At 38.3% G+C, this 72,089-nt stretch overlaps 1 protein-coding gene and 1 long non-coding RNA gene across 2 annotated transcripts; one reads left to right on the forward strand and one right to left on the reverse strand.

Moving 5' to 3' along the window:
• Positions 1 to 21,415: 21,415 nt before the first annotated feature.
• Positions 21,416 to 22,195, reverse strand: LOC138885125 (uncharacterized). The gene is made up of 2 exons (XM_070166025.1): positions 21,983 to 22,195; positions 21,416 to 21,703 (listed from the first exon to the last, which is right to left on the reverse strand). Exons 1-2 carry the CDS (start codon positions 22,193 to 22,195, stop codon positions 21,416 to 21,418), a joined length of 501 nt encoding a protein of 166 aa, XP_070022126.1.
• Positions 22,196 to 28,546: 6,351 nt separating this feature from the next.
• On the forward strand, positions 28,547 to 29,533 carry LOC104222196 (uncharacterized). The gene is made up of 2 exons (XR_011405027.1): positions 28,547 to 28,813; positions 29,081 to 29,533. It is a non-coding gene; the product is annotated as an uncharacterized lncRNA (long non-coding RNA).
• The last annotated feature ends 42,556 nt before the right edge of the window (positions 29,534 to 72,089 follow it).

The raw sequence follows: 72,089 nt of genomic DNA on the forward strand, positions 1-72,089 counted from the left end.
AAATAGGCACATTCAATCAAGGCATTTAGTACACATAAGAGCAACTAGGAGCATTAAACAGATCGAATTCTTCTCACCAGATTAGTACACTAATCTTCATTTAAAATGTGACTCAAGGCTATACCATTTTGGTAGACAAACCACACTTAAACTTACAAAACAATATAGAATTCACTTCTGAGAGAGAAAGTTTAGCCTACATATCTCGATTGAGCTTCCCTTAAGTCTTACTATACTCTAAGACTCTTAGCAACGTCAATCTCTTAGGAACATGACAAATCGAACCACAAATTAGAGAGGTGATCATAGTTCTAGATCATTTGAGCATATTTTCAAGCACTAAGTGGGCGTTATGCTTTTAAAACTATTTGTGAAAGATTCTACCATCCCTCATCCCATCCTTAACTCAAAACCTCACCAAATACTTTAAGAACTCGTGCATGCAAGATATCCACTCACATCCTCATGGATTACCCTTCTAATGGTGTATCCTAGTTATATCTAGTAATTAAGAGCTTGGGTTATAGAACCTTACCTTTTAGGAAGAAGACCTAGGTGCCTTTCTTGACAAATCTTCAAGGTTTAAGATCTTAGGAGAAATGTTGATGAAGAACCCCTTCTCCCTCTAGGACCCTCTCTCTCTCTCTCTCTAAATGCATCAGAAAATAGGCCTAGAATGAAGGGTAGTGTATAATATATCGACATGGAGTCGGGTAAGAAAATTAGAAATTTGGAGCCCGGAACAGATCTGCGATCGCATAATTGACATGCGGCCCGCAAAAGGGACCGCGGAATGGCTCCCAAAACATAAACAAACTGGCCGGGTATACGATAAGAATGTGGTCCGCTACCTGTTCTGCGGTTGCATAATGAACCACAGAACTACCACTCGCCAAATTCAAAGGAGATTATACGATGACTATGCGGCCAACATATTTATTATGCAATCGCATAATTGGTCGCATAGTTGACCTCCAAATTAGCCATCAAACTGCCTCACTCTGCGGCGCCTATGCGGTCCGCATAGCTATTATGCGACCACATAATGGACCGCAAAAATGCGCTCTTCTAAAAAATATTATTCCTTAACTATTTAATGTACAGATCAATCCAAAGGGCTCGCCGCGAAGAATTTTAGGATTTTCCAACACATATTCCTAACTTGCCACTACGAGATCTTGGGTTTTGAGCAAACAAATTCACGTGGCCTTATAGAGTCCCACCGCCTACGATTAGGTTGCATGGTTATCTACTTGTGAGGTTCAGGTTATTGTCGTAATGGTGAGTTATTACAGCTAAGGGAAAAAACATAAGTGGTAATTGGAGCAAAGGAATTGATTAAGGTGTGCTATAGTCGGCCTTATTGGCTCATGTTCTGGCTTTGGGAAGATTCAGGATCTATGCTTTGTACAGAGGTAATTTACAAGGGAAGTGATTTAGTGGGGTGCTTCATTGAGATGGGTGTTCATGTGCCAGCGGAGCCTTGGAGTTGATTATTTTTGGGATCAAGCCAGAGTGAGTGACTCTCAACAACGGTCCTAGTGAATTCAAAGGTTAAATGTGGTGCCTAAGGATTTCAAGCCCACGGTATGGTTAAGAATCGAGCTTTTGTAGCGGATTATGATAAGAGGCTCGAAATATTCTATGGTATTTTCGACTTGCAGTGTAGCATTTAGGTGAATGAGAGAAACAAATTTCGTATTCGTAGAGGGATTATCAGAATGGGTGTATCAATTGAGGATGCAAATATGCACACAAGAAAGGTATGAGATGGTTTTTGAGAGTTGAGACGGCATGGTCTCCTAATATAGGGCCACTCGGAATGAGTGCAGATTGAGTGTGTGTTATATGTTGAACGGAGTTATTATTATTTCTAAGGCAATCAAGGATGAATTGGAAGAACTTAGATTGGCTAGCCACAATTAGATTGGCATATTGGTGGTAGTGATTAGTTTCTTCAGCCTGAATATGTTATGCATGTGATTTGTGATGGCACGTGCGAGGTTTGACGACCGTCGTAATTGATTTTATTTAAGAGTATTCGATTATATTGGCCTGTTATGTGTGGATGGATCCCGGAAGGGTTATGGTGGCTTAGACTACTACTTGAGGAATGTCATATTCTACGGTTATGAGAATTCACTCACGTGTTGCTATGGTTCTCTTGGAATAAGTTAAGTAATAGGTTTCTATATGATAAAGTGTATACCCAATTAATGGTTCAGGAATTATGGTGAAATTACCGCACACTGGCATGTTAGGTGCAAGATGCAGTGAGTGGTATGAAATTCGCAAGCAAGTATCAAGGTTGCGGTTCAATGTTGGCAAGGAAGTCAGGAGCTCAGATGAGCAGGAAAAAGGGATTTGAATGTTTAGAATAAGCTGGTATTGTCTTTTTCCAATTTAAGTGACAATCGAAACAGGATTATTATTTAAGATCAGAGTCACCACTTGGGATAGTTAATAATGTCCCAAGTCACCGGTTTAGAATCCCGAATCGAGGAGATTTGACTCTGTTTATATTTGCAAACACAAAAATTCGGATAAGGAATTCTGTTAACCCGGAAGAATGTGTTAGGCATTCCCGAGTTTTGTGGTTCTAGCACGGTAGCTTTGATCATACTTGGCTTATTAAATTGTTTAACTATTCATTTTGGAACCTATGTGTATTTGCCTCTTTTAATTAAGAAATTATCTTAAAACAGGTCACGCGTACGTGTACCCATTTATATTGGCGCGTCAAAAAATTATGTCACACGAACGTGTCCACAATTAATAACTCTTTATTATTATTAAAAATGTTTGGTCGAAGTTGCGCGAACGCATACCCCAATTTTGTTTTTAAGATCGTAACTATGTCACGCGAATGTGTACACAACCACGATGGTATATTGAACTCACCTAAACCAAACTACGAAGATCATTGTTCTTAATATCCAATTTATAATACCACTAAGAGGAGTAGATATGCGTTTGAGATCGAAATCATTGTCTGTAGGAGGCATGTTCCTGAGGGATTTTAGAAATGGCTATCTTCAGAAAACTCCAAAGGGGATAGATTTGAATGTTGGCCAAACTGCCTCTGCTGCAATAGTGCATATACACAGTTGCAAGTCCTTGCTATAGAAACAGGGTCATGGGAAAAGAGATCGAGGGAAGCAGTGCTTCTATCATTTTCATTTTTACTACAGTGATCTTTCTAAATGTGAATACTATTTTACTAAAATATACGTCCAAAATATACCACGTGATTATCTAAGACAATGAACCTAATATTCTTTTCCACCCTTCAGAAGGCAAATTTCCATTTCACCAAACATGAATTAAAACTCTTTCTCACAGCAAGACAAATTAAAGGAAATAAACTTCAAGTTTTCAAAGAGGGTCACAAACAGAGACGTCAGTAGTTTAAGATTAATGAAACGATCATGAAACCAAGCAAAACATCAATTATTCACATCAAAATCTGATAGACCTAGGTGACAATACCATAAATTGAGCATATTCGAACATAAAAAGATCACTCTAGGTTACCTAAATCAGTAAGACAAAAAGAAGAGATATGGACCTCAAACGATTGGAACCTAGATACACAAACTCAAATGAACCACCAAATAGGAATGCCTTGGATTTCGTGGCAAAATCAGTTAAGAATTGCTATTGAATCTACTGATGCCTTTAATTATTGCTACTACGCAGCTTCAGAAGAGGTTTTTAATTGACGACAAATTACAGCAGCTACAACAGATGGAAAGTGCAACTACGAGTGAAACTCAAACAGCGATCGAACTTGAACAAAACCAACAGACCACATCTCGAACGGAATTCAACCAGGGAGCAATAGAAACAGTTGTTGAACTCAGTCATCGAAACTCAAGCAGGAAACTTGAGACTCGTTGGAAAGGGACGTTAAACGAGCTTTGGACTCCTTACTATTTTCAACTCTCTCATTCATTTTTCTTTACTATCTAGGCGAGATGGACAGTGATTTAAAGATGCGCTCGTGGCTGTTTTTCTGAAGGTTTGGTTTCTCTTGCTGAAGCTTCCTCTTAGGCATTAGGTAAAGAAGACAATGTACAGGGAGGGTCGTTTTTCAGTGTTCTGCCCAGATCCCTCTAGGTCTCTTTCATGGCTGCTTCTCGGAGAAGAAGATGAGTCGAGGGGGGGTTCTTTGATGAACACTACTGATTCCCTATCTCTTATGCGGCTGTTTTCAGCTCTTAGGTCCTAGGGTCTACTGTGTATTATGTTAGGTTCTTTTGTTTTGTAAAGAAGACGAGGTCAGAGGGGTGGGGTTTCCTTGTACTGCGGCGTATTTTTAGCTCTTAGGTCCTAGGTCTTGTGCTAGCTCTAGGTTTTTGGGGTCTAGGTATTTTAGGCTCATTTTCTGGTTACATATAAAAGGTTTTTAGGTTAAGGGGGTATGGGTTTGGTATTATTGGGCCTTAAAAATGGGCCAAAGACTAAAAAAATGGACTACAAGATTAAAATGAGATAAACCAACCCAAAACTAACTCTTCATTCTAAATATACAATTTATAATATAAAATACAAAACTAATTTTTATTAATTAAAATTAAATTATATTAAAACATGAAACTATTTTTGTGTTTTCAAGATTATACCAAAATAAAAATAAGGTACTAATTTTTGTATTTTTTTTAGGTTTACGAAAGGTATATAAACTAAAAGGAACTAAAAACAAGAAATATTTTTGTAATTTTCAATTTGTGATCAAATAAAGTAAAAGGGTCAAAATTAGTTAAAATAAATATATTAGACCTAAAACTAAATATTTAGATACAAAAATGTGTAAAATCTTGGGGAGGGTCAAAAATCACATGTCTACAGTTGCCCCTCTTTGACTGGAAATACGAAGTATTTTCAGACAAAGAACGACTAGATAGGTTTTTTGACCCGACCCTTATTTAGAGAGACCAAAAACTAAAAGAAGGAGGATGTGACCGAGCCCTGACATTTGAGCTGCCTACATATCATTGGCTATAAAGGAATCAGGTCATGTGTAGTTCAGAAGTGAGTGAGAAGATGGAGTATACCGAGGTGGAGAGCCGGTCGAGGTGCCGTTCCATCGAGGTTCCGGTCCGCGGTCCTGTTATTAAATTAAAAATCAAAAAATGAAAAAGACTAGCTAAGCCTGTCAACTATGAGTTACAAGATTCCTATCTATAAGTCTTCTGAAGCTTGATCTTGTGTCTTAAATGGCTCTTCATGCAGACTCTAGATTTGAACCTTAGCACTTGTTAGCTGCAGGTGCTAGCTTGCTCATCTTCAGCTTTTCGGATCAAGATCGGACATGTGGTGCTTGTGACTTCAACCACGTCTTGAGCAGTTCACATCTTTCTCTGCTTCTATATTTTGGATTCACTTCTCTTTTTTTCTTTTTCCCCTCTTTTTTAATTCTGGATTGAGACTACTTCTATTGGTCATCTCAGACTGTTGACCCGCATGCTTGCCGCGAGCTTATTTTGTTACTGACTTGAATTGCATTCTGAAGTGAATTCCCTTGTTTTCAGGTGGGTGCCTAATTGCCAAAACTTGAATTGTCTTCCTTCAAAACTTGAACTGCCTTCCCTTGTTCTCCAAGTGGGTGCCCGATTGCTGAAACTCTAACTGCTTTCCTTGAAACTTGAGATACTTTCCCTTGTTCTCCAGGTAGGTGCCTGATTGCTGAACTTGAACTGTCTTCCTTTGAAACTTGAGATGTTTTTCCTTGTTCTCCATATGGGCACCTAATTGCTGAACTTGCACCGCTTTTCCCTGAAACTTGAGTTAATTTCCCTTGTTCTCCAGGTGGGCGCCTGATTGTTGAACTCGAACTGCTTTTCCCTGAAACTTAAGCTACTTTCCCTTGTTCTCCAGATGGGCGCCTGATTGCTGAACTTGAACTGTCTTCCTTTTAAACTTGAGCTATTTTCCCTTATTCTCCAGGTGGGTGCCTGATTGCTAAACTTGAATTGCTTTCCTTTGAAATTGCTTTCCCTTGAAACTTGAACTGTCTTCCCTTGTTCTCCAGGTGGGCACCTGATTTTTGAAATTTGAACTGCTTTCCTTTGAAACTGCTTTCCCTTGAAACTTGAACTATCTTACCTTGTTCTCCAGGTTGGCACCTGATTGATGAAATTTGAACTGCTTTCCTTTGAAACCGCTTTCCCTTTAAACTTGAACTATCTTCCCTTTTTCTCTAGGTGGGCGCCTGATTGCTGAAACTTGAACTACTTTACTTTGAAACTGCTTTCACTTCAACTTGAACTGTCTTAAGTTGTTCTCTAGGTGGGCGCCTGATTGTTGAACCCGTACTGATTTCCTTTCCCCTGAAACTTGAACTGCTTTCACTTGTTCTCCAGATGGGCGCTTGATTGTTGAACTTGGCCTGTCTTTCCCTGAAACTTGAACTGCTTTCCCTTGTTCTCCAGGTGAGCGCCTGATTGCTGAACTTGACCTGATTTTCCTTGAAACTAGAATCATTTTCCCTTGTTTTTCAGGTGGGTGCCTAACTGCTGGACTTGACCCATCTCCTCTTGTTACTTGAAACTGTTTTCCCTTAAGCTTGAACTATTTTCCCTTTTTCTCCAGGTGGGCGCCTGATTGCTGAGCTTGACCCGCTTTCCTTTGAACTTGTGCCGTCTTCCCTTGTTCTCTAGGTGGGCACCTGATTGCAACAAAACAGACAAAACAAAAGAAATTTTTCTGCCCAGTTTGATATTGGGAACATTTGTGAGTGTTAACCAATTCTTGTTATCAAAATAAGTTTTACGCTAAATTCATTATCCTGAAAAATTTCAAACCAAGTCTCATCTCAAAAGTGAAAAACTTAAATGCTAAATTATACTTCCCAAAAGTAAAACTCTCGTCAAACCTTGTCACTTGCGAGGGTCTCAGAACATACTAAATCCCGTTATCCAGGAGGGTACTAGAAACTTACTGTCGAGCCTGTCTGGCACCTGCTTTCCTCACGGAGGGTTTCTCCGGAATAAACAAAATTTCCTGCCCTTGTTTCAATCAAAGAAAACTTATGAGTTTAAACATGTTGGTTGGTTTGTAGCTTTCACTTTGAGGGCGATTGCTCCTTCACTTCCCATTATAACTTCAATTTCAACTTGAAAGACCTTGCCTGTTTATTGACTGACCACTTTCTCTATCACCCTTATCACGAAAAATACCTATGATCCGTTCAAACCCAATACCATTCATCTGTTGCATTGTTCTCATGCATTGACATATACTGAACCTTCGTGTGAATACCAAAGCACGTCAATTGCCACTCACTCAGTGCACATGCTGTTTTTTCATGACTTAACCCACTGGCCTTGGCCTTGAGGTCTATTGCTCCTTTACTTGCCATGATAACTTTGATTTCCACTTGGAAGACCTTGCTTGTTATTGGTTAACCACTTTCTCTGTCAACCTTATCACAGAAAATACCCTTGATCTGTTCAAACCCAACACCCTCTACTTGTTGCATTGTTTATGAATTGGCATATAGCAAAACTTTGTATTTCACATGAACCCCAAAGCGCATTGATTGATACCAACTCAGTTCCATACTGCTCTTTCTTAACTTATACCACTTTGATGCACTAGCCAGACTCTGCTTTGTACAATTGGAAAGCTGGTAGCATATTTTGAAGTCATTTCTCACTTATTTTGACCAAACTAACTCATAAAAGGACTTGAATAGCAAAAGAAGCAGAGTAAGGGACAATGGAAAGACATGAGATCTAGCAAGAAAACTACAAAGTAGAAACTTATCAAATGTGGATACCAATTATAATGACCATGACACACATTTTTGGATTAATGGCCTAATCTGTCAAGAAAGTCTAATGTTCAACTCTTGTTGTACCTCTTCGCCGTGAAACTGGGCTTCAATGCTCCGATTATTATATCTAATTCACGATTCATATTCCACTTGTAGCTCCCAAAGGGTTTTCACCATCAAGCCTCGCTCATTTTGTTCTTTCTCTCAACTTACCATCGCCTTATGGTGCCTGTGAAGGTTTTCAACAATAAGACTCTCTCATTTTGTTTCTTTCATCTTATTTCCTCTGATTCTGCAGATGACAAGGCATTAACCATGATAAAAAGTCATATACTCTTGGCATGTCTAACCCAGCATTCTCAAAGATTATCTGGGAGGTCTTTTTTGGAATATAATGTGGGCTTTTAGATAGGGTTTAGAAAGAAAGGATATCACAAAGGCTCAAAACAACTTGAATGGGTTCAGAATTACAACTTTCGGAATCAGATCTTTTGCCAAACCATAACTTCTGCCCCAGTTTCTTTTCCTGGGGGCTTTTGAATTTTTGTTTTGATGGGACCAAACCTTGAGGCTGCCTACATATCCTTAAAAGGAATTAGGTCGAACGTAGTTCATGAGAACACTTTTTGTTACTACTTTCCTTTTTCTGTTTTCTTTCTTTCTTTTTCCTTCTTTTTTTTTCTTTATCTCTATTTTTCTTTTTTGAATTTTGTTTTTGGAATGAACTTTCTAAAATAAACCTAGGGGGACATGAACATTTTTTTCGTGTGACTCTAACTTGATTCCAAATGAGGGGAAGTCAAAAAATCATTACAGGCTCAAAAGGGGTATTGAATGGTATAAGTATTTGGGTAGCTGAAAGAGGGCCTCTCAATCCCTGAAAATGTCAAGTACAACACATGCAACTTGAAATGAAAAAGGAAGAGCACACACAATATTTCTTCTACGACTTTAGCATTGATATCACTGATATGATTTTCACTTCTTTTTTTAATGCCTTGTCAAGTACAGGACTCTCATTGGGTGATTTCTTCTTCTCGATGGATACCCTCCGTCTGTTTGGAGCAAACTCCTTTGAATTTATCTTTTAAATTGAGGTGTACTTGAACTCATAACTGCTCACTTCAAATCGTTGGGACGTACTCTCTTGTAACAAATTCTTGTCACCCTATTAACTTCACAAATTCTCTGCCCTAGTTTCACACAGTTCGAGCTTCAAATAATCTCAAAATGTCCAAATATGTACTTATTTCCTTCAAGTGTCCCTATCATCTTCAAAATTGTTTCATTGCTTCTTGATTAAATAAACTTTTAAGACTAGGCCTAGAATTATGCATGCATGTCATGTCACTAGAGCCAGCATGAGAAAGAAAACTATAAAAGGAGAAGATAACTAAACAAAAAATGACCAAAAATAACAAAAAATAGAAAATTGCATTAGACAGACGGTGAAAAGGTTTGAACAATAGGACAAGCAAAATAAACTGGGGTACAACCCTGGAACAAACCTAGATAACACCAAATGAGTTACTACGAGTAAAGGAACTATGCGAAATAAAAAGGATAGAAAGGGTTTGAGGCATAAGACAATATCCGGATTACAACTCTGAAATAACCCAGACAACAGAAATGACAACAAAAATGAACCACCAAGACTCCTCCCTGGCTAGCGAAGAAAGGAGTGTCTTTCCAATTACCAAGCTCAGCATCTTATCCACTGAGTTCCTCATCAATATTATCAAGACCATTACCAACTTCATTATCATTAACTTCAGCCAGCAAGTTCCCAAGCGGATTCGTATACCCCCCCCCCCCCCGATCATTATCCTTGATCACAATTATCCCTTCTTGAATCATTCTTTCTATTTCCCTTTTTCAAAGAACGACAATCTTCAATGCTATGACCTTGGACATTAGAGTGGTACATGCACCGTACAGTAGGATCAAAATCTTTTGCATGTAGGTCTGGAGTATAGCCGAGGAGCGGCTCAATCAGGCCAGAGTGTTTTAACTTTTCAAATAGGCTTGTATAGGATTCTTCGATTGGCGCGAAACCATTTCTTTGCCTTTGTTTCCCTCCATGCCCCAGTTTTCTAGGGTTGTTGGATGCTCGCAAATGTTGTGAAGGTAGAAGTGCATTATGTGGTGCTGGCGCTCGCCATGAGGAATGACCCAGTGGTTGGACAGATGACCAAACGTTGTTCGGAGGATAATACTGGGGTGAATTATGTGGAGCTCGAGGATGTTCATGAGGTCAGTATTGAGGCTGGAAGCGTTTAGTAGGAATGCCCACTGGATCCTATCGTTGGCGGGGCTCAGCAACATCTTTTCTATCAATAGGAGGACTGTCCCAAGCAACTTGTTCGTTCCATCTTAACTAAAATTCCCTAAAACTTTAATTGGGTTTCTTTTCCATCTGAGATAGGGAGGAGCGGTTTGGGATAATGTCTATATTGTACTGAAAGTGTCGCACAAAATCTCGAGCCATGTCTTCTCATGTATGCCACTTACCAACATCTTGACGAGTGTGCCATTCCAAAGCTGCCCCAGTCAGGCTCTCACTGAAATATGCTATCAGCAACTCATCTTTCCCGCCAACACTTCTCATTTCACTGCAATAACCCCTCAAATGGGCTACTGGATCTCCACGTCCATCATACAAATTAAACTTTGGCATCTTAAACCCTTTCAGCTTTCTGGATATATCATCTTGCTCCACTGTCTTAGCAGGCTTTGCAGTCTCACCGGGAGGCTCAAAATGAGGAGTGTGAGAATATGGACCCGAGACCTTGAAATTGGTTCTGGAACATAGTGTTGGGCATCGGGATTTTGAACACAGTCTCGCTAGAGGATCAAGGAAAGGTAGAAGGTGGATGAGCTACAAAAATATAAGTGGTCAAAGGAACGGGATATGAGGTGCTTCTGGGGGTGGAGTGTGAAGAGGTTTTGGGGCGATATCCCGGACTTGTGACAGTGGAGGAATGGTGACAAGGCTTTCAGTGTAGTTAATGGTAACTGATGGCGGAGGACGCCCACTAATCCAGGCTTGGTATATTTCGTCCATCTATCCTTTCAACCTTAAGACCTCTTCTTTCAACTCAGATTCTAATTCAACAATTCCCTTAGATGGATCAATAACCCCTGTGTCCAAGTCTTTGCTAGCCGTGGCTATCTTGCTCTTTGACCTTGTGTTGTATGGATGAGTTACTTAAGAACCACAAACCAACCACCCTTCTGATCAAGGAAGATAACAAAAGGGAACAAAATGGGGTCATCTTGTTAGCATTAAGGCATTTAACAGCTACAAATATCACATTGCATGCAATGCACCTAGCAACAATTGACGGTTCTAGAATGACTTCGAGGGTCACCAGGTCACTTGGCATCATCCCAATTTTTTCCCTTCAATCTTTTCATTTCTTTTCTAGCACTTGCTTGCTCATTTTCCTTCCTTTTTTTTTCTAATTATCACACTTTTCTTTCTTCTCATTTTTCACATCCCATAATTTCATCTTTTTTTTTGTTTGCTTCTTTTTTTCTTTTTTTTTCCTTTTTTAAAAAAAAAATAATTCCATCAAACCCTATGTAGGTTGCCTACGTATCATGACGCCGCATGAATCAGAACTTTGCGTAGTTCAGGAAGATCGAAAATAAAGGAAACAAACTAACATTCTTTTTTTGGAATTTTCTAGACTTAATGTTCTATAACCTATTCTAAACTTGAACATATTTTATTTTCTTTTTGAAGCAAATACTCTATGGGAAATTATTAAGGAAAAATCTTAGAAGAGAAAATATTTTTTGATTCTTTTTTTTTAGGAAAGAAATCTAAAAATAAACCAAAGAAATATATTTTGAATTTTCATTTGATATCCCAAAAGAAAGATTTCGAAACGAGAAATGAACAAGATAAAAAAATATTTTTGGATTTCAGTTTTTGATTACCTAAGGGAAAAACTCTAAAGATTAAACAAAAGATAAAGTATGCTTTTTTGCTTATATATATAATATCCTAAAGTTCTAGTGAAAATAAAAAGAATAATTTTTCCTGATTTTTTATATATTTCCCAAAGAAGAACCTCAAAAAAAAGCTTATTTTTTTTAATTTTTGAAATCAATATCTTAAAGAAAACTTCTAAAGGGGTATTAAGAGAAAATTCTTTTTTTTTGAATATTTAGTCTTAATATACTAAAGGAAATATAAAGCCAATCTCTATTTTAAGTTCTAGATATTAATTCAATAACGGAAAACCACCTCAAATGATTTTTTATTCCTGGAATTGTATTCTAAAGAAAACTTATAATGGAAATATAAAAACTCAAAATTTCTGTTTTTTTTTATTTTTGATTTATAACACATTTTTCGATACAAAATAGGAAATACAATGACGAAAGACTCGACATTACTGTACAAAGCTAGAAGGTAAAAGACGACGTAAAAACACAGACTCAAAATGTAAAAAGAAAAATCTCCTTAAGCAACTCCTGAATGAGCGATCATGCCTGTATGGTCCCGAGGTGTCTATCATGCTCAAACTCTGATAAATAAACTCACACCTGTATGAAAAAATTAAAACCAAATAAGTTAAAGACCTAGAACGCTATGTGAGACAATAACTCTTCCTGTTGGACACATGCAAGATATGATTGTGACTATTTTTCTAAAACTAACCTATGTGGCTAAAGGTGGCTAAAAATGCAAGATTTGGCAAGACCCTGCAAAGCCAAGAACCTAAACTTACTACGAAGATCGGACTCTGGGTTGCCTACATATCCCGCCTTGAGAGACGAGAATCAGGTTCGCATAGTGCGGGCAGATTGGATACAGGCGAAATTTTTTAAAAAATAACTAATTTAGAGAGAAATATGTTTTTTTGTCTTTTTTTTAAAAAAATGATGAAACAATTAACTCTTTTTGGATTTTCTTTTCCTTTTTTTTCCGAAAAATGATAGTAAAGTGCAAAATCATTTTTTTGGGATTTTTCATTCATTTTTTTTCTTAAAAAATGTGAAAGAAAAACATAATTGAGCCCTACTTGCTTGATTTTCACACGTCACCCTCTTTTCTTTCTCATTTATCCTCAGCCATCATTGGTCTGCCAAATGACCCTTTTACCCTTGAAGAAATGCAAAATGTAGCACATAAGATGATTAGGATGGTCTTTTATTTTTGGGTACACTTGTCCGAGTAGAACCCAACCCCTGTGTTGAGTCCCATAAGTCAAATTCATGTGATGCAAACAAACATTCCTACTAGGGATTCGGCATGAAGCTGTGTTTTTCTAGGTTTTAAAACCTGGGGTTGTGTTCTTGACCTGCTTACCCGAGCGGAAAACTCGAGCTGAAGAGGGGGCAACATACCGGGAGCACTGGAGTCTACCCGGCCTTGTTGCTGGCCCAACCTCGTTCTTTTTGGTATAACTTCTACAGAAAAAGCGGGCCACGCGAACGTGTGCACCATTTTCAGAAGACTCAGAGGGGTGGAGTAAGAAGACAGTTATATACAATTTAAATAATATCAAAACGGTAAATAGACAACAATTAGCACAAAAGTTCACAAAATACAGTAATATCAACAATAAATAAAGCCAAGTAAAAATCACATTAACAAGCTCAAATTCTTGAACCCTGAACTAGAAGTTCTGGGTTCTTATCCTTAGCAGAGTCGCCAGAGCTGTCACACCTCCTTTTTACTACCCCACAAAGGGTATAAGGGAGTTTTTCTAATTTAAGTAACAATCGAAATGGGATTATTATTTAAGATCAGAGTCGTCACTTGGGATAGTTAATGGTGTCCCAATAAACCGGTTTAGAATCCCGAATCAATGATATTTGACTCTATTTACGGTCTGTGAACACAGAAATTCGGGTAAAGAATTCTGTTAACCTGGGAGAAAGTGTTAGGCATTCCCGAGTTCCGTGGTTCTAGCACGGTCGCTTTGATCATACTTGACTTATTAAATTGTTTAACTATTCATTTGGAACCTATGTGCATTTGCCTCTTTTCATTAAGAAATTATATTAAAACAGGTCACGGGTACGTGTACCCATTTGTTTTGGCGAGTCAAAAAATCATGTCACGCGAACGTGTCCACAATTAATAATGCTTTATTATTATTAAGAATGTTTGGTCGAAGTTGCGCGAACGCATACCCCGATTTTGTTTTTAATATCGTACCTATGTCACGCGAATGTGTACACAACCACGATGGTATATTGAATGCGCCTAAAGCAAACTACGAAGATCATTGTTCTTAATATCCAAATTATAATACCTCTTGGAAGAGTAGATGTGTGTCTGAGATCGAAATCATTGTCTGTAGGAGGCATGTTCGTGAGGGATTTTATAAATGGCTATCTTCAAAAAACTCCAAAGGGGATAGATCCGAATGTTGGCCAAACTGCCTCTGCTGCAATAGTGCATATACACAGTTGCAAGTCCTTGATATAAAAACAGGTTCATGGGAAAAGAGATCGAGGGAAGCAGTGTTTCTATCATTTTTATTTTTACTACAATGATCTTTCTGAATGTGAATACTATTTTACTAAAATATACGTCCAAAATATACCACGTGATTATCTAAGACAATGAACCTAATATTCTTTTCCACCCTTCAGAAGGCCAATTTTCATTTTACCAAACATGAATTCAAACTCTTTCTCACAGCAAGACAAATTAAAGGAAATAAACTTCAAGTTTTCAAAGAGGATCACAAACAGAGACGACAGTAGTTTAAGATTAATGAAACGATTATGAAACCAAAACAAAACTTCAGTTATTCATATCAAAATCTGATAGACCTAGGTGACAATACCATAAATTGAGCATATTCGAACATAAAAAGATCACTCTAGGTTACTTAAATCAATATGACAAAGAGAAGAGATATGGACCTCAAACGATTGGAACCTGGATACACAAACTCAAATGAACTACCAAATAGGAATGCCTTGGCTTTCTTGGCAAAATCAGTTAAGAATTGCTATTGAATCTACTGATACATTTAATTATTTCAACTACACAGCTTCAGAAGAGGCTTTCAATTGACGATAAATTACAGCAGCTACAACAGATGGAAAGTGAAACTCGAATAGCGATTGAACTCGAATAAAACCAACAGACCACACCTTGAACGGACTTTGACCAGGGAGCAATAGAAACAGTCGCTGAACTCAGTCATCGAAACTCAATCAGGAAACTTGAGACTCACTGGAAAGGGACGTTAAACGAGCTTTGGACTCCTTACTGTTTTCAACTCCCTCTTTCATTTTTCTTTACTATTTTTGAGAGATGGGTGCGGCTCTAGGAGAGATGGGCAGTGATTTGAAGATGAGATCGTGGCTGTTTTTCTGAAGGTTTGGTCTCTCTGGCTGAAGCTTCCTCTTAGGCGTTAGGTGAAGAAGACAATGTTCAGGGAGGGTCATTTTTCAGTATTCTGCCCGGATCCCTCGAGGTCTCTTTCATGGCTGCTTCTTGGAGAAGAAGATGAGTCGATTGGGGGGTGGGGGGTTCTTTGATGAAAACCGCTGATTCCCTATCTCTTTTGCGGCTGTTTTCAGCTCTTAGGTCCTAGGGTCTACTATGTATTGTGTTAGGTTTTTTTGTTTTGTGAAGAAGACGAGGTCAGGGGGTGGGGTTTCCTTGTACTGCTGTAGATGTTTAGCTCTTAGGTCCTAGGTCTTGTGCTAGCTCTAGGTTTTTGGGGTCTAGGTATTTTAGGCTCATTTTCTGGTTATATAGAAAGTGTTTTTAGGTTAAGGAGGTATGGGTTTGGTATTATTGGGCCTTAAAATTGGGCAAAAAACTAAAAAAAATGGACTACAAAATTAAAATGGGATAAACCAACCCAAAACTTACTCTTCATTCTAAATATACAATTTATAATATAAAAGATAAAACTAATTTTTATTAATTAAACTTAAATTATATTAAAACATGAAACTATTTTTGTGTTTTCAAGATTATACAAAAATAAAAATAAGGTACTATTTTTTGTATTTTTTTTAGTTTTACGAAAGGTATATAAACTAAAAGCAACTAAAAATAAGAAATATTTTTGTAATTTTGCAATTTGTGATAAATTAAAGTAAAAAGGTCAAAACTAGTTAAAATAACTATATTAGACCTAAAACTAAATATTTAAATACAAAAATATGTAAAATCTTGGGGAGGGTCAAAAATCACATGTCTACAAGCGTCACCTGAGATCGGTGTTTTATGAAAGAGGCTTTGCATCCTGGTTATAGATTCTTGATTTACTTTGCAGCGTCAGTGTGATCGGAGGTATGGATAAGCGGACTTGTTATTTAGTGCGGAAGGTCGTGGGAGTGTTTCTCACGGGGAAATTGTATAAGTGTGACGTGTAGTCACTTGATTGATTGGAAATTTGAACTAAGTATAAAGATTGTGGTAATATCGCTAATTTGAGAATTTATGCCTAAAGGGCACTCAGTTTATTGGGTTGTGGACTGTGGAGGTTTACTCTGGTTATGATGGTTGTTCTTGTGGGCTATAGGAAAAGGGGGTATTTATGGACCCTTGAAAGGTTATTTGCCTAGTACGGTGTGATCAGAATCGGCTTGAGGTCTATGGATGGATTTGAATATGAAGGTGGGCTCTATATCAGGCCGGATATATTCATTTCAGCATAGTGCTCCTTGTGAATGAGTATTCGAACATTGGATGATATTTTGTCATCGGCTATTTCATGTAATGCTATATTGGGTCATGTGAGTTGTGAAATAGGTTGACAAATTTCTTATGTGGTGAGGTTCTGCGTCGCGATGGTGTTCTATAAGCAGGATGGCTCTTGTGATTCAAATTATATATCGCACTTTAGTTGTGCTTGAGTTTTGTCGCTTATGACGCTATCTGTCTCCCCAGGGATGGTATTATGCACTTAGCTTTCTAGCAACCGATATTTGGTATTTAGTAGTAATGAGAAATTTAGCTCGGTGTGTATATCCTTATGAGAGTCTTATGTGTGGATCGGGTGGCACGCCGCCACAAGTATGTTGTTTGGACCGGGTTTCACGCCGCAATAGTATGATGTTGAGTACAGATTTCTATATTCTAATTTTTGTGTTTTTTGTTTTCCATTTTCTATGGAAAGTTCATATTAGTTGTGTGAGTTAAGTATTCCCTTCCAGAGTTCATTTTCCTTATGTATCCCGTTCGAGTTGGTAGCGTATTAGCACAGTGTGGAATCACATGAGACTTTTGGTCATGTCTGGGTGGCTTGTTGCCTGAGCAGTTCGTACTGGGTGAGACAAGATTTTTGGATCTAGGACCAGTGCGATCATATTATATGAAGTATATTAAAGAGCAAATACCATTATTTGGTTCAGAATGAGGTAGTGGTTCTTTTTAGGAGTATAGCCTCAATGAGTTGTTGCCTCGGCAGTTAGTTATGAATTTCTACACGTCTTTTCTGTCATGGCGGTATTGTAGGAGTTGGAACAAGACTTATATATGTCATGAGGTGCATTGTGAGCATCAGCTTTAGGAAATATCGGTTATTATGATCAGAGAATGTTGTTATGGTCCTGTGAATAATGTGGTGCATGGTGAGAACTCAGCAAAGGTATGCAGTCATGTTATGGTACATCGTGTAGTGATTAATACAGTGTTCGTATGTTGGAAGCAGGTCATTCAGAGAATTCCAAAGGGCTCTAAGCTTATTTGCTTAAATAAAAGAGAATATCTTCAGATTTGATCGAGCTAATATACTCATCTGAGTTGTGGTAGCACAGGTAGGTGCACGAGGTGTTAAATAGTGATTTCAGGCAACTCCAGTGTAGTTCTTAGCACGTTCGAAGACGAATGTATGTTTAAGTGTGAGAGAACGTAATGACCTGACCGGTCGTTTTGAACTCTAGCACTTCATTCGGCGGTTTGAGGCCATGAGCAACTTCACTTCAGGTATTATGACTTGTACGCATTGTCAGGATTGAAATTTGGGAAGTTCGGAGTTGATGTAGTAAGAAAATTTTCATTTCGAAAGCTTTAAGTTGGCATAATTGACTAAGATTGGATTTTTGGGTAAATAACCTCAGAATCAGGATTTGAAGGTTCCAGCAGGTCCGTATCATGATTTTGTACTTGGGCGTATGTTCGGATCGGGTTTTGGATGACCCGGAAGCATTTCGGCGCATATTGAGGAAGTTAACATTTTGGAAGAATTTCATAAGTTTGGGTTGAAGTGCATTTCGGTATTATCAATGTCCGTTTGGGATTCCGAGTCTAAGAATAGCTCTGTATGGTAATTTTGGTATTGGGACACGATCGGAAGTGGATTTGGAGGTCCGTGGGTCATTTTGGAATCATTTGGCGAAAGTTAGAAACTTAAAGGTTTTTAAGAAGTTTGACTGGAGGTGGACTTGTTGATATCGGGGTCAGATTCCAATTCTGAAAGATGGAGTAGGTCCGTAATGTCGAATATGGCTTGTGTGCAAAATTTTAGGTCAATCGGACGTGATTTGATAGGTTTCGACATCGAATGTATAAGTTTGAAGTTCTAAAGTTCATAAAACTCGAATTGGGGTGTGATTCGTGATTTCGGCGTTGTTTGATGTGATTTGGGGCCCTGGGCAGGTCCACATTATGTTTTGGGACTGGTTGGTATGATTGGACAGGGTCCCGGGGAGCCTCGGGCAGATTCCGGATAGTTAACGGATCAATATTGGAATTTGAAGAAGAAGTAAAACAAATGCCTTCTGGTGTAACCGCACCTACGAGGCTTGGACCGCAGGCGGAACTGCAGAAGCAGCCATGTGGGACGCAGATGCGGTGTTGGGCTAGAAGTGAAGAGACCGTAGATGTGGTCATATAGCCGCAACCGCCACCTGCAGTAGGTAAGGCGCAGAAGCGGAAAGGGCATCCTGGTGAGGAACCGTAGGAGCGGTAATGGGGCCGCACCTATTGAACCGCAGAAGCGGCCAAGTGACCGCAGGTGCGGATGCTGGAGGCAGTGAGGTTCTTTAAATCGGGGGTTTGGCTCATTTCAACGCCATTTCTTCCATGGGAGCCGATTTTGGAGCAACTTTGAGGTGACATTCCACCAAGTATGAGGTAAGTGGTTCATACTAGTTTGAGTTAAATACATCGATTATGTATATGTTATAACATGAATATTAGTAGAAAGTTGGGATTTTGAGGAAAACCTAGAAATTTGGTATTCTTGGATTTTGACCGCGATTTTGGACATGAAATTGAGAGTAAATTATATATTCGAGTTCGTGAGATTATGGGTAAAGTTTATCTTCAAAAAACTTCGGAATCTGGCCAAGTAAGCCCGAGGGAGATTTTGTCAACTTTTCGATCGGGGTTAGAAATTGTTATAAATTGGATTATTATGAGTAATTGAGCATATATTAATGGGTTTGCAAAATTATTGGCTAGTTTTGGAGTGTTATGCATCGGTTTGAGTCTTCGGAAGGGCGTGGAATGCCGGTTGTGGAACTTCAGAGCGAGGTAAGTCTCCTTTCTAACCTTGTAATAGGGAATTGTCCCCATAGGTGAATTAATTGGATATGTGCTTCTCTTTGTGGGGATACGTATGCACAAGGTGATAAGAGTCCGTGCGTAGCTACTATTATGCTTATGTCCGGGTAGTCTAGGACCCAAAAGTATGCTCTACTTGAAATAATTGTAACCTTATTGATAGTTTAAATTGCTTTAATCGTATCGAGGTGGTAAATGATTTCCTAAAGGAGCTAAAATTTGTTTTCTCGACTTGTAGAAGAGAAATTGACACCTCCTTGAATAATTGTTTTCCCTGAGGAAGTCTTGATTGACTGCTTGAATGTGTGTTTCTATGTGTACCTGCGTCGCATGTATGATTCGTGAGCGAGGTGATTGTTTATTTACATTTGACCGCGTCGCATGTATGATTTGCGAGCGGGGTAATAGATGCATTTATAGTTCGTGCCATTCGACTCTCTGGCAGTGCATAGCTTAAATATTTGTTGGATTAAGCCGTACGACCTCGGCATTATTTGCGCATTCTTGTATTGCTTGCCTTGAAATTCATAGATATTGATATTTGTTCTCCCAAGCCTTATATAAATGTATAAATGATGAAATCGAATTTGGGAATTTCCTATAAATGAAAGAACTGTTTACTTGCCTCATGCTATTGAGTTAAAACCATTTTTATGAAAATCCTCGATTTACTATATTATTGGTATATTATTATTGGACTACTAGTAAGTGTCGAAGTTGACCTCTTGTCTCTACTTCTTTGAGATTAGACGGGATACTTATTGAGTACACGTTATTGTCGTACTCATGCTACATTTGCTGTGCATTTTTGTTGCACATGCACTTGTACCTCTAGTGGCCTAATGGACGTAGCAGCATGGATGATATGGAGACTTAGGTGAGCTGCATTCCTCGAGGCGACCCGCAGCCAACATAGCCTCTTTCATAGTATTGTATTTATTTTCTGTCCAAATTTATATTCCGGACAATTATTGGACTTTATTTGATTTCCTAGTGATTGCTCATGCACTTGTGACACCGGGTTCTGGGATGATTATGGGATTATTTAATAATAAGTTTGTTAAAGACATCATTGTTTATTCTGTGAAATTCATTACTTATTATTTAATGTATAAAGGAAACTATTTCAAAAATATTACAACAAGAAATTCCTAGTTATTTGGTGTTGGCTTGCCTGACAGTGGTATTCGGCGTCATCACAACCCTTATTGGATTTTGGATCGTGACATCCTGCTTCTGCGTGAGATTACCTGCTTCTGCGGTTATGGGCCGGGCCAACTGGGGCTGCATCTGCGGTCTTGGGACCGCTTCTGCGGAAGACGAGCCGCATCTACGGAACCTGGGCTCCTCCCCTTGAGCCGCATCTGTGATGGGTAAGCCGCTTCTGCAGTCACGCACCTTTGGCTGGCCAACCACAGGTGTGGCTATGACAGAACTAGAGCTTCAACTCCTTCTCAAATTTCCAACTTAGCTCGAGCCTCGTCCAGTTGATGCTCGAGGCACCAGAGGCCTCGCCCGAACATACTAACAAGTTTGGAATCATAAAATGGACTCACTTGAATACTCGGAATGCCCGAAACAATGCTAAATCTAAGAATCATACCTTAAAACCAATTGAATCAAACTTATGAACTTCAAGTTCTTCAATCTACTTTCAATGTGCCGAAGCGTACTTATACTACTCGGATTGATACCAAATTTTGCGTGCAAGTCTTAAATGACAATACAGATCTATTCACAGTCACGAAATTCTGTTCGGACCTCGATATCACAAAAACCCACTCCACACCAAATTTAAAGAACTTTAAAATCCTTAAGGAATCAACTATTAGGTGCCAAAACGCTTTCGGGTCATCGAAAACCCAATCCAGACATACAACCAAGTCCGAAATCATCACACGAGCTTGTTGGAACCTTCAAATCCCTATTCCCAGGTCGTTTATCAAAATGTTGACCGAAGTCAAACTTGACCTTTTAAGCCAACCTTAAGAAACCAAGTGTTCTGATTTCAACCCAAACTCTTCCAAATCCCGAACCAACCATCCCCACAAGTCATAAATTAGTAAAAGCAAGTACAAAAAGTTTTATTTAGGGGAAAGGGATTCTAGAAAGCAAAACGACCAGTCAGGTCATTACATTCTCCACCTCTTAAACAAACGTTCGTCCTCGAACGGGTTTACATTCATACATGAAGTGCTAAATAAGCGTGGATATCTGCTCTGCATGTCCTCCTCGGACTCCCAAGTTGCCTCCTCGGCTGGTTGGCCCCTCCACTGGACCATTACCGCAGAAATCCTCTTGGATCTTAACTGGTGATCCTGTCTATCAACAATGGCAACTAGCTCCACCTCATAACCCAAGCTCTCATCTAGCTGAATAGTACTGAAGTCTAACACATGAGACAAGTCGGCGTGATACCTCTGAAGCATAGACATGTGAAATACTAGATGAACCTTTGACATGCTGGGAGGTAAATAAAGCTCATAAGCAACCTCCCCAATTCACCTCAACACCTCAAATGGGCCTACAATCTTTGGGCTCAACTTTCCCTTCTTACCGAATCTCATAATATGCTTCATCTGCGAGACTTTCAAGAGAACCTTCTTGCCGACCATGAATGATACATCACGAGCCTTCTAAGCCGTGTAACTCTTCTGTCTGGACTCTGATATGCAAAGTCTCCCCTAAATCATCTTTACCTTTTTCAAGGCATCCTTCACCAAATCCGTACCATATAACTTAGCCTCGCCAGGCTCAGACCACCCGATAGGGGAACGATATCGCCGACCATATAAAGCCTCAAATGGAGCCATCTCAATGCGGGACTGATAACTGTTGTTGTAAGCAAACTCGTCCAAAGTCAAGAACTGATCCCACTGCCCTCCAAAGTCAATCATACATGCTCTAAGCATGTCCTCCCAAATCTAAACTATCCGCTCCGACTGCCCGTCGGTCAGCGGGGGAAATGCTATGTTGAGCTCTACACGGGTCCCCAACTCACTCTGTACAGCCCTCCAGAAATGGGATATGAATTGAGGGCCTCTATCTGATACGATGAAAACAGGCACACCGTGCAACTGAACCATCTCCCGAATATAGATCTGAGCCAACCTCTCTGAAGTATAAGTAGTCACAATCGGGATAAAGTGTGTACACTTCGTCAACCTATCGACAATGACCCAAACTGGATCAAACTTCCGCAAAGTCCACGATAACCCAACTACGAAGTCCATAGTAATGTGCACCAATTTCCACTCAGGTATAGGCATCTGCTGAAGTAGGCCACCTGGACTCTGGTGCTCATACTTAACCTGCTGGTAATTCAAGCACCTAGCCACATACTCAACTATGTCTTTATTCGTCTGCCGTCACCAATAATGCTGCCTTAGGTCATGATATATCTTTGTAGCACCTGGATGAATATAATATCGTGAACTGTATGCCTCCTCTAGAATCCTCTCCCTCAAGACATCGACATTAGGAACACATAGGCGACCCTGGAGTCGTAGAACACCATCTTCTCCAATATAAACCTCCTTGGCACTACCCTGTAGCACTGTCTCTCTAAGAAATGCTAATTGCGAACTGCCGAGACTTGATCTGTACCAATAATAAAGACTGAGCAACAACACAAGCAAGGACTCAGGTGGGCTCTAAAATGTCCAACCTCACAAGTCGGTTAGCCATGGACTGAACATCCAAAGCTAGTGGCCTCTCCTCCGCTGAAATGTATGCCAAGCTACCCCCATACTCTATGCCTTACAGCTTAAGGCATCTGCGTGCCTTGCCTGGATGATAAAGAATGGTGATGTCATAATCCTTCAGTAACTCAAGCCATCTACGCTGCCTCAAATTGAAATTGATATGCTTGAATAAATGTTGTAAGCTGCGATGATCAGTATAAACCTCACATGACACCCCATACAGATAATGCCTCCATATCTTAAGAGCATGAACAATCGCTGCTAACTCTAGGTCGTGTACATGGTAATTCTTCTTATGAATCTTTAGTTGACGTGAAGCATATGCAATAACTCGCCCCTACTACATCAATACACATCCCAAGCCAATGCGTGAAGCATCACAATATACCGTATACATCCCTGAACCGGATGGTAACACTAGAACCGGTGTTGTAGTCAAGGTTGTCTTATGCTTCTAAAAACTCGCCTCGCAATTATCGGTCCAACGTAAAGGAGCACCCTTCTGGGTCAATCTAGTCAAAAGTGATACAATGGATGAAAGTCCTGCATAAATCGGCTGTAATAACATGCTAACCCCAGGAAACTCCTGATCTCAATCACTAAAGTAGGACGTGGCCAACTCTGAACTGCCTTAATCTTCTTAGGATCCACTTTAATACCCTCTCCTGATACAACATGCCCCGAGAATGCTATTGACTCAAGCCAAAACTCACACTTAGAGAATGTAGCATATAGTTTCTGCTCTCGCAATGTCTGGAGCACTACTCTCAAATGTTGATCGTGCTCCCCCAGGCTACGTGAGTAGATCCAGATGTCATCAACGAAGACAATAACAAAGGAATCAATATAAGGCCTGAACACCATGTTCATAAAGTCCATAAACGTCGTTGGGGCATTAGTCAAGCCGAAGGACATCACCAGAAACTCATAATGGCTGTATCTAGTATAGAAAGTAGTCGTCGGGACATCTGAGTCCCGAATTTTAAGTTGATGATACCCTGATCTCAAGTCGATCTTAGAGAACACCCTAGAACCCTGCAACTGGTCAAACAAATCATCAATGCGCGGCAACGGGTACTTGCTCTTGATGGTACCTTTGTTCAACTGGTGGTAATTAATGCACATCCACATAGTCCCATCCATGTTCTTCACAAACAACACTAGTGCACCCCAAGGTGACACACTCGGTCTCACAAACCCCTTTGCTAACAACTCCTCAAGTTACTTCTTCAACTCTTTCGAAGCCATACGATACGGTGGGATACATATAGGCTAGGTACCTAGATCCAAATCAATACCAAAATCAATATCACGATCCGGTGGCATGCCAGGAAGGTCAGAAGGAAACACATCAGCGAACTCCCGGACTACTAGAACTAAATCAATCATCGGAGATTCTGCGGTGGTGTCCCGAACATAAAATAGATAAGCTAGACAACCCTTCTCGACCATATGTCAAGCCTTCAGAAATGAAATAACCCCACTAGATGTACTAACTAAGAAACCCTTCCACTCCAACCTTGGCATCGCTAAAGTAACAGTCTTGGCATGAAAATCTAGGACGGCGTGGTATGGGGATAACCAATCCATGCCCAAGATGACATTAGAGTCGGTCATATCAAGCAACAATTGGTCTACTCTAGTCACAAAAGAACAGAATGTGACCATACAGGATCGATAGATCCGATCCACAACCACAAAATCCCCTATAGGAGTGGACACATGAACCAGAGTACCTAAGGACTCACAAGGAATATCTAGAAAATGAGAAAACATAGATGATACATATGAATAGGTAGACCTTGTATCAAATTGCACTGAAGCATCCCTACTGCAGGTGAAAATAATACATGTGATACCGGGATCTGAGGCCAATGCATCTGGTCTGGCCGGAAAAGCATAGAATCTGCTGGAGCGCAGGCTGGCTGGCCTCCACCTATCTGAGCAGTAGTTGGCTGACCTCTCCCTGCCTTGCCTCCACCTCTAGGACGACCCCTACCAGTCTGCCCTCCGCTTCTAGGTGGATGGACAACCGGTGCTGCAATCATGTGTTGCTGACCCTGCTGTACTGCCTTGCCCCGAAGTCTAGGGCAGTATCTCTTCATATGACTAAGGTCTCCGCACTCGAAATAACCCCTCGGTGTGGTGACATGCTGCCCTGATGTATGACCCTGATGACGTGTAGACCCACTGGAAGAAGCCTGAATAGCCGGTGGGCGGTATGAACTCTCCGGTATAACACTGAAATAGGAGCTAGAAGAATCCTAGGGACCTGAATACCCACTAGAAGAACCCTGGATAGCTGGCGGGCGGTAAGAATTCTATGGTATGGCGCTGAAATAGGGGCGCGCTGGAGCACCTCGAGGAGGTGGTAGTGCTGAATAGAGGGGCCAGCTAGGCTGACCTCTCCCAAACTGACCTATGCCCCTAGCCTAAGCACCTCTAAACTCTCTAGAGAATCGAGCCTTCTTGTCCTGTTGCATTTGCTCTCTACCTCTCAGATGATAGCCCTCAATCCCCCGAGAAATCTCCACTACCAGCTGATATGAAGTCCCCATCTCAACCTCTCAGGCTATGTTGGCCCTAATACTAGAATGCAACCCTGCAACAAACCACTGCACCCTCTCTGCGTTAGTATGAAGTATCATTAGTGCGTGGCGGTACAACTCAGTAAACCTTGCCTCATAGTCAGTCACTGATATCTGACCCTACTCGAGCTTCTCAAACTGATACCGCAACTCTTTGCTCTCAAAGGATGGAATATACCTATCCAGGAAAAGCTGGGTGAACTGACCCCAAGTAATGGGAGAAGAACCTGTTGGCCTGCCAAGAACATAAGATTACAACCATCTACGGGCCCTGCCCTCCAGCTGGAAAGTAGTGAAGTCAACCCCATGAGACTCCAATATCCTCATGTTGTGCAGTCTATCCCTGCACCTATCATTGAAATCCTAGGCACCCTCATGACGCTCACCATCGAAGATAGGAGGGTGTAGCCTAGTCCATCTGCCCAATAATTTCCGCGGGTCGCCGTCCGCAGCTGGTCTGGGCTCGGGTACCACTGCGACAACTAGCTAGGCCCCATCCACGGGTAGTGCACCCGAATTCTGATACACTGCAACTGCATGACCAGGAGACTGAGAAGTAGGAGTCTGTGCTCCCCATCCGTCCTGAGATGTGGCTAGGTCTGCTGGAAATAACCAGCCCTAGTCATAGAATTCATGAACCGCAACATATGGCCCATGACCTCCTGAAAACCCGCTACTGTCATGAAGTCCACCGTGGTAGGCTCTGCCGCGGGCACCTCGCCCTGCTCGTCGATAATAGGATCCCCCACAGGATCTGCCGGTGGTGCAACCGGGGCATCTCTGGGATGCCCTCATCCCCTACCTCAGGTTGGTGCCCTCCCTCTGCCTCTGCCTCAACCTCTAGCAACGAGGGGGCAGCTCTTCCCGGGTCTGTAACGTCTGTCTTGCGCGTCCTCACCATCTGTGAGAGAATAGAATAAGGAATTTAGTATAACATCAACTGCACGATAGAAGATGAATAAAGAGTAGTTTCCTAACACCCTATAGCCTCTCGAAGATTTTCACGAGCTAACTAGTTTGGCCAGACCCACGAGCTAACGTGCTCCACCTTTATCCATAGAGAGCATTGAGGATCCTTATTATAAACTTTATTATTACTCCTTACTTTTACTTGTTCATTATTCTATAAATAGATTTTCACTTTTATTTGACACTTTAGCATATCAAGAAAAGATAATTTTTTCCCTGTTATACACTTAGTATTAATTACTCATTTCAAATTATTTTTTCAAATCTATTAAAAGTATGCATCAATAAATATTAGTATCATGATAAATTATGTACTTTATTTATTATTTCTTGAGAAATATGCAAAGTTTATCGTGGAATAGTAAAAATGAACGGATGGAGTATAATACTTATGTGTCTTTTGAAGGTGGCTCATATTGCAGCAACAAACCCTATAGTTGCCTTTAATAGAGGGGCTAGTGAATTCGTTTTATTGTTGTTTCTTCTTTTTCAAATTCTCCACTTGGTCGCCAGTTAAAACGGCGACATGTGTCTTATTAATTTCTTCTCTTTAAATTAGTGGTATGACCTGCGACAAAGCCGATGCGTTGCAGGGGCGGACCTAGTGCATAGGCTACGGGTTCCCGGGAACCCAGTAACTCTTGCGTAGACTCTGTATTTAAATTAAGAAATTCACTAAATATTGGTAAATATCTGACTGTAAACCCAGTTATTATTGAATATTAATCTAAAATTACGATAGGAACTCATAATCCTCAAATCCTGGATCTGCCTCTGATGCGTTGTTAATATTAAAGTTAAATAATCATTAATAAATTATAATTTTTAATGTAAAATTTAACTACTAATACGAATACCTTAATGCAAAATTTCACTACTAATACAAATACGTAAATGCAAAATTTAGCTGCTAATACAAAAATATTTTATTCAAAAAAAGAGAACCTAGAACCCTTGATTTTGTAATTGTTGCTCACCAAAAAATTTTTGATGATAAAACCGTGAAGTTGTAACTTCTTTTTTAGAAGTTCTTGTGCGTATAATTCGAAACAAAACAGAATTATATAACTAAGGTCAAATTATGTATAGATAGACAAAAATAATTATTAAAAAACAAAGATTCCTAACCGAGAAGGAGTTCAAAATGCACGTCTTTTACCTGCATTTTATTGTGTTTTTCCTTTTTTAAATTCTCAACTAGGTCGCTGTTACGGCGACCGGACTTAAGGCATCTGGAGCGCTCAGGCTAATAATGTGACTATTGTATTTCACAATTATGTCGAGTAAATTATTGAAAATGGATCTTTTTTTAGCTGAAGAAATTAATGGGCTATTTACGGTGGTATGACATTATGTCTAAGCATGTTCTCCTTTCTTCTTCTTCCTTGTTGTTGTTGTTGTGCTTTTTCCATGTGCAATTGAAGTACTCGCAACAACGTACAGTTACGAGGACATGAGTAAGGTTCAGTTCATTATGATATTTTGATCCTTACTCGCTCATTCATGATGTTTAACATAATCTTCTCTGTTTGATTTAATTTCCATCATTCAATCTTTATTGATAGATTACTCGGCTGTGTAAATTAACACATTGAAGCCTCTGCTCTAAATACGAGAAAAGAATTGTAACCCTAAATCTAGATATATATTGTCATCAAACAAAGTGAAGCCTTTGCGCCATCTAATTGCATGTGTAAGGACCCCGTATTTAGTCATAACCGGATTATTGTGCAAGTATTTCGGCTCCTTGTAATACACGTGAAATGTATCTGACGCATGCAATCAGGCTTAGAATATTTTGCTACAGTTGGGGGTTGGTGTTTTGGTGAGGCAAAATGAAAATAGGTTGCTTCCTAATGCATGGTACATCCTTGTCCTATACTCCATGATAAGAACTTCTCGGAAAGTTCACACTCAATGATCACTTGTAAGGTATAAGTATATCAAAGGATCTCCCTGCTGTTATAAATAAGCCAATCTCCCTATCTAGATTTATCCACAACACATCAAGTAAGAATATAATAAGAAAGAAAGGAGAAAGAGAACATCTATATTATATATATAACAGAAAAGAAAACATAAGATTGGAAGAGAAGATGATAGTGGAGATTGAGGAAGTCATGAGCAGCTGCCAAGCACTGCCTCTGCTTTCACTCAACCATGTGTCTTTGTTGGTGAGAGATGTTTGGAATTCTGTGCGCTTCTATGAAAACGTCTTGGGCTTTTGCCTAGTTAAACGCCCTTCTTCTTTCAATTTCCATGGTGCCTGGTTAGCCTCTTTATATATACCTCATTCTATTTTCACCTAAGATTCACTCCTTATATTTCATGCATGTTTATCTCGTGTTTTAAGTACATTATCCTTCTAGGCCAATGTAAGAATTAATCTTGCTATGCGCCCATTTGATACCATTATTCTTTTATCACGGGAGAATAAAGCACGTCCATATATATTACAACAGGCAACAACAATAATAATTACCTCAGTACTACAACAATAAAGTTCTTTAAGCATGAATATATTTAGGTACCTCAGTGTATACAGGTGAAACCGAGCCCCTTGGACACCTCGATTCTCGGTGAAGCAAACGGAGCAGAGACGTGACCGTAAAGAATCGGAATTAGGGCAAGGAACCCTCGTGTCGAAGTTCGGGCAAAACACATGCCCTCGGAAGAATCGGGGCCACCCTCTGGTCCGATTCGAATCACAAAACTTCGGAGAGCATTACCAGACGATCACACACGACTAACAAAGGGCCGTGATATCCGTGCCCAACCGGATGTCATGGCGTAAATCTCAGCTCGTATTAGTAATGGGTCAGTGACTAGCAAGATGAAAAACTTTTACCTTTTTTTAGAATTGTACTTGAGGTGAAACTCCCCTACTATATAATGGGGAATCTAACTATTCATTACACATGTTGTAACGCTCATATCAAGGCAATACACTGTTATTCTCTATTATTTAAAGTTCTTACTTTTGTCATCAGTTCTTCATTAGTGTGAGCTCGGGATCGAGGGCAGGCACTTTGTTAAAGCTATCACTGACTCCGGGATCACTCTCATTATTTGGTTAGGCAATTTATCGCGTCTTTTATCTGCTTAATCTAACACCATTAAGCATTTGTATTGAATTAATTCACATATTCTTAAAACCACATATAAATTCAATTGTTATACGTTTTTAGGGTAAACAGTTTGGTGCCCATCGTGGGTTTAAGGATAATAGTGGCAATTTGATACAAATTCCCATAACACACTTTGCTTGACCTTGGCCCGATACTGAAAGAAGCTCTCGTGGTGAAGTACAGAGGTCTACAAAAGGATGGAAAAACATTAGAAGTATAAAGACCTAAGTAAAGGCTCGAAGGGTCATAGTGATGCCTTACTCGATTCAGCGCCTGATGCACCTCATTGAAAAGGCACGGCATGTCCACCTCATTCATTTTTGCCTGGTCCACCTCGGTCACTAGGAATTGGAGGTAGATATCCACTCCCACGGGAGCTAAAAGAACCCGGGCATCTTTCGGGATGGTGATGATTATCGACCTCTTGTGGTCGGGATCCATACTCGGGTGGTTGATTAATTTTGGGCTGGAATTCAGCCCTCTGAATTCTGCAGACGGATCCTTACTCGTCACTTCCAGGTCACCCAACCCCAAAAAGTCTTCCAAAACGGCCGAATCCACGCCGTCAAAAAAAAAGGGAAGGGATCGCCAGTACCATGAGCCCCTTTGTTAGACAACTCCTTCATCGCTCAAGCCTCCTCGAGCATGGATTAGGTGTATGAAGGCTACCCTGAGATCTCTATTACGCCAAGTGGAGCGAAGCCGGCGTCCTGAGGGGTCTCAGCCCTTGTCTTCACATCGGTCGCCCGAACCTGAGAGAGATCGGCCTCCATAGTCTCCCCCTCGGGTTCTGCTTGCTCTTTTGGGGAGGTCGGCCCATGGGCCACAAAAAAATCATCTTCCTCGGGATCATCCCCGAGCCGAAGAAGTGAGTCCGAGTCCGGTTCTCAAGAACCGGAGCCTTTCTTTGGCTTACAAGCCAATCTCTTTTTGGGCTTCACCGTGGAGCTCGGGGAGCCCGAAGCTTTTCTTTTCTTCTTATTCTTTTCCCCACTGCCCCAAAGCATAGGACGAGTGCATGTCCTTGTTTCGTTATAAAGGCCTAAGATCAGTGGTCTTAGGAAAACTTGCAAAAAGAAGATTGGGGAAATGAAAATATGATGCAAAAAAGGGAGCCTAATGTTACTTATTCGGGAGGGAGATCTTACCATGAGAACGGGCCTCCCATCGGCCCTTCGAGAATTCGCGCTATGTGCGCTCGGAATAAGGCATCTGTGAACAAATGCCCTCGATCCATTCCTTGAACCGAGGCGACTCGAGCAACAGCTGCACCACCACAAGTACTAGTAAGAAAAAAGGAGATAAATATAAAATTAACGTTTAAAATGAAGCTGTACTTACATGATGCATTCCACTTCTGGGGAAATGGAATGAAGTCGGGAGGGATCAAGTCTTCAATCTTCACCCGAACGACGCGTCCCTTCCAGCCCCGATCTCGGTCATCATCGATACTCGAGAATGGGGCTTTGATGGCCTGACGTGTGACCTTTATTATTCCCCTTCAGAAGATTTAGGGACTGTATAGGCGGAGTCGGTGATTGATGGCGAACCGACAGGATCCGATCTTGTTCACAAAGTAACGAACGAGGATCACGATCCTCAACAGTGATGGATGGATCTGACCGAGGCATACTTCATACCTCCTAAAGAAGTCCAGAATAACCGGGTCCACTGGGCCCAATGTGAACGGGTAAGTGTAAAAACTTAAATGGAGCATATATACCCATGCTGTAAAAACCACATGGGTAGTGATAACGTCATCAAGCCAGGGACTACTGCATCCTTACCTTCCCAGTTGCAGTCTACTCAGACCACGACAATGATGTCTTTAATAATGGAGCATATATACCTTGATGCTCTTTTACCCCGATCTTGCACCGACGAGGGCTTTTCAACCTTAAAGTAATCCGCAACTGAACAACCCCTGGGAATGAACATTTTAAGGGAGGCTCGGGGGTCGGTTCGCCGGTGGTTGTGCCAGGAGAAGATGTCTTGAGGACGACTATATCAGGAATGATCGCCCTGATTTCAGTGGTCGGTTGGGAAGAAGAAGAACCGGATTGGTGAGGAACCGATTTAGATGTTTTAGCCATTGTTATCTAAAAAAACTTGAAAAATATGAAAAAATGTTGAAAGATGAAGAGTTAAGTGAACTGCTTTGGGTGAAAACTAGGTAAAAACTTGTAACTTACTAAGAAATCCTGAAGAACGTAGGTAAAAATATGAGAGTATGAAGAAGGATAGTGATAGCCTGAAAACTCGAAGGTAGAAGCTTGGTCAAAAGGTGAAAAATGAACGAAGGATGAAAATATTTATAGAGATTTCGCGTCGCTTCGCATTTAGGGATGACCTGCCGATGGTTGTCACGTGTTTGAAGTCAGAACGACACGATTGGCGGGACATTTCAAATTCTTTGTCGTTTCTTTCACGTCGTATTGAAGAAGAAATGGAAGTGCATATGTCGTTTCTCATCGTTTTAGTAAACCTACTCTTTGAGAAATGAGGAGACTATTTATGTACGGGTGAAACCGAGCCCGTTGGACACCTCAGTTCACGGTGAAGAAAATAGAGCAGAGACGTGATTGTGAGGAATCGGGATCAAGGCAAGGAACCCCTCGTGTCGAGGTTCGAGCAAAACACATGCCCTCGAAAGAATCGGGGCCACGTCCTCAGGTCCGATACGAATCCAAAAACTTCGGAGCGCATTAACTGACGATCGGACACGACTAACAAAGGGCTGTGATATCCATGCCCAACCGAATATCACAGTATAAATCTCAACTCGTATCAGTAATGGATCAGTGACTAGCAAGATGAAATATTTTTATCCTTTTTAAGAATTGTACTTAGGGTGAAACTCCCCTACAATATAAAGGAGAGTCTAACTATTCATTACACACGTTGTAATTCGCATGCCAAGGCAATACATTGCTATTCTCTTTGTTATTCAAAGTTCTTACTTTTGTTCATCAGTTCTTCATTATTGTGAGCTCGGGATCGAGGGCAGCCACTTTGTTAAAGTTGTCACCGACTCCGGGATCACTCTCATTATTTGGTTTGGCAATTTATCAAGTCTTTTATCTGCTTAATCTAATGCCATTAATCATTTGTCTTGAATTAATTCATATATCCTTAAAATCACATATAAATATAATTATTATCCATGGTTGTGGGTAAACACTCAGCTATTTTGTTTAATGTTTAAAAGCTTGTACAACTATGGAGTTGGGATTCACTTGATTGAGAACGTAGCCATGGAGGATTACGATGCCATCAATGAACCACCACCCATTAATCCCAAGGATAACCACATTTCCTTCCAGGTATATTAACTTTTAATTTCATTATTAAATGATGCAAACAGTGCAAGAGCTAGCTTGGGGACAGGCGATTTAATTGAGTCCCCTTCACTGAAAAATTATACCATGCAAATAGGGCTAATCCTATTTTCTTGGTTATATATAAGTTGTTGAATTTTCTTGACATGAGAAAAATTGTGGTAAAGTGATAAAGGAGTCAATTACTCAAATGGTCACTCAACTATCTCAAATTATCTCCTAAAGTCACTTTTCTTTTGTCGGTAACAACAAAGTCACTAAATATGCTTATTGCATGCACTCAGAAGGTTGCTCAACTAAATTTTTCAAATTTTGGATTGTCAAATACCTATTTTACCCTCTAAATTATAAACATTTATCTTCTTTATTTTTTTTAAATAACTTTTTAATATTATGATTTTCCCGTTTTAATTTATATTATGGACTTACCTATAGAATAAATAAATATTATTTATAGATTACAAAAATAAAAAAGTATTTAAGAATCTATAATGCTGGAATAACAAAATAAGGAGAATGAGTAAAAAAAATAATTAGAATAATTTGTTCGTAATAATAATTTTAGTATTAACAACAAAAATTCAAAAATTTATTTATACAATTTATAATGACAGAAAATAAAGGTTGTAAAATATATATTCCATGCACGTAATATAAAAATAATCATAATAAAGGTATTTTTTTAATATACATTATATATTCTTAAAAATTATGCTCAATTATATTATATATATTCCATGCAAGACTTAACATAGCATATTTTACCCTATACAGATAGTCCCCCTGCTTTCCATGACATAACTTTGTGTCGTCAAAAAGTTGGTAGAAATATATATAATAATATAATTGAGCATAATTTTCAAGAATATATAATGTATATTATAAAAATACCTTATTTAACTAATTATTTTTATATTTCGTGCATGGAATATATATTTTACAACCTTTTATTTTCTTTCATTCTGATTTGTGTAAATAAATTTTTGAATTTCGTTATTAATACTAAAATTATTATTACTAACAAACTATTCTAATTTTTTTTACTATGCTCAATATTTTGTTATTCTAGCATTATATATTCTTAAATACTTTTTATTTTTCTAATATAAATAAAATTTATTTATTCTATAGATAAGTACTTAATATAAATTAAAAAGAGAAAAATTATAATATTCCAGCATTATATATTCTTAAAAAGTGACTTTGTTGTTATAAACGAAAGAAAAGTGACTTTAGGAGATAATTTGGGATAGTTGAGTGACCATTTGAGTAATGGACTCAGTGATAAAGGGGATTCGAAAAGTGCTTTAGGTCGCATGTTCAAATCTCAGATGTTACATTTCAAATCCACTTAATTTGAAGTTCTTGTTTCATTAGTATTAATTCTTAACGCACTATATATGGAACCAAGCAGTGCAGTGATGTTGAGGAGGTGAAGAGGGGGTTGGAGGAAATGGGAATGAGATATGTGAGTGCAGTAGTGGAGGATGAAGAGATCCATACATGATTGAAATCTGTAGCCGTGATAACATTCCACTTTTGCCTATATCTTCAAGTTGCCAACTCAAGCCCCACAATATTGGCAGCAGCACCCATAACAAGTTCACAGCCACAAACTAATTATGGCTGTGGCTTCACGGAGACTGCAGAGATGATGGAAAGCTTAAGCAGGGACATGCTCAACTTTTCTTTCTAATTAAGTATTCTATATTTTCAGTTAATCTCTAATGTGGTTTGTTTGTTACTACTCTGAATCTCTCAATAGTTTAATTTGTCGTTGAAATTTAGAAATTAAATAGTGGACAACGGTCAGGGGTTATCAATGTTTAATTAAGTGGCTTTTCCACAAGTCGTGTTTAAGTAATATAATTATAAATTTTACATGTCTAACTAAATATAATTCTTCATCGCATGTTGAGATGTTATTTAATCATCTCGAGTTTAACTACGAAGTCACTAAAAAAGATCACTACATAACTTTGAGCAATTGTTTTCCGTTAAATTTTATTTTGGACGACATACACATGTTTAAATAATATATATGTGATTCTTAAAAATTGGTATCAATTCACTGCGGGATACATGTGTACGTGACCAAAAACTAGGAGTTTACACTACTGCAAACTACATATTTTCTGATATATATATATATATATATATATATATATATATATATATATGCTATTTCTGTTTTTCTTTTTCATCTTTTCTCTAATGTCATGTTGGTTTATCATCCCAACAATTCTCTTTAATTACGGATTTTCAATCTTGTGACTACTTATCTATGAACCAAGTTGTATAAGAGAGATAAGATTGGCCTTTGTTGGGGAATTTCAAGGTGACAACTTTTGCTGCATAGTAAGGTTGAGAATCAGAATGCGATTTGCCACTTAACCTGAAGACTTGCGAAAGGGCTAGAATTTTTTTCCATCCACAAATATTGTGATATTGAAGGCTCGACTACCAATTACTTTAGCTCAATCAACTAAGCTACATATATTTCTTCAGTAGTATTTTCTTATATTTCTTTTTACCATAATGTCTTATTTATACGGTTAGAATTGTTTGGAGGATAAAATTCAATGAAACTAAGGATATTGTTCAAACAATTTATGTAGCGATACAATTTTCTTGCTAAATATTCCCAGAAATTAATTTACAGAAAATAAACGCCAATTACATCAATTAATTCAACGGATTTATCATGATCAAAACAACAATCAGGCCAAGCTATTAGTTAGTATTCTTACAGAGGTGATCAAAGGGAAGAAAACAAGATAATACACTCTATTACACTACTTGAACAGACTTATAACACACAATTAAACAAACACCAAATTAAAAACGAACTAAAACCAAACAACAGAACAACACATAGTTCTAAACTAAACCTAAATTAACTACTATGCAAATCATAAGAGAAGACAAACTACGGAGATATTGAGATTTCAGCTAACGTGACTAACAAACCAAGGATCAGAGATAAAAAATAAGACATGACGATTAGGCAAAAGGAGAAGAAATAATGGGTTAAAAGTAAAACGGCATAGTATTTTAGTTACTAAGGCGTGTTTAGTTCCAAATATTCTGGAACATTCCTATTCCTGCCAGTTGCACAAAAAAATAAAACTCGCATTCCATGCACATGGCTAAAACCCTAATTTTCCTATTCCTGCCAGCTGACAAAAAAAAAAACAAGCATTCCCATGCACATGGCTAAAACCCTAATTTTCCTATTCTCCTTTTCCGTACTTATAAATACACCCTTTATCCGCGTCACATCAGATCAGCTTGTTTCCTCTCATTTATCATGTCACGTCAAATCAACCTTTTTTCTGCATTTCAGACGTCAGTCCCATCGTTTCCTAAAATGACAATTGTACGTAATGTTGAACTTTTACCTAATGTACAACAGATCACTGGATCCATGGGTGGCTCGAGGGTAAGGAGACTAAAGCTTCTGATTTAGGCCCCTAAGAGTCAAAGGCCCCCAAAAATCTTTTCTATTGATTATAATTATTTATATTAGTAAGAATTTTTTAAGTTAACAAAACATTAACATTTTGTTTCAATACACTACATTGATTTTAGTTATCAAATATTTTATTAGTAGATATGAATATTTGAATAATTTAACTCAAAATATTAAAATATCAGACAATGTTATACTGTGAAATACTTAAAAGAAAACTTAAAAACTTGAAAGAAAATTTGTTTAAACAATACAATTTTTTTTGGTTATCCAAACATTGTCACATTACTAAAGTTATTTCATCACATCTTATTAAGTTTTGGCTTTAGGCCTCCGATTTCATCGAGCCGCCCGCCCCTGCTTGGATCTATTGCTGGTTTTATCCACCCTTAGCCACCTCGTGATCCCAATGATAACCGCACCTTTTGCCGTATAAGGTGATAGACGACTTTCCCATAGGCCGGGGTTTTTCATGTGCTACAGGTACAACTTTTGGGCTTGTTTACCTTGGAGCAATAGTAGTAAAAATAGCACGGTATAGCCAGTTTTCGGACTGGTCATTCAAAAATAGCCAGCGTTTATCAAGTCAATAAAATATCGCCACTATTTTGCTACAACAGAGACCGGTCCAGCATATTATACTGGAGTTCGGTGCACCTGTGTATGAGCTCCAGCATATTATGCTGGACCGATATACTTTGTTGGCTCCAGTATAAGATACTGGATACTGGAGCACCGGTGCTCCAAATTCCAGTATATTATGCTGGACCGGTATACTTACTGGAACTCCAGTATATTATGCTGGAGTTTTAGTATACTTATGCTGGAACTCCATCATATTATGCTGGAGTTCCAGCATACTTATCCTGGAACTCCAGTATAATATGCTGGAGTTCAAGTATACTTATGCTGGAGCTCCAGCATAATATACTGGCATATTTTTCGAGTTTTGAACAGTGTTTTCGCTCAGATTTATCTTTACATAAAAAGTGGCTAAATTTCGATTACTTTTGAAACTGGGCTATTTTTGAACGACCAGTTGTAAATCTGGTTATTTTTGAATTTCTCCCGCAATAGTACTTCACAAAATGGCGGGCTCAGAAACCCTACCAAAAGGCACGATGGAAACTAACTATATCGCGGTTTGCATTAACGTTGTTTTGGTCTTTTTTCTTGTTAAAGGGATATTATATTATATATGGCTAAATAACAAAAGACAGTACATCAGAGTCATTGCTAGGGTATTGTAATACCCCCATAGTAGTAATGTTATGCACGATTGTGTTAATATTACAACCCACAAAAGTTCTAACCAATTCAGTTCCTAGGATGTCTGCCCAAAATATATCATTGACAAACATAGGAGAAACTGATAATATCCTAGACTTGTTTAAAAAGACTTCTTTTGCTGCCTCCTTGGCCAGCGCATCAGCTAGTTTGTTCTGCTCCCGATAGATGTGCTTCACTACCACCCTGTCCATCCTGTGAATTAGTGACCTGCATTCACAAATTAAAGGATCATAAATAAAGCTTCCTTTTGATAGCATATTGATAATATCAGAGGAGTCAGTGTTTATTTTTAGAGGAGTTAAGTTATTTTGCTCCACAAGTTGGGAGAGCCTGTAATTCAGCCCTAGTGTTTGTTGTGTGAGGGATATTATCCATGTACCCCATTATCCAGTCATCATTGTGGTTCCTAAATACTCCTCATGTTTCTCCAATGCCTGCGTTCTCCCTTGTTGCTCCATCTGTGTTTAGCTTGTAGAAACCTCTATTTGGGGGCTCCCATTTTCCTACAATTTGATGAGTTATTTTCCTAGATCCATTTTTTGTAAGCATAAGGTATTCCGTAGCTTTGGAGATAGTGTTTGTGGAGTTGATGTGCTCCTTCTTGTTATTGAATAAGTTGTTGTTTCTAGTAAGCCAGATGTGCCAGAACCAAAAGGGAATGAGATTGTCCCATAACTGTTAAAAGGGACATTTCTAATTGAGTTCCATGTTGATGGCTACTGATGGCCATTGAATACTAGAATCTGTTGTGGACTGTGTCTTGAAGATATTGACAGTATTTCATTCCAGAAGTGAACAACATTAGGGCACTCAAAGAAGATATGGTTAATAGTTTCCTGACCATTGTTACAATAGGGACGTTGGGGGTCACAGTTGATCCCAGTTCTATGGAGGAAGCTCCTAGTTGGGAGTCTCTTATGGATGAGTAGCCAAATGAAGTTCTTGATTTTGTTGGGAGGTTACAGCTTCCAGATCCATTTAAAGGAGCCTTCCTCACTAGAATGGAGGCTAGTGTCAGTCTTTCTTAGGAAGGAGTAAGCAAAACTATTTAAGAATTGGCCATTAGGAGTTAAGTTCCATAGAGGTTGTCTTCTTTAGCTGGAACAGGGGGAGTAAATGCTGAGTTTAACAGGTTTAGGATACTTGGGGGAACGGCAATAGACAAGGATGACGATTTGCTGTGTTGCTTTGGAAGGGAGTGGAAAAAAAATTATCTTGATGGTGTAGGGGCCCACCAGCACCTGGTGCTGAGCAGGAAATGGTGCGGCTAATTTAAGGATTGGTTTTAGTAGTAGTAGTTTTTATTTTCAAGCAAGAAATGGTGCAGCTTTAGGGATTGATTTTAGTAGTTTTTATTTTCAAGAGTAATGTCATGGGATTTTGAGTAGTTCCCTTTTTAATTTCTATGTAGCTTATTTTCAAGAGTAATGTCATGGGATTTTAGTAGTTCTTGTGTCATATTGTCCCTCAATTAAAAAGTGGTATCTTGAACCGGCTTTTGATTTTGGTTTTTACTCTCTTTTTCTTTACTTCACTTTTTTTTAGGGTTTCTCTCGTCTTCATCTGTTCTTTGATATTGCAAATATCTACTATACTAAATCTTCTCTAACTGTATTTATTAGAAATCATCACATATCTTTATATCAGTTAATATTTTTATAGATAAATAAAATCTAGAGGTTTCTAACCTGAAAAAAAAAACCATTTCATTTTGTTTTGGTATTCTCAGAAAGGGTATTTAATTTATGAAGTTTTACGGTATCTTTTTGGTAAAGGGAACGATATCGCTAATCAATATTTTGTTGGTGTACCTCAAAAATATTTTTGCCAGATAACCAAACTATACTTTTTGATATTGTTTATGAAATTTAACTAATAACTTACTAATATTTACTTAATTAAGTAAAATAAAAATCGGAACAGATATGCAGTATGCATGCCAGTAACTTTTAAATTTTGGACAAATTTGTCATTTAGGAAGATATTTTACAGTACACTGATGCTTCTTCCATTTTACAAATATTGCCATTCAACTTATGATACGAAAATAGCACGTGTTGGAGTATGGTGATTAGCACACTACACATAAGTTTTATTTCTTGTTCCAGTTCCATTCGAAGCAACAGAACTATATATATATATATATATATATATATATACTAGATGATGTACTCGTGCCATGCACAAGCCCAATCGTTGCTCTTTTTCTTGTTTCTTCCTTTTAATATTTTTTGATTTGATCTATAGCTAGTTACACACTTTGTTTGACTTAGAGAAGGAAGAAATACAATAGGCTTTTGCATAATAATGTATAGAACCACAATTACTAGTATTGTAATTTATCTTCTTTTTTTATGTACATTTTATTTTTTCTAAAAACGTATTATAGCTATGCCAATCACTTTATAATACTTGTCGACACTTTATTGTACAAAGATTATACAATACTTCAAATACAATTTAGAGTATTTTTACATAGATTCTATACTTTTTTATTTTAAAAAATATTCTGCACCACCAAACTTTAAATCGATTATTAAAATATGATTAAAAAGTCAGTTGAAACATAAGTCGTGATGTATTTTCTCATTGTTTAAATTGAATAATATATTCTTTTACTCTTTTAGTATTTTCAATCGTATTAACGTATTGATTTTTCTTTTCATATCAATCAAAATTTAAATAATAAAATAAATTAATTTTATTCCCAAATATTTGATGATAAGGTGTGTTTTTTGGGGTTCTTTGAAATGATAAACCTGAGTTTTTGTTATTTAGAAATTGTAACAAGAAAATTTGTAGTTCTTTCTAGTTTAATGACATGTCTTAATAATTTAATAAAATAAATTAATTTTTGTATCGCGCTAAATACTAATCAAATTGACGTCAAATTGAAGCATTACATTTTTTCTTGGTTTCATTGATATGATTGAGGTATTATTTAGGGTGTAATACAACTTTATTCACCATAATTATTTGTTGAGCCTTTTTAAAAATAGTTAATTCTATATTTATGTATTTTGAAATCTATATAATGTTGGATTTTTTATTGAATACAGAGGAAGTACCCAACTAACTTTGATCATAGAGGGAGAAGTATAATCCTGCATAATAATACTTCTCATGCTGCCTAATATGTAATGATTTTAAAGGAAATTTTTTCCCAAATTAATTTGCTTAATTTCTGGTTTAGGTTATTCTCATGCACTACTACAAATCCGGGAAAAAGCGACCGTAAAAAGCGACCAGAGTTGGTCGCTATTGGGCTAAAAAGCGACCAAAAAGCGACCAAAAGAGTCTGGTAGCTATATTGATGGTCCCTTTTATTTAGGGACCAAAGTTGGTCGCTAATTAGCGACCAACTTTGGTCTCTAAGCTAAATGGACCAATTTTTCCGGATATTGACTATAGAGACCAACTTTGGTCCCTTTATTAATTTAATAATATAAATTTGGTGACCAAAGTTGGTCTCTAAATATAAAATACGTTATTTATTTATTTATTATTAATCATTAAAAAGCGACCAACTTTGGTCTCTAATCCAAATATTATATTTTAAAATCTGGAAACTAGAGACCAATGTTGGTCGCTTTTTTATTCAATTATTTATTTATTTTATTAAACTAGCGACCAACTTTGGTCCCTAAATACATGAATTTAATTTATTTTTTAAATATTAGCGACCAACTTTGGTCGCTATATCACCAGAAATTTTATTTTTTTAATGAAATAGCGACCAAGTTTGGCCGCTTTTTGTAGAAATTTGGGTAAATAGCGACCAACGTTGGTCGCTATTCTCCAGAAAATTATTTTTTGTAACATGAAAAGCGACCAAATAGAGACCAACTTTGGTCGCTTTTCTGTGTATTATTTTGGAAGAAACTGCCTGTTTTGGCAGCTACACCACCTGTCAGTCATACCAAAACCCTAACAAACAACAACAACAACACAAAAACAACATTAAAAGCTACATTAAAACCAAGAATGTGTAAATTTCAATAGAACTACCAAACTAAGTTAACTCTTATTACAACCCAATGGAAAACAAATTGTATTTGTCTAGTTCAAATTATCTAAAATTCATTCATTATTTGGTACATCATTATCATCACCGTCTGATGAAGTTTCATCATCATCACGGTATTGAGAAGGGTCTACTTGTCGATGACGGGAAGAATGATCACGGGGAGGACGGGAGGAACGGACACTTGGAGGACGGGACGAACGAGCACGGGGACGGGTAGCCTCTGGCGATGATAGCCGAGACCGGGGAATCGTAAAAGATCCAGCTAGGAGATTTTTTATCTGCTCTTGCATGCTCTGGCACTGAGCGACCACGCCAATATACTGAGCATCTCTAAGCTTTTCTCTTTCCTTGGACGCTTCTAGCTCGGATGTGAGCTTTGTCACAGTCTCCCGCATAGCGGACAGGCTCTCCCCATCAAGTTGCTCGGCTTGCGAGGAAGTCCCTATTCCTTACATTCCACACCTATAGCGATGGAATGTCTTAGTAGGAAAGTCGTATACCTTCCCCCATTTTGGACCGCCTGCAGCCCGCGTCCATAGTCTTTCAACATCCTCGGCCGAAAGTTGGAATGGCGTGCCCGACTCATTAGGTGGCTGGCTGCGTATGAATTCCTCAACTTCAACTCTAAAGCGATCCTATAAGAAAAAGTAAATTGAATTAGTATTTCAAAATTTATATAAAAGTAAATGAAAATACTTAATGAAAAGTGAAAACTTACATGTACAGTTGAGACACGTCCCTCGACCCACCTTTCTTGATCCGTCTCTTTCTTCTTCTTCACAATATGAGTCTCCTTGGATAGCTCATCTTGGTTCATCGGACGACCCAACTTCTTTTCCTGAAAACTCGTAAATTTTAATTAATAAATAGAATAGATATACTTTAAAAATTAAAATAAATTAAGCAATTACGTACCATTCTTCTTTTTATTGTCCTCTGGCTGACCGCACCTCCAGTGTGCAATGATCCTCCCTTCTCAGATGCGCGAGCTTTCTTTCCCTTTTCGTTCTTCTGTAAGAACTCTGCAGTAATCCATTGTCTTTGCAAATCATCCCAAAACTCTTGAAGCAACCAGCCAGGCTCCTGGTTCAGCTGTCTAGCTATGGAGAAAGAATGTGACAACCGCTTGCGAGCTTTGAGATTAAAATTTGCAGCCACGTCCGCGCTATTACACGTCCTATTCCTATCAGTCCCCGAGGAATTTAGGACTACTATTCCTATAAGAGGGAGGCTTTAGGCTGACACTTAGGTTTAAAGGTAAAAAGGCAAAGGCGACATACAAAAACACATAGGACTGCATTTAGAGGGGGAACACATAAACAATTATAAGGCTCATGTATATCTCCGCAAATAATACATATAAATAGCATGACTTAAACACAGTTAAGGTATGAATTTTAAAAATCCTAAAGCAGGGTTTGAGTCAAAACTAGATTCATTATATAACTCAGAAAAGAAGTCTAAATCAGGCCTGCCTGCTGGTTGTAGTAGTTGGTAATTAAACAAAGGCAGTTCCAGGTTTATTCGAGTAATTACCTAAGGCTTGCCTAGGCATAACAGTGATGTCCTATGATCATGATATCTATATTTATTAGGAATGCAGTAGAGCAGTGATTGATTTAAAACAGACAACTTGAGATACTATAAACATGCTTTCTAACGGTATTAACTTAAGACAGTGTTTGAAAACTTATTAAAGAAACAACAGATTAATTAACTAATCCAATTCAGAATAAACGACGTGAACTAAACGGCTTCTCCAACTAAACTGGTTTTAAGTTCTATAGACATGATTTCCATTATAGCTATTTAGATCCTATAGGCATGGTATCTAGGTATTAAAAGCTGACTTTGGATTAATAAGAATGATTTCTAAGGAAAACGAATCTGAATACATGCTATAATGAAATCTGAACTTCAATTACTTAACACCCTATAGGCATGATATCTAATCATAAAGCTGATCTTAACCCTATAAGCATGATCACTATTATTAAAGCCATTTATATCCTATAGACATGGTTTCTAATTGTGTGAAAGTAAAACATGCAGAATTCATTTTAAACCAGAGCTGATCCTATAGGCATGTTATCTAGCAGACCATATTTGAATCAAAATAGACCCTATAGGCATATTATCTACCCAATTTACCCACAATATACAACTACACACCTTTTAACTAATCACCCCAATACTGTTTACAAATTATTACAGCCCAAATGATTGAATTAAAAAAGAAGTGCAGAAATAAGAAATTATAACCAAAGGAAGCCTAATCTTGACTTCCTCTCTGAGTTATGTAATGAACCACTTCAATGCCAATATTTCAAAGCCTTTCTCACACTTAGGTGTGTCAAAGTTCCAAAAGGACCTCAAGGGATCCTGGGTAGTGTTCACACCCAGATTTGCATAACAAGACAGAATGAGTGCAGTGTGGAAGAGCCAGCCCTTATGTGTCCAAGTTCAGAGGGAGCTCAAGGGTCCCAAGGCAAGGCTCACACAACAGGGGAAGAACCTAGATTCTAAGAATATAGCGGAAGTGCAGAACACATATTGAAAGAGATTATTTAAAAAGCTGGATTGATAGTCCATTTTGAAAGCAATTAGTAACAAAGGTGATTGAAATCAATTTGTAGTAGTATAACTCAAAACTACACAGAATCAGTAGTCATTCAAAGGGGGCAAGGGATTTTGGGAATACACATGTCTGTAAGCACATGACTCCAGCAGGGGTCAGGCTTAGACATGCACAGCAATAGCTGATGCTGGCATGGCCACAAACCAGCCAAAGAACACAAACACATAGAGGGGATATGGGGGGTTTGGGATTCATATGACAGTAAATACACAACAAGTGACTGCCAGAGCATGCTTTAAAACACACATAGGGGAATACATTAAAGGGGAAGGGGAGACATTATAGAAGCTAGTAAAGTAACTTGACTGTAGAACCACAGGCAGAAGTAGACAAGAATAAGAGTGATCGGAACAATTAAAGAAACATGTTGTTGTTGAAACTGTAAAAAATTAACTAGGACATACCAGTGGAGAAGCAAAGTGCAAAAAGGAAAAGTAAGAAGGATTTCACAGTCTAGCCTTGGCTTTCAGCTGGCTAGACAAAGCAGTAGCACAAGTAGTAGTAAAGAAAGAGAGTTTTGAGTGTAAGTGTATGTGTTTGAAGTCAATTGTTCGTGTGTTTGAAAGAAGAGTGGGGTAGGGTATTTATAGTTTTGAAAATGAGTGAAGAATAAGGTAACCTATAATGTTTCAACTCAAACATGGAAATAACCACAATCAGAATCGATTAACACAAGTACTCCCCTTTAATCAAGGAATTACTGCTCAAACGGATACTAACAGGGTTAATTAAGGAAAGAAATCAGTTTGAGACAGATTGACTATTGCCATATAAGGGGGCAGTGAAAGTATGAAGTAAATAATTGAGTCTAAGTACAAAGTATGCTTAGTTTTGAGAAAGGATTCAGCAAGGTAAAACATCACAGTAATTAAAGGAGGGGAATCAATTAATTTTAAACAAATGAGTAAAAATTAGGGTTTATGAGGGAACCCTTTGCAATCAGTCATAATATTGAGGAAATCAAGATCAATCAAGAAAGAAACATGATTCTGCACTTTGTCTTATAAATAGAGAAGGATGAACAAGAGTGTCAGACATGCAAGGCCAATCATATTGCCAAAAGAAACAACACAAACATACAGTACCAGCAGGGGTAAGCTAGGATTCAGTAGTAAAAGAAACTTATTCAAAGCATAGTAGTCAAGTAGTCACATAGAACCAAAGTGCAGAGAACCAAACTAGTAGGTAAGAAAGTTAGAAATAAGTAAAGACTTTCAAACTCATAGTAATAAGTGAGGAAAACCCTTTTAAGAAATTAGGGCCTCAATAGTAGTCGAGTTTAAAAAATGGTAAGAACTCAGAATCAGATAAGTCAAACAAGAAAAAAAGAATTCACACACAAAAAACTCAATCAAAACCAGTATACATGCAAAACAAACAAAGGCAGTCTCAGCACTCAGATAAAACCAGAAACCCTTAAGGTTTTAACACGATGAAATAGGTAGAAGAACAACATGAGCAAATCGTTTTAAACATGGTGAAATCATAAACGATACTGAAAATTGAAGGAAATATCTTTAAAAAGAGTTTTAAGAAACCCTAATCTTTGGTAAATGAAGAGTCATTTTGAAAGAAATTCGAAGAACCTTCGAGAAAACACTTAAAAAGTTCATAATAAGCACAACTCTATGATAGATCTGAAATAAAATCAAAAGACCTTAAAGTTAGGTTTTCAGAGAACCCCGAAAAGTGAGAAAGACTTTGAAAGTTACCGATCTAGCCAGAAAAGCCGTGGATCTGACTCAAACGGTCAAAGGTGGCCGGAAAAAGACCAGAGATAGCGGTTGAGCAAGGACTGGACCAGATCTCTTTGATATCTGGACATGAAATCACAGAAACAAACACCAGGAGCCATATGAGACCGATACACCTCTCAAGCAGCCATGGGAATCCATGGATTAGGTAGGGATTGCAAGGAATTAGGGTGGAATTGGATAGCGGCGGCTAGAGTTTATGTGAGGCTGCAAAGAGAATTGAGAGGAGAGGGGGTTCTAAGGCGGCGGATTGTAACAAATGGGAGGGTTTGGGGTCATTTGGGATTAATTAGGGTAAGAGGTAATGGTGGCTGTTGATCTGAATGATCAATGGCATAGATTAAAAGGGTAGGTGGGGATCTGGGTTTGGGTAGGGTTAAAATTGGGTTAGGGTCGGATTTAATCAAATAGGGGCTGGGGAATTGGGGTTCAATTTAGACTAGAATTGAAATACAAATGGGCTATTATTTAAATAACTAATTTTTTCCTTTAAATTATAAAAAATAGTAAATAAAATTTTGAAAATAAATTAAAGTTCTAAAATGATTCACAACATGTAAATAACAATTTAAAAATATAGGGCTCAATTTTATGAATATAAAACACAATTAAACCTTAAAATGACTAATATTGCAATTATATGCAATTAGCTTTAAAAAATAAATAAAATTGTAAAAATTACCTTAGCCATATTTTGGCATAAATATAAAATCCAATAAATGAATCATCAAAAATAATAATTTTGGACATAATTATTGGGATTTTATGGATGAAAAAAGGGAAATAAATCGATTTAAAAACCTTACAAAATTATAAAAAAATAATAAAATATTTGGACATGCTTATATATATATATATATATATATATATATATATATACTATTTTGAAATTATTTTGCATATTGAAAATATATAGGAAAAAATTGGGTATCAACAATGATATGCGGCGGGATATGCGATCGCATAACATGCATTCGGACCGCATAAATATTATGCGATGGAAGCCTGATCTGGAACTCAGCAAGGATGCAATGGAATGTTCAATATGCAGTCCGCATAACTGGTGTGCGACCAGTATGCGATCGCATAAGTAATCGAAGGGGTATTTTTGTCCAATTTTGACTACGACTTTTGGTCCACTATAAAGAGAATAACTAGGATTTTTGTGGGGGCATTCAAGTCTGAAACAAGGTCCTACTTAGAAAGCATTAAATAATTCATTTATTTGGAGGTTATTGAAGAAGGAATCTTGCACTTATGTAAGCTTTATGGCTTTATTAAATACTTTGTTCTGGTATTTTAGTATGAGTAACTAGTTTTAAATACTAAGGTTGTAGACCCTAGATGGGTGTAATGTTAATGGGTGTTTAATATTGAATATATATATAATGATTGGTTGATATTTATTCAATTCTTGTTCTTTATTTATGGTTGGTGGTTGCAAACATTAATCTATTCCATTTTACTCTTTCTTTACTTGGAAAAGTAAGTTAGGGCTCGGTAGAATTGAATATCAAAAATTCAAGACTTTAACTCTTGTTTAATAGAATAGCTTAGGAATAAGTGAGTTCTACTTGGCATAAATTGGTTGTTCTTAAATTGCAACTCTTTTATATTAGAAAAAATCATAAAGGGAAAATACTACTCAACTACTGGAAAGTATTGGGTAGTCATTTAGAAATTATTTGCATATCAAAGGACCTTCCACTAGAAATATATCATATTAACACCGATAGCATTACATTCCATTAACGGGGACACAACCTTGGTTTCCTTAATCAAATCATTTACATTCTCAAAGTTGCAATTAGTTATCTCTCTAATGCACAATCATATTATTCTCTTGTTACGTTAACGAAATAGAATTACGACCTAAGTCAAGTGACACACTACTCGAGTAACCTTTTCACGCCTATTCCCTATGGGATTCGACCCCAACCTTGTTGGGTTACTATATTTGACATTGACCGCCTTACACTATTTAATTAAAGTGTAATTTGAGCGTATCAGATCTGTATATGAAAAACATGCATAGAAAGGGCATGAGTACACCACAACGGTACTCAGTAAGTACCAAGCCTAACCTCAGTCGGGTAGTGACGAGGAAAGTCAGGGCCCTACTAATTATAGATGAAATAAACAAGGTAAATAATATAGAATACGACAATATAATTTAAGTGCTAACAGTCTATTACAATTAAAAACACAGAAGGAATCTAACTCAGTACACAAAAATAGCCATAGGGGATCTCTCGGGATACCGTCCCGTAGTCCCAAACGTAAATGTCCCGAGGATTTCCTGGGATATCGTCCCGTAATCCAACTCATAGTGCGCAGGGATCTATCGGAATACCGATCCGCAGTCCCAAATGTAAATACCCAATACTGGGGGAATCTCCCAGGTGCAGTCCCGTAGTCCCATTATAATTGTGCAGGGGGATCTACCGGAATACAAATCCGTAGTCCTAAAGTAAACATGCAGGGGGATCTCTCAGGATACCGTCCTGTAGTCCCAAAGTAAACACACAATAGCAACACGAAGAATATTCAACTAAATCCAATTTCATACCAAGGCAAAACAGGTATTTCTAACCTAGCAAGTTGCACAAAATTCAATTAAAGCAGTTTGAGCAAATAAGGCAAATAATTCAATTAGACATGCTTCCCTAAGCTAACAGTAGGCTTAAATTGCAAGTAGTGTAAACAGGGAAGGAAACACAGTTATAGTTACTTAATGAAATAGGATTTTCAACAATTAGCACAAGTGCACACTCTTCACCTCACGTACAAGGCATTTCATATATCAACAATACCAAATTCTAAGGGGAGTTTCCCCCATACAAGGTTAGGTAAGACACTTACCTCGAACCCGCTATATCAACTCAATACCACATTCTTGCCATGAGTATTCGACTTCAAATGAACCAAATCTATTCAAAGTAATTGCATAATGTAAATATAACTTCAAGTAACTACTTCAACTAATTAATTCAAAGCTAATACGCGAATTTAGGAAAATCTCACAAAAAGCCCCCCGAGCCCACGTCTCGGAATCGGGTAGAATTTACAAATTCGGAATCCTCACACTCTCACGAGTTCATATATACAGAAATTACTCCAATTCGACATCAAAATCTTGATCAAAACTCCAAAATTAGGCCTAAGAACTTTTCCAAATTTTCTCCAAATTTTCACCCTAAATTAGAATTCAAAGGATGAATTTAAGCACAGATTCGTGGAAATTAATCAATATCGAATAAGAATTACTTACCCAAAACACCCAGTTGATAATCTCTCCCAAAATAGCCAATCCCGAGCTCCCAAATAAATTTCTAACATTTTGAGACTAAACCCTCGTTTCTGCCCTTTTTCGGCCAGTGGAACTGCATCTGCGGCTCTGGGACCGCACCTGCAGTCCCGCTTTTGCGGAGACTATGTCGCACCTATGACTTTTCATTAAACCAAGAGTTTCGCACCTGCGACCCCATTTACGCAGATGTGATGCCGCTTCTGCAGTGAATGGACCGCATCTGCGACCTAAGCCCAAAATACCTCAAACCGCACCTGTGGTCCTCCTACCGCTTATGCGGTGCCGCACCTGCGGTCCAATATACGCAGGTGCGATTATGACAGGTTCAGGCAACTTCATATTTCTCCTAAGTCCAATTCAACTTCCGTTAAGCACCCGAAACTCACCCAAAGCCCCCGGGACCTCAACCAAATAGGCCAACAAGTCCTAAAATAGTATACGAACTCATTCCCACCCTCGAATCACATCAAACAACACTAAAACCACAAATCACTCTCCAATTCAAGCCTAAGGATTCCCAAAACTTTCAAATTCCTCTTTCGATCAAAAAGCCTATCAAACCTCGTCCGAATGACCTAACATTTTACACACACATCACATTCAACATTCAACACTACGGAGCTACACCAATTCTCAAAATTTCATTCCGACCCCTAGATCAAATCTCACTATCGAATCGGAAACTTCGAAAATTTAACTTTCGGCATTTTAAGCCTAAATAAGCTACGAATCTCCAAAACTTAATCCGAAAATGCCTCTAAGCCCGAAATCACCCAACGAAGCTAACGGAACCAACAAAATTCCATTCCGAGGCCGTCTTCACACTGCTCTGACTACAGTCCAAATTCTAAAACTTAAACTCTCATTTAAGGACTAAGTGTCCCAAAACTCTCCGAAACTTCAAATAAATCCTCTCGGCAACTCACAATAGCAAAAATAAGCACAGAAAAAGCAGTTAATAGGGAATCGGGGCGTTAATTCTTAAAACGACCGGCCAGGTCGTTACAAGCCACTATGTGGAAAAACCTAAAAATAAATACTCCTTCATCAAACTACATTGACTGGTTACACAAAATGTGCACTGCCCATAACCCAATCTCATTAAAGGCCAATATTGTTGTAACTTCATTCATCCTCACTCTAATAAGTTTATGGCATATTTGGCTAAACCGTAACGATAATATTTTTTCAAATACTAAACATCTAATAAACCTATCACCTATAATTACATTGGCAATACAAACTACTTATTTAACAAACATTCCTAGGAGAAAACAACGCCTCGCTAAGGATTCAATCACATGGCAAAAAATCACGTGAACATCACTACAAACTAAATATTGACGGGGTCTATGAACCAACTTCACATTATGGTGGATCAGGGGGTCTTTCGTCATTCCTCGGGACATTGGATCTATGAATTTGCAAAAAAAATACTAATTACAAATGCACTCCAAGCAGAACTTTTAGCTCTTTACCAAGGGCTATCCCTTGCCATTACTCGCCGTATTCACCCACTACTGGTTGAAACCGACTCTCAGGTATTACTTCAAATTCTACAAACTGGTAGTCCAAAGTTCTCACAAATTATTTCCAACTGCAGGTCGATGCTCCATGAACTGAAAGTCCAACATCTTGGCCACATCTATCAAGAGGGTAATGGAGTGGCAGATGCCTTAGCAAAATTTGAAAAACTGACATTAGGTTCAACTACACAAAATATCATGCTTTTTGAAGACCCTCCTCCTTTTATTTCCATGAAATTAGATTTTGATGTAATTGACACTAGCACTAGCCGTTTAGTTCTCTTTCCTGTAATCGCTTAACTTTTATTAATACAATTCTCTATTTCAGCAAAAAAAAGGAGAAAAAGGGGGTGGGGAAGGGGAGGGGGAAAACCGTAACTAACGGGAGACCTAGCTAATTATAACTCTTTCAAAATCTTTATCATATTGCATGAGAAAATGCGACTGTATTGAAATTTACAGAGTGAAATGTTATTAGATTTCTCCATCTATTTAACTATTTTTCCAGTATTGCTCGATTTTGCAGGGAAAAAAATATATGATTGATTTTTTTTCCGCCATCTCCCATCATTAAGAGCATCTCCAACCCTCCCCCATTTATCCATAATTGGAGCATTTTTTGCCATAATGGAGCTCCAAGGCTCCCCCATTTTTGCCTCCAAAATGGGGGATGAATAGTGTTATTTCAAATATGGAGTGACATTATTCATCTCCTCCATTACTATTCACCCTTATTTTATTATTATTATTATTATTATTATTATTATTATTATTATTATTATTATTATTATTATATAACTCTTTTAATTTATCTCTTTATATATACCTAATTATGTTTGTATAATATCTTTATAATATTACTTTTACATCTTAACTTTGGCATATAATTTTCATAAATTAGTTTTCGTGTATGTATTATTTTTATGTAAAATTGTAAGTTAATTTTATTACAAGTTATATTTGTGCATGAAAATCATATAATAATCTCAAAAAATGAATGGTGCAAATATAAAATATTAGATGTTGCAAAAATTGAAAGGTGCGAAATAAAATATTAGATGTTGCTAAAATTGAAAAGCGAGAATTGAAAATAAATTAAATGAAAATAATTTAAATTGAAAATACACGAAAATTAAAAATACATTAAATTTAAATACATAAAAATTGAAACTATGGTAAATAGCATAATAACTTAGTAGGGAGGTATGTCATTTCCAGATACACCAAAATCATTATAGTATTGAGTAAATGGGTCTGAGGATTTTTGTGGTTGCGATTGTGGATATTGTTGACTTTTTTTTATACATTATTCGTTGTTGTTCATGTCGCATAAATTCACGACGAGTAGGATCGACAATAGAATTCACATCCATCATTAAAACAAAGATAATCATTTTTCACTTCGTAATGCATTAAAGATCATGTATGAGAGCATACTAGAGGTGAAAGTTGAATATTTAAGTAATATTTAATATGTAATTTACCATAATGTAATATATATTGAATTATCTTGTATCTCAAGAATTTCACTTTTATGTGAATTATTAATTAATATATATAATATATAATATTTGCTTACAAATTATATTATTTAAAAATTTATGGTATAAAATAATTTTATATTAAATTATATGTGATTGTCACGATCTAAAATCCACTAGTCATGATGGCACCTAACACAACCCACTAGGTAAGCCAACTAATAACTATCCAATTCCAAGAATGCTAATACGTCAATTAAACAAAAGAAATTATCTAGATCTATTACATTTCCCAAGGACAGGTAGTACAAATCATTAGCTTCTAAGAATAGAGTTTACAAAGCTAATATGAAGTAAATACATCTTCTGCTTGAATACATAAACAGAGTTTTATAATCTACGGCTACCATGAAAAAGAGGCAGCTACAACCCGAACGCAGGTACATCTTCTAATCCAGCAACAATCGAACATAAAAACATTGGCATCCGAAATCTGCACGCATTGTGCAGGAAGTGTAGTATGAGTACAATCGACCCCATGTACTCAATAAGTAACAAACCTAACCTTAGGTTGAAAGCAGTAACGAGTAGGAACATAGGTCGGGTCTAACACAAATAACCAATGGCAGTTCATATAACGCAGGGCATATAAATAAGGAAATAAACTCAACGATAAAAATGTTCAGCTTTTGCACAGTTTTTCGAAAATAGTTCTACTTTTCATGATTTTCAGTAAAAATCCAAATCATGTATCGAAATCATCGAAGAATTATGAGATCGTTTGGAAACTGTAATTTTCCTGGAAAATAATCCTTTTCACAATAAGAGTGTTTCATTTCCTTTCCAAATAATAAGTGTGAAATACCACTCTATACCCATATATCAATGTGTGTAAAAAGTCTTGAATGATGCGACGCCGTATATAATGAGAAAAATGCATCTATATGCATGCATGCCATATATGCATACCATGGATCTCAGATATGAATCATGTACTCACACTCTCAGAGTACTCAACCTCACTGTATCACACTTTCCACCCAACATACTCAACCACTCGGTACTGTAAATGGCCCATATAGCAAAGTGAAATCCATACCGGATCATATACAACACTGACTATAAGTCACCCAGTATCGAGGAAAAAAAGAGCAGTCCAATCCTGTGGAGAAATCCATCTCTATGTATCAAGTACTTCGGACAAATCCAAGTCAAGAGAAATCCATACCTCAACAATATATAAATTCTCAACCACTCGGTACTGTATATGGCCCATGCAGCCCAGGAGAATCCATCTCGGAACATATACATCACGGACTAGAGGTTACCTAGTACTGAGGAAAAAGGGCAATCCAACCCTGTGGAGAAATCCATCTCCAAATATCAAATACTTCGGACAAATCCATGTTTAGGGAAATCCATTTCTCAATATTATCATCTGCGCCCACTGTGGGTGTGCAGACTCCGGAAGGGCTCCTACGACCCAAGAACTATAATAAGCCAATCATAGTATAAATCAATAAAATATGTTGCGGCATGCAGCCCGATCCCATAACTGTCACTCATAATCAGGCTCTCAACCTCACTCAATCATCAATCTCTCCAGTCTCACCCACGGGCTCACAATACCATGAAAACTGACCCGGAATAATGATATGATGTATTAATGAGGAACAACTAAGACTGAGATATGATATGAATGCATGAATGTGACTGCGTACGAAATATCAATGAAATCAATGAGATGACAGCAAGAAACGACCGCTAGGGGTCCCAACAATATCAACATAAAGTCTAAACATGATATCTAGCATGATGTACAACTCAATTACTTTATCACATGGTGAAAAATACAAATATCAACAAAGTGGGCTGCTAAACAGTGCCCTAGAAACAACAGAGTCACAACTCACAAGGTGCACGCCCACACGCCCGTCACCTAGCATGTGCATCACCTCAACACTAATCACATAACACATAATTCGAGGTTTCATACCCTCAGCCTAACTTTAGAAGAGTTATTTATCTTAAACAAGCCGATTCCGACACCAAGCAAGCCAAGCGATGCTCCAAGATTTCCATCACGTGCGTAGTGAGCTCTATACGACTCAACACTAGCCAAAAACAACTCAAATACATCAGATAAAGCCCAAGGAAGCAATTACAAAAGATACAGATCGAATCCTAAGTCAAATCCCTAATTCAACTAAAAATCACACCTACGCCCACGCCTCAAAACTCTATAAAACTCACAAAATCCGACAACCCATTCAATTACGAGTCCAATCATACTAGTTTCACTCAAATACGACTCCAAATCGGTATTCAAAACTCAAAAATTCATATTAGGAAATTTTAGGCCAAAACTCCCAATTTCCTCTTTAAATTCATCAACCAATTGCCAAAAATGAAGATAGATTCATGAAATATAATCAAAGCTGAGTGGACAACACTTTCCCCAATCCTTGTGATGAAAATTGCTTCAAATATTGCCTCAATCCGATTCCCACATCTCAAAATATGAAGAAATAAACAAAACCTTCATTTTATAACTTCTGCCCAACAATTCCGCATTTGCGGTCAAAATGTCGCATATGCGACCACCGCATCTGCGGTCACCACTTCGCTTCTGCGACCTCAACTCACCAGGCGACACCTCACACCTGCGGAACCATTTCCACTCCTGTGCACTCGGAGGTGCGAAGCCCAAACATGAATCTGCGCAAAATTTCGCTTCTGCGATCAACTATCCGCATCTGCAGATTTGCATCTGCGCCCATACTTCCGCATATGCGGAAACACCAGAACTAGCAATGATACACCTTAGCCAAAATTTCCAAAATGCTCTGGAATCAATCCGAAATTCACCCGATCCCCTTGGGACCACTTCCAAAAATACCAACAAGTCTGATAACATCACACGGACCTACTCGAGGCCTCAAAACACACATAACAATATCGAAACGACGCATCACACCTCAATTCGAAATCAATGAACTTGAAACTTCAAACTTCCACAACCAATGTCGAAACCTATCAAATCATGTCCGATTTGCCTCAAATTTTTCACACAAGTCACATTTGACAATACGGACCTGCTCCAACTTCCGAAATCGAAATCCAGCCCCGATATCAAAAAGTCCACTCCCTGTCAAACTTTCTAAAATTCTAACTTTCGCCATTTCAAGCCAAATTCCATTACGGACCTCCAAATCACGATCTGGACGTGATCCTAAGTCAAAAATCACCCAACAGAGCTAATAGAAACATTACAAATCCAATCTGAGGTCAAATACGAAAAAGTCAAACTTGATCAAACCTTTCAAATTTAAAGCTTCTAGCTGAGAATCATTCTTCCAAATCAGTTCCGAATAACCTGAAAAGAAAAACCAACGATTTACATAGTCATAATACATTATACAGAGCTACTCATGCCCTAAAAAAATAGAGCGAAGTGCAAATGCTCAAAATGACCGGTCGGGTCATTACATCCGCCCCTACTTAAATATACGTTAGTCCTCGAACGTGCCAAGAGTTGTTCCAAAAGCCATCAAATCAGCGTGTACCATTACAATGCACATACCCGGGAGTGATCCCACTTCACCCTATCCCATATAGGTGTAATAACGCAGCATGACTGAAACTTCTTAATCCAACCTAGCCCATGAATCTTAGAATCAAATTTTTCACATATGAAATTTTCCATAAAATCAGAATCTCGCATCTACACACTGTATAAGTCTGAACAAGCTGTAGCAAGCCATACCTGTAACCCAAGATGAAATCACATGATATACCACATAATTCAAACACGCATAACAATAATTTATAATCATAGTAGCTGCTCAAAACAACCCAATTCTGGTAATAAACCTCTTATGAAATGGAGCCTCATCCTAATACCTTCGTATACTGCCAACGAAGAAAGACACACGTAGAAACTCATAACCATTCGTCAGATCAACAAGTCATTGAGCTCCCTCTCCTCCGACAAGGACTATAGCAAATTTCTAAGCCAACTTCCGATATTATCCTTCCAGATATACCATAATCCAATCCGATAGCATCCATGCTAGGTCCAATGACCTCATCTCATCCAACACGACCACTCTAGTGACATGACACATCTATACAATCTAAAGCCACAACTTGTGCAATCCGTGCACCAATAAGCAACATCCTAAATGTACTCAAACATGGAAAAATGACATCAAACAAGAGAACCGTCTCGCAAGCTCAATGGGTACCACCACAATGATATGCTAAGAACCCATCACAAATCACATAATCAAAATACAAGAATCTCACACCAAGGATCATACCTCAATACAACTCCTTTACAATGCGTGACCCCATCCAAATAATGGTCCATATTATATACCTCGAGCCACCCTGCTCAAAATCCATAGCCCCTTGAAATTCGACATCAAGTTCCCAAAGTGTATTACCATAACCACGGAGAGAAAATAACACAATACCACATTCCGGAGAGAACATAACCAACGTGCAATCAATCACACAATATCCAAATACTCATCTTGCTCAAATTTACGCTATAAAGCCCAATTAGAACCACATCATGTGTGCATATTATCAATGAATCACAACTCCTCGTAACATAGAAGAGTAACTCGCAGATCATTTCAGAACACGAATAAGATTAACAATGACCGAATGGCACATCCCTCAATAATAGCAATTTGGAGTCAACAAATCTTACTGGATGGAGAACACACATCCATATGGGGCCTACCAGTAAACCCCAAAATCAACTCCGATCACCCACAATAGATAAATAACCCTCTGAAAGTCCACAATGACTAAATCACAACACATAATATCTTCTAACTAACCTTGGCTACATTTTGACAGTCCACAACCACGAAACAATCTACTCATGAGAACTCACGATCTCCAAATCCATAGAACATACAAATCATCATATTTGATCTCAACTCCACCACCTGAATCTCCACACTTCTCCAATTACACGGTCATACTATGAGGAATACTTCTATAATTCTTCTGTGCCATAAAGAAAAATTTTAACATCAATAGTCGATCAAACAAAAAAGTGACGCAATACCAGATAGTAATATCATTTATCTAATCACCCGAAACTGTCCATGTTGCTTAAGGACTCATGACCTTCCCTTCAAAATTTAACTGTGACCATACACATGCAAATCTCAACCCTACACAACATGCCGCTCATACCATGCCATCATACGAAAAATACGAGAACTTTGCAATCCACTCTGAATCACAAGCTACTGCATACTTAATTAGCCAAGAACTTTCCATTTGATCCCATCCAGGAGAAAATCACTATACATCACATGCTCCTCACGCCAGTAGGAAATATACATCTCTAACTGTGGTAGAAACCATCAAGAACTCTCTTTATCCTGTTTGCACAAAACCAAACCCTTAGGACTGAATCCCTCTAGCTAAACCAAGCTACGCAGGTCACAATAAACCCAAGGTCATTGCCACGAAACACTTATAGAAACCCAACACATTAAAGCACCCAAGGAATCGATCATATCCATTACCATGCCGATCCAACCTACTACTAAACTTTCCTAATTCTCCGAGTTCCTTTTGGATTACCTTTAAATTGATAATTCTCCTTGCCATAATACTACAATCCTCAACCAAGACTCACCATACGAGACCCTGCCATAAAACCACATCGCCCTAAGGCTCATAAACTGCTGAATGCCCTCTCAAGCACCCCGAAGGTACCACAACCGAGATATCCACTCTAAAGAGACCTTCTATGAATTTAAAGTTGTTCATCTCACCTTTCTGATACTGAATGTAGAATCCATAATGATATAGAAATACTACGAGGCTCGACACCATCCAATGTAACTCTCAGTTTCTAGCTATATACAAGTCGCGACATTCTCAATTGCCATGTATAGATCTTGAATTCATTAGATCCATTCTCGAGAGTCACCCACTCTACTCAAATCTCAATAGCACCACCTAAACAGACCAATCGACCTGTGCCCCATTTGCACCCCAACACCCTAAGAAGTAATTCACACCTCTAAGAAACCAAGCAAATTTCTACTCCATGAACACTACATCCTTCATGAATAACCGCTCAATCATTCAATGATTTCCATATACCCATAGAGCGAAATACAACCCGCATCCAAAAATTCCCTTACTCGAGTCCTCCTCGATCTCAACCTCTGTCGAACATAACTCATTCACAAGTATATCTCAAACCGAAACCAATACAACACATACCCGTGAAATCAACTTATCAATAGCAGACTCCCCCACGTAGCTCAAATCCATAGATCAAAACACACCATAACTCACAATGCCCATACTTTATTACAGCCATAATACCGTAGTGAGATTCAAATAAATCCTTTATAAGCTTATGTAACACAAACCATCTAATAATCTCAAATCGTTTGCATATCTCGCATTCACCCTCATAATAGTCAAGCTAACTCTCATAAACGATCCAAACTCAAATCACAACACATATAATTCACTAGTAAAAGAGAACTCACTACACAACAATATAGGGATCACACAAACCTCAAGACATCCCGCAGGAGATAACCTACCTGCTTTGCCTCAAACTAACATCTCTTTATACCCTTCCATAGTCATAACTTTTACGCAATAACTTAATCTTCCTGAGTCTGAACTCATATCACGACATGAAATCTACTTCACACCTCAACTAAACAACATGAAAAGATCCTTCAACACACCCATAACTCGGGGCTATACATCAAATCAAGATGGAAATCAAGCACCAAATAGTTCTTTATATACCTCAAGCAGACCCTTCTTGTCATATTCAAATCATATGAACACATCTCGCAGTCGCATCATACTCATCATATAGCCATCCGACCACTCATCTAGTCATAAATTCCACTAATAGGCATACTACCAGACATATAAGTCCAAAAGAATATGCTCACACAATTGACACCTTTATGCTCAAACTACAGTCAAAACCCGGCCTCAAGTCCTTCAGACTGGCCCATCATCAGCACACTAAAATCACATCTCACACCACATCCATAGAATCACAAGTCATCGATGCATAGCTGATACCGAGTGCTCATGTGCGCATACGAATACGTGGAAGGAATTCAAAGAATTACGCTTCAAGCTGAATCAATGCATCACGATAAGGAAAAAAGATGGGAATTATATCCTAAATACCCTGTAGCTTCTCGAAGATAGGTATGGACGTCATCATACCGATCCACAAGACTCTACTAGACACTTGCTCGTGACTTGTAGAACCTATGAACCTAGAGCTCTAATATCAATATGTCACGACCCAAAATCCAGTAGTCGTGATGGCACCTAACTCAACCCGCTAGGTAAGCCAACTAATAACTGTCCAATTCCAATAATGCTAATAAGTCAATTAAACAAAAGAAATTATCTGGATCTATTATATTTCCCAAGGACATTTAGTACAAATCATGAGCTTCTAAGAATAGAGTTTACAAAGTTGATATGAAGTAAATACATCTTCTGTTTGAAAAGTACATAAACAGAGTTTTATAATCTACGGCTACCATGAACAAGAGGCACCTACAACTGGAACGTAGGTACATCTTTTAATCCAGCAACCAACGAACACAGAAACATCGACATCTGGAATTGCACGTGCAGAAATTGTAGTATGAGTACAACCAACCCCATGTACTCAATAAGTAACAAACCTAACCTTGGGTTGAAAGTAGTGACGAACAGGAACATAGATCGGGTCCAACACAAATAATCAACAGTATTTCATACAACGTATGGCATATAAACAAGGAAATAATCTCAAAGATAAAAATGTTCAACTTTTGCACAGTTTTTCGAAAATAGTTTCGCTTTTCAAGATTTTCAGTAAAAACCGAAATCCTCTATCGAAATCATCGACGAATTATGAGATGGTTTGAAAACTGTAATTTTCCTTAAAAATATCCTTTCCACAATAAGAATGTTTCATTTCCTTTCCAAATAATAAGTGTGAAATACCACTCTTTGCCCACATATCAATGTGTGTAAAAAGTCATGAATGATGTGATACCGTACAACATGAGGAAAATGCATCTCTATGCAAGTATGCCATATATGCATGCCAATGCCATGTATCTCAAAAATGAATCATATACACACACACTCAGAGTACTCAACCTCACTGTATCACACTTTCCACTCATCATACTAAACCACTCGGTACTGTATATGGCCCATATGGATCACGTAAGTCCATACTGGATCATATATAATACTGACTATAAATCATCCAGTACCAAGGATAAAAAGGGCAGTCCAACCATGTGGAGAAATCCATCTCTAGGTATCAAGTACTTCGGATAAATCCAGATCCATGGAAATCCATCCCTCAATAATATATAAATGCTCAACCACACGGTACTATATATGGCCAATGCAGCCCAGGCAGATCTATCTCGGAACATATACATCACTGACTAGAAGTTACCCAGTACCGAGGAAAAAGGGTAATCCAACTTTGTGGAGAAATCTATCTCCAGATATCAAATACTTTGGACAAATCCATGTCTAGGGAAATCTATCCCTCAATATTATCATATGTTCCCACTGTGGGTGTGCAGACTCCGGAGGGACTCTTACGGCCGAAGCACTATAACAAGCCAATCATGGCATAAATCAATAAAACATGTTGCGGCGTACAGCCCGATCCCATAACTATCACTCATAATCAGGTTCTCGGCCTCACTTAGTCATCATTCTCTCCAGTCTCACACACGGGCTCACAATGTCATGTAAACTACCCTGAATAATGATATGATGTATCAATAAGTAACGACTGAGACTGCGATATGATATGAATGCTTGAATGTGACTGAGTACGAAATATCAATGAAATCAATAGATGACAGCAAGAAACGACTGCTAGGGGTCCCAACAATATCAGCATAAAGCCTAAACATGATATCTAGCATGATGTACAACTCAATTACTTTATCATATGGTGAAAAACACAAATATCAACAAAGAGGGCTACTAAACAGTGCCCTGGAAACAACAGAGTCACAACTCATAAGGTGCACGCCCACACGCCCGTCACCTAGCATGTGCATCACCTCAACACATAATTCAAGGGTTCATACACTCAACACAAAGTTTAAAAGAGTTAATAATCTTAAACAAGACGATTCCGACACCGAGCAAGCCAAGCGATGCTCTAAGAATGCCGTCACGTACGTAGCGATCTCTGAACGGCTCAACACTACCCTAAAGCAACTCAAATACATCAAATAAAGTCCATGGAAGCAATTACAAATGATACAGATCGAATCCTAGGTAAAATCCCTAATCCGGCCAAAAATCACACTCAGGTCGATGCCTCGAAACTCAACAAAACTCACAAAATTCGACAACCCATTCAATTACGAGTCCAACCATACTAGTTTCACTCAAATCCAATTTCAAATCGATGTTCAAAACTCAAAAATTCATATTATGAAACTTTAGGCCAAAACCCCCAATTTCCTCATTAAATTCATCAACCAATTGCCAAAAATGAAGATAGATTCATGAGATATAATCAAAGCTAAGTGGAGAACACTTACCAAATCCTTGTGATGAAAATTATTCCGAAAATTGCCTCAGTCCGAGTCCCAAAACTCACAATATGAAGAAATAACCAAAACCTCAATTTTATAGTTTCTGCATTCCGCATTTGTGGTCAAAATGTCGCATGTGCGACCCTCCCTATTTTCTGCGGTCACCACTTTGCTTCTGCGACCTTAACTCAATAGGTGACCCCTCGCACCTGCTGAACCATTTCCGCTCCTGCGCACTCGCATGTGCGAAGCCCAAACATACATCTGCACAAAATCTCGTTTCTGCGATAAACTGTCCGCATCTGCGGACTTGCATCTGCGCCCATACTTCCGCAAATGCGGAAACACCAGATCTAACAACGATACACCTTAACCAAAATTTCCAAAATGCTCCAGAATCAATCTGAAACTCACCACAGCCCCTCAGGACCACATCCAAACATACCAACAAGTCTGGTAACATCACATGGACCTACTCGAGGCCTTAAAACACACATAACAACATCAAAATGACGCATGACACCTCAATTCGAAATCAATGAACTTGAAACTTCAAACTTCCACATCTGATGCCAAAACCTATCAAATCATGTCCGATTGACCTTAAATTTTGCACACAAGTCACATTTGACATTACAGACTAGCTCCAACTTCCAGAATCGAAATCCACCCCCGATATCAAAAAGTCCACTCCTGGTCAAACTTTTTGAAATTCCAACTTTCGCCATTTCAAGCCAAATTCCACTACGTACCTCTAAATCACGATCCGAACACTGCAAAATCACCCAACGAAGCTAACAGGAATATCATAAATCCAATCAGAGGTCAAATACTAAAAAGTCAAACTTGGTCAAACCTTTCAAATTTAAAGCTTATAGTTGAGAATCATTCTTCCATATCAGTTCTGAATAACCTAAAACTAAAACTGACGATTCACATAAGTCATAATACATCATACGGAGCTACTCATGCCTTCAAATAACCGAGGAAGGTGCAAATACTCAAAACAACCGGTATGGTTGTTACAGTGATGAATATGTAAAAAAGAAAAAAAGATAAATTTTCTTTAATAGAAATAAGAAAATAAAATTTAAATAAAAGATAATAATATAATATTAAAGGAATAGAAGAATATAAAATTGAATATTCTTTTTTGGAGTAAAAAGCGGAGTAATAGTTGGAGTAACTTTACTGCATTTTGGAGGAGAAAATGGAGGTAAGGGTTGGAGATGTCCTAAAAGCACGATTTACCTCTTATTTATATTTATTTGCTAAGTGTTACCTTCTGTAAATATGAATCCCTTAGATATCATTTATCTCCTCCTTTTATAAGTTGTTCTCGATGGGGACTAAATTGATTTTCCTGTAGTTAAGTTAATATTTTTTTTCTCTTGATGCAGTATGTGTGGATAGTTGAAGTTTAGGTTTTACTTCTACATACCTTTATTTGATTTCTCATTTGGTATCCGGTATTCGCATTAGGTTCAGACAAAATTTAAATTCTCGCCGAAAATCCCTATTAGAAGGTAACACATTCCCTAACAGAAGCAATTCTAACCTTCGAAGTTGTTGTGGATAATTAAGAAGAGGCAAATGCTCCTCAAGTAGTAACACGAGTGGATTTTCTAGCACTATTCTAATGGTTCTCTCTTGTTCACCTTATACAAATTCTAGGTATAGAAAGGTATAGATCTACTGTATGCGATTTATACCTTTCTAATTACATTATTTGTTTCTATGCTACTAGTGAGATACCTTAATTAATAACTCCTATTATTGAGATTCTCTTGTATTTTTTTATTAAATAAAATTTTCCAAATTTTTAATCAACCGAAACAAACACTACTAAAAACTAGCTAATTTCATCCAGGAAAACCGACCAAAATCGGTCAAAAATTGAAAAAAAGTGATCGATTTCCGACCGCATTTCGCTAAGGTATTTCGACCGAAATCGGTCGGAAATTTCCGATAGAAAACAGTCGGTTTGTTCAATGCATTGACTAACAGTGAAACTGCATTTATCGACCAAAGTCGGTCAGTGTAATTAAATTTTTTATATATTTTTTCAAAATACCGAACGAAATCTATCGAAATTAATTAATTTTCTTTTTATTTTTCAAATACCGACCGAAATTGGTCGGAATTTTAAATATATAATAATTTTAAAATCTTTTAGATATATATTTTTTGTATCGCATGTATACTCCACAGCTCGAGATATCATAGCACCACAATTGTAACTGTCACAATCCCAAACCGGACCCAGTCGTGATGACGCCTCTCATGAAGACAAGGCCAGCTGACACAATTCCCAAATCAACCATTTTCCATTTAAAAATGGTTTTTATACCATTTATAAACCATTTAATCTCATAATGAACATTTAACAGAACAATGCGGAATAATTATACAAGCCCGACATCGGGGTGGCACTAGTCATGAGCATCTACCAAGGTCTGAATACAACAAAACAGTCAAGTGTACTAGTACAAAAATGGAAATGAGATGAAGAAACAGTGCTGCAAACGTCGTGCAACCACCTTTCTAACTCAGATGACTCCGCGTCTGAGCAATGAATACTCGCTACCAGGTTCTGAAATACCTGAATCTGCACACGAGGTGCAGGGAGTAATGTGAGTACTCCAACCCAGTAAGTAATAAGTGTAAATAAAGACTGATCAGTAGGAAACAATGAATCCACATTCATGATAACTCAATAAGCACACAGGCTGCTAATTCAGAATACGAGTCGATCGTCTTATTAAAATCCAGCCTTTTGGTAAAATCATTTGAAAATGCTTTCCGATAGTTTCAGTAGGGGTTCAACACCATTTATAATAAAAGAGATGAAAAACCATAATCGCCCCTCGGGCAAAACATAGTTCGTAAACAGCCCCTCGGGCAAAACAGGAATCATAAACACCTCATAACATGAAAATCTCAGTGGAAATAACAAAGCAAATCAGTGATTAAATTCTGAACATCTCATAAACCCCAAATTAAATGAAAGTTGTTTTAAAATATTTGTTCAACACTTTCGATAGAGGCTCAATATAAGGATGAGTGAAAACAATCAATAAATTAACATATTCGATAGAAACTCATTTTAAAGAGGAGTGAAAATCAATAAGTTCATAAACAAGCCCTTCAAGCAAAACATCACTCATGTGAATGTATATATCTATCGCCCCTCGGGCAAGTCTCTCAGTCACTCGTGACTCAACTCTTCCCAATCAGCGCTCACACTCAGCACTCACACTCAATAGGTACCATATAGTAACCGCTGCGGCGCGCAGCCTGATCCATATATCGCTGCGGCGTGCAGCCCGATCCATATATCTCGTCGACGGCGCTCACTGGGGGTGTGCAGATTCCGGAGGGTCTCCTACAACCCAAGTGCTATATCGCTGCAGCATGCAGCCCGATCCAACATATCGTTGTGGCGTGCAACCCAATCCATATAAGTATCGCTGCGGCGTGCAGCCCGATCTATATATATATATACATTGTTGTGGCATGTAGCCCGATCCATAACTATATAATCCTCACAACCAGGCTCTCGGACTCTCTCAATTATCAACCTCACAATCAGACTCTCGGTCTATCTCAGTCATCAACCTCACGATCACTCGGACCATCAGTAAAACAGGGAACTCAGCCCAAACAGTTTTCATATTTTTAAGAAATAAAGTGATAAACTAGATTTAAACAATAAACAGGTAAAACACAACTGAGGATATGTTTTCAAGACAAATAGAGTGAGGAAAAATAGTGAAAGTGCCCCTAAGTTCTCATTAGGTCGGCACAAGGCCCCAAACATGACATACAACCCAAAATATAATAACATCAAACAATTAACTATCAATTACACATTAAAATAATCGTTCGGAATGAACTAAGTCACAATCCCCAGCGGTGCTCTACCCCACGCTTGACATCTAGCATGTAAGTCACCTCAACATAGCACAACAATGTGTAATCCGGGGTTTCAAACACTCAGAACAGCATTTACAATCATTACTTACCTCGAACCGGCTAAATCTCTAGCTCGCGATGCCCTTGCCCCTCGAATTGGCCTCCATGCACGTCGAATATATCCAAAATCAGAACAAATACATCACAATATGCTAAGGGAACAAAGCCCAAGCGAAAACAATCAAAAAATATAAAAAATCCCAAAATTAGCAAACTCCGAGCCCAAGCCCACTTCTCGAAACTCAAAAATTTTCATATCAATGGGTTCCTTACCCTCCCACGAGTTCATACATACCAAAAGTTCTCAAATCCGACCCAAATGGTCTTGCAGATCCCAAATCAAAAGTCCAATTTTCTCAGCCCTAGCTCTTCAATTTTAGGCTTAGTTCCATGAATTTCTAGGTGGATTTCACAATAATAATCGAGTATTGATTTCAAAAATCTTACCTCTAGGTGATTCCCCTTGAATCCCTCTTCAATTTCGTTCAACAAGCTCTCAAAATGATCAACAATGGGGGAAATGAGCCCCAAAATCGCGGATGAAATGACTTAAAACATTCTGCCCAGGTATGACCCTTCCTTCTTCGCGATCGTGGTCAACACCTCGCGATCGCGATACACAAATTTGCGTTGACCACTTTTTACTCTATGCGAACGCGACACACAAGTCACGAACGCGATGCCTTTCCTCCTATACCTCCGCGAACGCGGAGACCATAACGCGAACGCGATGAGAAATTCTCCTGGGACCAAATCCCTTATAGCGATTGCGTAAACCATAATGCAAACGCAATGAACAACCTGATGCACCCTTCGCGAACGCAGCCTACACCCTCGTGAATGCGTAGCTTCCAGAACCCAGCCCTTCACGAACGCAAGATTCCCTTAGCGAACGCGAAAGCCAAAATACCTGCAACTGGTGGACTGATTTTTCTGCAATTTCTCCACTCCAAAAATGGTCCGATTGACCACCTGAAACTCACCTGAGGCCCCCAGGATATGAATGCATGAATGTGACTGCGTACGAAATATCAATGAAATCAATGAGATGACAGCAAGAAACGACCGCTAGGGGTCCCAACAATATCAACATAAAGTCTAAACATGATATCTAGCATGATGTACAACTCAATTACTTTATCACATGGTGAAAAATACAAATATCAACAAAGTGGGCTACTAAACAGTGCCCTAGAAACAACAGAGTCACAACTCACAAGGTGCACGCCCACACGCCCGTCACCTAGCATGTGCATCACCTCAACACTAATCACATAACACATAATTCAAGGTTTCATACCCTCAGCCTAACTTTAGAAGAGTTATTTATCTTAAACAAGCCGATTCCGACACCAAGCAAGCCAAGCGATGCTCCAAGATTTCCATCACGTGCGTAGTGAGCTCTATACGGCTCAACACTAGCCAAAAACAACTCAAATACATCAGATAAAGCCCAAGGAAGCAATTACAAAAGATACAGATCGAATCCTAAGTCAAATCCCTAATTCAACTAAAAATCACACCTAGGCCCACGCCTCGAAACTCTATAAAACTCACAAAATCCGACAACCCATTCAATTACGAGTCCAATCATACTAGTTTCACTCAAATACGACTCCAAATCGGTATTCAAAACTCAAAAATTCATATTAGGAAATTTTAGGCCAAAACTCCCAATTTCCTCTTTAAATTCATCAACCAATTGCCAAAAATGAAGATAGATTCATGAAATATAATCAAAGCTGAGTGGACAACACTTTCCCCAATCCTTGTGATGAAAATTGCTCCAAATATTGCCTCAATCCGATTCCCACATCTCAAAATATGAAGAAATAAACAAAACCTTCATTTTATAACTTCTGCCCAACAATTCCGCATTTGCGGTCAAAATGTCGCATATGCGACCACCGCATCTGCGGTCACCACTTCGCTTCTGCGACCTCAACTCACCAGGCGACACCTCACACCTGCGGAACCATTTCCACTCCTGTGCACTCGGAGGTGCGAAGCACAAACATGAATCTGCGCAAAATTTCGCTTCTGCGATCAACTATCCGCATCTGCAGATTTGCATCTGCGCCCATACTTCCGCATATGCGGAAACACCAGAACTAGCAATGATACACCTTAGCCAAAATTTCCAAAATGCTCTGGAATCAATCCGAAATTCACCCGATCCCCTTGGGACCACTTCCAAAAATACCAACAAGTCTGATAACATCACACGGACCTACTCGAGGCCTCAAAACACACATAACAATATCGAAACGACGCATCACACCTCAATTCAAAATCAATGAACTTGAAACTTCAAACTTCCACAACCAATGTCGAAACCTATCAAATCATGTCCGATTTGCCTCAAATTTTTCACACAAGTCACATTTGACAATACGGACCTGCTCCAACTTCCGAAATCGAAATCCAGCCCCGATATCAAAAAGTCCACTCCCTGTCAAACTTTCTAAAATTCTAACTTTCGCCATTTCAAGCCAAATTCCATTACGGACCTCCAAATCACGATCTGGACGTGATCCTAAGTCCAAAATCACCCAACAGAGCTAATAGAAACATTACAAATCCAATCTGAGGTCAAATACGAAAAAGTCAAACTTGATCAAACCTTTCAAATTTAAAGCTTCTAGCTGAGAATCATTCTTCCAAATCAGTTCCGAATAACCTGAAAAGAAAAACCAACGATTTACATAGTCATAATACATTATACAGAGCTACTCATGCCCTAAAAAAATAGAGCGAAGTGCAAATGCTCAAAATGACCGGTCGGGTCATTACATCCGCCCCTACTTAAATATACGTTAGTCCTCGAACGTGCCAAGAGTTGTTCCAAAAGCCATCAAATCAGCGTGTACCATTACAATGCACATACCCGGGAGTGATCCCACTTCACCCTATCCCATATAGGTGTAATAACGCAGCATGACTGAAACTTCTTAATCCAACCTAGCCCATGAATCTTAGAATCAAATTTTTCACATACGAAATTTTCCATAAAATCAGAATCTCGCATCTACACACTGTATAAGTCTGAACAAGCTGTAGCAAGCCATACCTGTAACCCAAGATGAAATCACATGATATACCACATAATTCAAACACGCATAACAATAATTTATAATCATAGTAGCTGCTCAAAACAACCCAATTCTGGTAATAAACCTCTTATGAAATGGAGCCTCATCCTAATACCTTCGTATACTGCCAACGAAGAAAGACACACGTAGAAACTCATAACCATTCGTCAGATCAACAAGTCATTGAGCTCCCTCTCCTCCGACAAGGACTATAGCAAATTTCTAAGCCAACTTCCGATATTATCCTTCCAGATATACCATAATCCAATCCGATAGCATCCATGCTAGGTCCAATGACCTCATCTCATCCAACACGACCACTCTAGTGACATGACACATCTATACAATCTAAAGCCACAACTTGTGCAATCCGTGCACCAATAAGCAACATCCTAAATGTACTCAAACATGGAAAAATGACATCAAACAAGAGAACCGTCTCGCAAGCTCAATGGGTACCACCACAATGATATGCTAAGAACCCATCACAAATCACATAATCAAAATACAAGAATCTCACACCAAGGATCATACCTCAATACAACTCCTCTACAATGCGTGACCCCATCCAAATAATGGTCCATATTATATACCTCGAGCCACCCTGCTCAAAATCCATAGCCCCTTGAAATTCGACATCAAGTTCCCAAAGTGCATTACCATAACCACGGAGAGAAAATAACACAATACCACATTCCGGAGAGAACATAACCAACGTTCAATCAATCACACAATATCCAAATACTCATCTTGCTCAAATTTACGCTATAAAGCCCAATTAGAACCACATCATGTGTGCATATTATCAATGAATCACAACTCCTCGTAACATAGAAGAGTAACTCGCAGATCATTTCAGAACACGAATAAGATTAACAATGACCGAATGGCACATCCCTCAATAATAGCAATTTGGAGTCAACAAATCTTACTGGATGGAGAACACACATCCATATGGGGCCTACCAGTAAACCCCAAAATCAACTCCGATCAAACACAATAGATAAATAACCCTCTGAAAGTCCACAATGACTAAATCACAACACATAATATCTTCTAACTAACCTTGGCTACATTTTGACAGTCCACAACCACGAAACAATCTACTCATGAGAACTCACGATCTCCAAATCCATAGAACATACAAATCATCATATTTGATCTCAACTCCACCACCTGAATCTCCACACTTCTCCAATTACACGGTCATACTATGAGGAATACTTCTATAATTCTTCTGTGCCATAAAGAAAAATTTTAACATCAATAGTCGATCAAACAAAAAAGTGACGCAATACCAGATAGTAATATCATTTATCTAATCACCCGAAACTGTCCATGTTGCTTAAGGACTCATGACCTTCCCTTCAAAATTTAACTGTGACCATACACATGCAAATCTCAACCCTACACAACATGCCGCTCATACCATGCCATCATACGAAAAATACGAGAACTGTGCAATCCACTCTGAATCACAAGCTACTGCATACTTAATTAGCCAAGAACTTTCCATTTGATCCCATCCAGGAGAAAATCACTATACATCACATGCTCCTCACGCTAGTAGGAAATATACATCTCTAACTGTGGTAGAAACCATCAAGAACTCTCTTTATCCTGTTTGCACAAAACCAAACCCTTAGGACTGAATCCCTCTAGCTAAACCAAGCTACGCAGGTCACAATAAACCCAAGGTCATTGCCACGAAACACTTATAGAAACCCAACACATTAAAGCACCCAAGGAATCGATCATATCCATTACCATGCCGATCCAACCTACTACTAAACTTTCCTAATTCTCCGAGTTCCTTTTGGATTACCTTTAAATTGATAATTCTCCTTGCCATAATACTACAATCCTCAACCAAGACTCACCATACGAGACCCTGCCATAAAACCACATCGCCCTAAGGCTCATAAACTATTGAATGCCCTCTCAAGCACCCCGAAGGTACCACAACCGAGATATCCACTCTAAAGAGACCTTCTATGAATTTAAAGTTGTTCATCTCACCTTTCTGATACTGAATGTAGAATCCATAATGATATAGAAATACTACGAGGCTCGACACCATCCAATGTAACTCTCAGTTTCTAGCTATATACAAGTCGCGACATTCTCAATTGCCATGTATAGATCTTGAATTCATTAGATCCATTCTCGAGAGTCACCCACTCTACTCAAATCTCAATAGCACCACCTAAACAGACCAATCGACCTGTGCCCCATTTGCACCCCAACACCCTAAGAAGTAATTCACACCTCTAAGAAACCAAGCAAATTTCTACTCCATGAACACTACATCCTTCATGAATAACCGCTCAATCATTCAATGATTTCCATATACCCATAGAGCGAAATACAACCCGCATCCAAAAATTCCCTTACTCGAGTCCTCCTCGATCTCAACCTCTGTCGAACATAACTCATTCACAAGTATATCTCAAACCGAAACCAATACAACACATACCCGTGAAATCAACTTATCAATAGCAGACTCCCCCACGTAGCTCAAATCCATAGATCAAAACACACCATAACTCACAATGCCCATACTTTATTACAACCATAATACCGTAGTGAGATTCAAATAAATCCTTTATAAGCTTATGTAACACAAACCATCTAATAATCTCAAATCGTTTGCATATCTCGCATTCACCCTCATAATAGTCAAGCTAACTCTCATAAACGATCCAAACTCAAATCACAACACATATAATTCACTAGTAAAAGAGAACTCACTACACAACAATATAGGGATCACACAAACCTCAAGACATCCCGCAGGAGATAACCTACCTGCTTTGCCTCAAACTAACATCTCTTTATACCCTTCCATAGTCATAACTTTTACGCAATAACTTAATCTTCCTGAGTCTGAACTCATATCACGACATGAAATC

Source organism: Nicotiana sylvestris, chromosome 2, assembly GCF_000393655.2.
Source record: "Nicotiana sylvestris chromosome 2, ASM39365v2, whole genome shotgun sequence".
In the NCBI taxonomy this organism is placed as follows: domain Eukaryota; kingdom Viridiplantae; phylum Streptophyta; class Magnoliopsida; order Solanales; family Solanaceae; genus Nicotiana; species Nicotiana sylvestris.

Bases quoted from the DNA above. Each gene is read 5' to 3' on its own strand.
- LOC138885125 (XM_070166025.1), bottom strand. From the start codon at position 22,195: ATGCTTAGAGCATGTATGATTGACTTTGGAGGGCAGTGGGATCAGTTC. The intron at 21,704-21,982 runs GTAAAGATGATT...TCTATGCTTCAG, and splicing joins TGAAGGATGCCTTGAAAAAG to AGGTATCACGCCGACTTGTC.